This window comes from Dama dama, chromosome 1 (genome assembly GCF_033118175.1).
Source record: "Dama dama isolate Ldn47 chromosome 1, ASM3311817v1, whole genome shotgun sequence".
Classification (NCBI taxonomy): domain Eukaryota; kingdom Metazoa; phylum Chordata; class Mammalia; order Artiodactyla; family Cervidae; genus Dama; species Dama dama.
Window position 1 is genome coordinate 83,636,327 of NC_083681.1, and position 60,948 is coordinate 83,697,274.

The window sequence follows — 60,948 nt, forward strand, 5'->3', positions numbered from 1 at the left end:
CCTAGTAGCCCCCAAAAGTTCTTTCTTGTTACAGCATCAACTTTAAAGTCTAAGTCCAAAGTCTCAGCTAAAACATCATCTAAATTAAATACAGGTGAGAGTTAAGATATGGCTTAACCTGAGGCAAATTCCCTCTAGCTGGGAACCTATGAAACCAAACAGTTTATGAAACCAAGCTTCCAAAATACAGCAAAGGAATGGGCATGGGATACACATTCCCATTCCTAAAGGGAGAAATGGGAAAGAAGGACAGATAGGTCTCAAGGAAATCTCAAACCTGACACTGCAAACAAAACGACTTAAACCTTAAGGCGAAAGAAAGATCCTCCTGGGCTTGATGCTCTGTCTCCCAAGCTCACTGGGAGGACCTCAGCCCCACAGCTGAGCAGGAAGACCCCGTGGCCACTTCCCCCTGGGCGCTGTGGCTCGCTTGGGCTGGGGCCCCATGCCTGTGGCTGCCGGCTTGGGGTCCTGCGCCCGTGGCTCTGTGTTTTGAAACCGAGGGGGCGGTAGCCACGTCCCTGTGGGTCTGCTGGGCACAGTGCCTGCAGCAGCTCTCAGTCTTGGCCCCATCTCAAGGCACGAGGTGAGGGCCTCTCGACTCTGCCTGAACCTGCGAGTTGGTCCATCCTTTGGAAACGTTCGTCAGGGACCCTTGCGCTCAGAGTCTGTGGTGGGAGTAGTAGCCCTGGTGATCTCGGATGACTTTGGGGGTCATTCTTCCTTTGTCTTGGAGAATCGCTTCTGGCTACTGGTGAGAAGGCTGATCCACAGTACTTTGCTTATCAAATCAGTCGCTTAGTCTACTCTCTTGTTTTTGGCTGGCTGGCTGGGTCTTTGTTGCAGCTCATGGGCTTCTTTAGCTGCGGTGCGTGGGCTCTCTAGATGTGCCGTGTGGGCTTCAGAGCACACAGGCTCAGCTGCTCTGTGGCATGCAGGATCTTAGTTCCCTGACCGGGGATCAAACCTGTGTCCTCGGTATTGGAAAGTGGGTTCTTAACCACTGGACCACAAGGGAAGTCCCCACTTGATCTGCCCTTAAATGTTCTCATTTTCTTGCAATACAGATGGACTGAGAATTTTCCAAACCACAGAGTTCCACTTCCTTTTGGCTTAACAATTCCATCTTTAAATCATTTTTCTCTTCTCACATTTTACTATAAGTCATGAGTAGAAGCCAAGCCTCACCTCCAACACTTCACCTAGAAGTTCAGTTCAGTTCAGTTCAGTTGCTCAGTTGTGTCCGACTCTTTGCGACCCCATGAATCGCAGCACGCCAGGCCTCCCTGTCCATCACCAACTTCCGGAGCTTACTCAAACTCATGCCCATCGAGTTGGTGATGCCATCCAGCCATCTCATCCTCTGTCGTCCCCTTCTCCTCCTGCTCCCAATCCCTCCCAGCATCAGGGTCTTTCCCATGAGTCAGCTCTTCGCATCAGGTTGCCAAAGTATTGGAGTTTCAGCTTCAGCATCAGTCCTTCCAATGAACACCCAGGACTTGTCTCCTTCAGGATGGACTGGTTGGATCTCCTTGCAGTCCAAGGGACTCTCAAGAGTCTTCTCCAACACCACAGTTCAAAAGCATCAATTTTTTGGCACTCAACTTTCTTCTCAGTCCAACTCTCACATCCATACATGACCACTGGAAAAACCATAGCCTTGACCAGATGGACCTTTGTTGGCAAAGTAATGTCTCTACTTTTTAATATGCTATCTAGGTTGGCCATAACTTTCCTTCCAAGGAGTAAGCATCTTTTAATTTCATGGTGCAGTCACCATCCACAGTGATTTTGGAGCCCCCAAAAATAAAGTCTGACACTGTTTCTACTGTCTCCCCATCTATTTCCCATGAGGTGATGGGACCAGATGCCATGATCTTAGTTTTCTGAATGTTGAGCTTTAAACCAACTTTTTCACTCTCCTCTTTCACTTTCATCAAGAGGCTCTTTAGTTCCTCTTCACTCTCTGCCATAAGGGTGGTGTCATCCACATATCTGAGGTTATTGATATTTCTCCTGGAAATCTTGATTCCAGTTTGTGCTTCCTCCTGCCCAGTGTTTCTCATGATGTACTCTGCATAGAAGTTAAATAAGCAAGGTGACAACATACAGCCTTGATGTACTCCTCTTCCTATTTGGAACCAGTCTGTTGTTCCATGTCCAGTTCTAACTGTTAAACTTCATTGCTTGCAAGTTCTATCTCCCACAGAATACTAGAATGTACACACAGTTCAGCCAAGTTCTTAGCCACTTTATACCAAGATCACCACCTCCTGGTTTCCAATAACATTTTCCTCATTTCTGTCTGAGACCTCATCAGAATGACCTTTATCATCCATATTTCCACCCACACTTCATTCAGGATTACTAAGGTGTTCTCTGAGACTGAAGTTTGCTCCCCAGCTCTCTTTTTTTTCTTTCTGGGCTGTCACTGGAATTGCCCCTAATGGTTCATTCACAATAATATAAGCCTTTTCTAGCATGCCCCTCAAAGCTTTTCCCACTTCTGCTCATTACCTGGTTCCAAATCTGCTTCTGCGTCTTTGGGTATTGGTTACAACAGCAATCCCACTTGTTGGTAACAGACTTTGTCCTAGTCCAGCTGGGATGCTGTGGTGAAGGTGTGTGTGCACACACGTGTGCTCCGCATTCGTTCCATGTCCAACTGTGATTCTATGGACTGCAGCCCACCAGGCTCCTCTGTCCATGGAACTTTCCAGGCAAGAATTCTGGACCAGGCTGCCATTTGCTCCTCCAGGGGTTCTTCCCAACCCAGGGATCAAACCTGCATCTTGTGCGGCTCCTGATTGGGCAGGTGGATTCCTTACCACTGAGCCACTTGGGAAGCCCCATACGAAAGACTGGGTAGCTTAAATGACAAAAATGTATTTCTCACAGTTCTGGGAGCTGGGAAGACCAAGATCAGGGTGCTAGCAGATTCTGGGTCTAGTGAGGACCCACTGCTTGGTTCACAGATGGCAGTCTTCTCACGGAAGAAAGGACAAATCACAGGGCTCTTGGGCGTCCCTTTTATAAGGGCACAAATCTCATTTATGAGGGCTTCACAGTCATGGTCTAACCACCTGCCACAGATTCTAACTTGCAACACCACACACTGGAAATGAGGTTTCAGTGTCCGGTTCTGAAAGGACGCATTTGGCCCACAGGACCTACGCACCATCTAGCAACATCTCACTGCTCACCCCCTGCCATCACACTTGCTACACCCCTGCCTTATGTTTTCATATTCACTCTTCCCTCTCCCTGGACTTTGGTTCCTTTCTTCCTTCATCTTACCTTTACACCCAAGGAATTTCTGTTCATCCATCAGGACACAGACCATATATCTCTTCTTCAGTGAATTCTTTGCTGGCTCTCTCAGAATTAGGTCCTCCTCTACATTCTCATGAAGCACACAGTACCTAGTTCTATAATAGCATTTGACAAACTGTATTGTTATCCATTTATATCTTGACCTATCTATAATTCTGAGCACAGTTATAGGGAAAAACCCACTTTGACTATGTTTGATCTCAAGCATCCAGTTCATCTATAGTAGGTGATAAGTAAATCATTATAAACCTGAATACATGAATATTGAGTAGATAATTTAAAATATCTTAGGAAGTGAAAGTGTTAGTTGCTCAGTCCCACTTCTTTGCGGCCTCATGTATTGTAGCCCACCAGGCTCCTCTGTCCATGAGATTCTCCAGGCAAGAACACTCGATTGGGTTGCCATGTCCTTCTCCAAGGGATCGAACCCTGGTCTCCTTCACCACAGGCAGATTCTTTACCATCTGAGCCAAATCCTAAGTATGGGAAGACTATTCCAGACAATCTCAATAAACTCTTCAACAGATGAGACAATAGAGGCTGAAGACTTGTCCATAAAAAAAAAAAAAAAAAAACAGTGAGTTGGGACTTCCCTGGTGGTCCAGTGGTTAAGCTTCATTTCAGGAGGCATGAGTTCTATCCCTGGTCGGGGAACTAAGATCCCATACAGGCTGTGTGGCATGGCCAAAAAATAAATTAAAAAAAGGTAAATATAAATAAAACTAATGAGCTGATGGTAAAAGCAGTCCTGGGTTTGTCTTCTGATTCCTAGTGTAGATTTTACTTCCTATCTACTATCTTAAGGCAGAGAGAAAAAATAATTTGGGACTACAAGAAGAAAATAATGTCAAAGATGATTCTGTTCTATTGTTTCCCTTACCCTTTGGTTTTATAGATTGTGTTTTTCTTGCCTTCGGATGTTACTCAAGAGAGTGAACTATCTGTTCCTGATGAAAATGCTGTCATACAATTTGAGCTACAAGAAGAGTCTACAAGTGATGACTCAACGACAAACATAAAACCTGTTTTCTTTGGAGGCTATTCATTCTTCAAGTTAAGAGTCACAAAAAATCAGTTTACCTTCCAACATGCAGGCAGGAGAGGCAGCAATAGTTTCAACACATCTTCTCTGTTTATGGCAGATGAACAACAGAAATACATCCCTCAAACTTTAAGCCTTTATGGGGAAGAAGTGGAGGTGAAACATTTGCCTCCCGTCCTAGAGAAAAAGCCCTCAGAAACCATGGTGAATTCTGAACCACTGAATGATGAAGACCTACGAGCTGCTATCACACAATCCCCAGAAGAGAAAACTCCATTGTTGCAGGACCAAGCCTCCAAACCCCAACTTTCTCCATCTTATTCTGTAAAAAGTGTCCATGATTTACCACCCCAAGACTTGCCATCCCAAGCTTCGAGAGCTGAAACTTCGCCAGAACAAGACTTGCTCTCTGAAGCGTCAACATCTCATGTCACAGAGTCCCATGGAACTACATCCCAAGACAAGCAATCCCAGGGGATACCACCACAAAATACACAGTCCCATGACATGCTATCTGACTACCTACCGTCCCCAGACATGCCTGCCCAAGACCTCCCTTTCCAAAGACAAGCCCTGCCATTACAAGCCATACCATTTGGAGCCACCTCATTCCTGTCTGTGCGGTCCTCTGATATGCAACACCTAGATCAACAGTCTCTGGATTTTCAACTACAGAATGTCCAATCTCAAGAACAGAGAGCTGTGCATTTATTATATCAAGACATTAAATCGGAAGTCATGTTAATGACCGAAGAATGGAAACCTGAGGAGGGACTTCAGAGCAGGAGACCATCAAAGCAGCATTCCCAACTACAGCAAAGCAAAGGCTGTCCATGTGCAAAACAGAAGCCCCTTGACATGGACACTCAAGACCAACCGTCTCCAAGGAGGAGCTCCCTAGACAAGCACATCAAAAGCTGGCTGTCTCCAAAAAAGCAGTATCTAGATAAGGAAATTCAAGTTAGTCAAACCATACTGCAACTCCCAGATCAGCAAGCTGAGAACCTGCGAATCCAAGAGGAGAAACCCCCAAGACAGCTATACCAAGATATGCAAATCCAGGAATACCATGACTGGCAGTCTCCAGACAGGAAAGTCCAAACCTGGCAATCTTTAGGCCAACAATCCCAAGAATGGAGAACTCAAGACTGGAAAAGTAGAGAATGGGAAAAACGAGAACGGCAACTTGAAATGCAGCATTCCCAAAATTGGGACTTCCAGACCTGGCAAACCCGAGATCTACAAGTGAAAGAATCCCGAAAGCAGAGATCTCTATTCCAAGAAACCCAGACTCTGTATGCCACTATTCCATCTGACCCAGATGAACAATCCCAAGATGTTCTACAAGACAGTCAGCACCAAGATAAAGACCAACAAGACCTTCAATCCACAGGAATCCAAAAAGAAGTTATGGAAACAGATGCTGTGCAAACAAGGGACATCAAATCAGAGGATCTGAGTTGTGGAAAAAGCCAGACTCCAAGTGACGTGCAATCAGAAGATGCGAAGTCAGATTTTAACTGTTTCTCCTACCAAAGCTCAGTACAGGAACTTCAGTCCACAGGAAGTCAAAAACAAGATGTGGAAACAGATGCTGTGCAAACAAGGGACATCAAATCAGAGGATATGAGTTGCAGAATAAGTCAAAGCCCAACTGACCTGCAATCAGAAGACATAAAACCAGATTCTAACTGTTCTTCCTACCAAAGCTCAGTACAAGACACATATCATGCTTATATGTCTGATAAAAATTCAGGACAAGATGTGAAACAAGACACATCAAGTTGCTCAGCTGTAAGCAAAGGAGACCCGCCTTTAGCTTCTGCCTCCTGTGACTCAAAAGAAAGACAGCAATCTGAAGACTCGGGCTAATGTGCAGACTCTCCCACACACTGCACCACTCCTAGTTTTGGAACCAAATTAGGGAAAAACAATCTTCAACCTATGTTCTCAGGTGTGGTTACTACCTTATTTACTCACCAGAAAACAAAGGGCATGCAAAACACTCAAAGGATGTGTCCTTAATTATAATAAAATGACAACAAATATTAATACTATATCAGAACTTTCTGGGGGTGAAGAAATAATTCACATTTAAACTCTGTTATCAAGGTTAGTGTCTCGGTTATGATCACTAATTCCTTTTACAGCTTAATATTCAACGGACTCGCTCTTCCATGGTGCTAACACGTTTTGCCTTCTCCTTTGTGTATTATAGCTCAGTAAGTCACCAGGAAGAAGTCTGCATGGCTCTCCAGGGGCTCAAGGACCAAAAGAGTTGGCAAGGAATAAACATCAATCCCACCACGATTCTGTCTGGCTGTTTCCAATCGCCCAACTTACTCCCCCCTCCAAATCTAAATATATGTTGAGGATATGGACTTTGTTCCATTAACGAGATTGGATGTGGCAGTGAGTACAGAAGGTGGTGAAGAGAGAGAGAATAAAACTTACCTAGAGACAGGGAAGTAGGAGGCCGGGAAGGGGAGAGACGCAGAAGTCACAGTAGAAATTATGACAGACTCATGAAGCGAGTGAAACTCTACTGCCCTTCATATGCCTCCGCTCACCGCTTCTAATTTCATAAACTCATGACATACAGCTTCACCCTCAGTGGGCAAAGGAAACTGTGGGACCACAAGCCATCAGTTACCCTCCCTCCTCCAAGCCTGATTACATTTGCAATCTTCTTTCTCCTTGAACTGTGTTTGATACATTTGGGGTTATTCACCAGCCTTTTTCCGCTAAAATTTACCACCCTTGTTGACTTCTGCATTTTTTTTACTTTTTCTATTTCAAGAAGTTTAAAATAGTATTTCAGGAATATCTCTTCAACTTCCTTCTTTTTTGAAATCACGGACACTCTCATAGTTCTCTCGTATTCTTATGACTACCCCAAGATTGCGCTGTATCTATGTCTTCTACAGGATTCTGCACAAAGGATCTTTCTAGTAGGGATTCAGTAAATTATGTCTAAAAACATAAACATGAGCTTGGGGCCTTCACCTAGAGGCGAGTGAAATTACATGCAGTCGGGCAGTGACACAGCTGGAGAGACTGGCCGTGTGCTTGTTCTTGCCTGGGAATACTCATTTTTTTGGTCCATTAAGAAATAGATACACCAAAAAAAAAAAAAAAAAAAAAAAAAACCCTTTTAAATACAGGATAATAAAAATTGAACATTAACATTCCTCGTCAATTTTGCGTAAGCTCTGCAGTAGAGAAAAATATACGAACTTCAAACAGCTGTAAAAACTGTGTCTTAGAAGAAAACAGAGTTTCTACATCGATACAAAAAAAAAAAACACCAAAAAACAGGCATTTTTCTAATTCAACCCAGTCCTCGGGCAGGTGGAGGGTGCAGAGTTGCCACTGGCCACCCAGAGAAACGCCAGCTCTTCCTCTCCCCGCCAACCCACCGGGGTCTGGGCAGGCTGGGCTGCTGCTGAAGAATCTTAGGGTAAAAGCAAGATGAAAATACCCCTCGGGAAAAGGCGTGCTTCCCCCTCTGCCAGCTGCTGGAGTGGTCAAGTGTTCCCCTTGCTTCCCCTTTCTGAGATACCGACGCCATCCCAGCAGTGAATCTGGGTGTAGGGTTGACAGAACCGATGTGTATAGGAGCCAATAAAGGGGTATCACTTGTGAAGCAGCAGTTTATAAAGACAAGGTGCGAAAGGAGGAAGGGAACCAGAGCATTTATGATTCACTTAAAGGCAATCCAAGGGTTTTCTTACTACCTTATTTTAAACATAATATGTTTCTCCTAGAATCATTATTGGGTTTTTTTTGGGGGGGGGTAATATTGGGAAGACCTGATTTTCTGATGCTACTACCTTATACCTACAGTTGCCAAGAAACCTTGGGAAAAACGAGCTGGTAATCCAGAAGTGCACTTTAATTTGCTAGACTGAACATCCCACAGCTAGGAGGTGGGAAGGTGACTGTCACCAGTGGAATGCTGACGAAGTGATGCTCCCCACTTCCAGGCTTGACCCCCAAATGGCCTGCATTATTCTCACAATCTCCTCTTTCTCTCTTGTCCTGGTCAGATGGAGAGAAACTAGGGCCCAGAAGATGCCAAGATCTGTAGAGAACTGAGCATTTTCCATAAATAGCTGCACAGATTAAACCCATTGCTAAACATTCAGCTGGACTGTGACCTAGGAGGGAAACCTTTTATGGTACTAAGCTGAGGAAAGACAGAATTATTTGTCACAGAAGTTATTCTGAATAAGAGTTGCTAAGGCAACAACAACAACAAAAAATAACATATTTCAAATCTTGCTCAAAATGGAAAAAACTCTAACTACTATCCTCTTGTATTACCCATCCCCTGGAGAAGGGAGAGGCTACCCACCCCAGTATTCTTGGGTTTTCCTGGTGCTTCAGACGGTGAAGAATCTGCCTGCAGTGTGGGAGACCTGGGTTCCATCCCTGGGTTGGGAAGACTCACTGGAGGAGGCCATGGCAACCCACTGCAGTGTTCCTACCTGGAGAGTCCCCAAGGACAGAGATGCTTGGTGGGCCACGGTCCGTGGGGTCACAAAGAGTCAGACACAACTGAGGGATGAAGCACGGCACAGCACGTGTAACAAATGACCACAAACACAGCTGTCTGAAACAACACGAATTTATCCTCTCGACTGAGAGGTCAGAAGTCAGGTTACGTCACTGGCTCCAATACTTGGGCCACCTGGTGCAAAGAGCCGATTCATTGGACAAGACTCTCATAACGGGAAAGATTGAAGGCAGGAGGAGAAGCCAGCAGTAGCAGATCAGATTAGACAGCACCATCGACTCTATCAGTGTGAATCTTGAGCCAATTCCGGGAGACAGAGAAGGACAGAGGAGCCTGGCGTGCTGCGGTCCACGGGGTGGTGAAGAGGCGGACACGACCTAGCGACTGAAGAGCAGCACAGGTTACTTGCTCAGGGTCTCCGGCCAGATCTGTGGTTCTGAGGCTTGGGATTTTCTTCCAAGCTCATTTGTCAGCGGAAGAAGCCAGGGACTCGCAGCTATAGGCATGAGTCCCTGTCTCCTTGCTGTCTGTCTGCCAGGGGCCACTCTCTGCTCCTAAAAGACACTTGCATTTCTTCTCATGTGGCTCCTTCCACCTTCAAGCCAGCAGTGGTCTGTCAAATCCTTCTCAAATTTCTACTTCTGCTTTTAAGATGTCCTGTGATTACACTGAACCCATTCAAATAAGCCAGGCCAATCTCCCTATTGTAAAGTAAACTCAGTAACTGTGTGAAGTTCCTTCTGTCACTTAAGGTAACATATTCATGGGTGTGATATTTCATTGTATTCATAGTCCTGGAAATTAGGCCATGGGATTTTCTTGGGGGCCATAATTCTTCCTATCACACCCTTGATGGGTGATAAGGGAAGAAGGAAGATGATTCAACATATTTTGATGTAAGATTTTTCCCTCTAATACATTAACTTGCCTTGTCACAGTAGAAGTAGCCTCTTTTTTTATGGTTTCAATAATCACAGTTATTTATTTACATGGTTTAAAAAATCAACTAGCCATACAAAATTATCTTGATTCACAAGTAGGCCCATTTGGAACTCAAAATATTTCGAATTCAGCCTGAACCAGACAAATATCATATTCTATGAATACCTTGATTTGAAAAAGTGGAAAAACACTGGTTTTCTCACAATGGAAGATCAAGATTTAACTTTTTTCCAAACCCCAACCAACACATACACGAACATCTCTCATCCCCAGTGCTCTCTAAAAAGCTCACAGTTTTGGTCAGAGAATTTGCTGTTTACATCTTTATGACAATATATGCCATCAGAGCTGAACTATTTACTATTTTTTAAATTTGAACAGTGATTTTTCCCCCTGGAATTATGGTTTTTCTTTTTCTTCTCGCTTTTCAACCCAAAACTCTCCACTAGTTTTTCTAAGTTCTCTTAACACAATGATTCATGTCACAAATTGTATCAGTTTCACCATTTTGAAGAAATTTCTACTGGAGATATTCGGGCGGCTCACTCTCCATCACCGGTACCCAGTTGTCATCTCGGGATTGCTTTGTCATCATCTTGGGATTTTTTTTTCATGACCCTCTTTCACCTCATATCTCATTTATTTCTCTCTCTTGCTGTCCTCCTTTGTTAAGAAAGCAAAAACAAGAAACAAAATCACATATTCCAGTAACTTCCCCCCCCCCTTACTCCATATATAACATATTTATTGATTTTCCTGTTATGACGAACATTTTTTCTGGATGACTTTGTAACACAAACAAAAATGAATACACACACACACTTTACATTTCATACTTCAGTATGCATTTTTTACAATTCAAGCCCTGTAAAGTTTTTCTTTTTTTTACATTTTAAAGTAATTATAGACTCATTCAAAATTCTTTGAAGCTGCAAAGATAAGAGTGTGGCATACCCTTCACGTGTATCATCCAACTGGTTACATCTTAGGTAGATGAGACATAAGATCAAACCCAGGAAACTGACACTGGTCCACTACAGTTACTTGAACCGTTCAGTTTTTGTCATCTTTTATCCTGCATTCATTTGTGTGTGTGAGAGTGTTTAGTTGTAGTTCAGTTCAGTTCAGTCACTCAGTCATGTCTGACTCTGCAGCCCCATGGACTGCAGCACGCCAGGCCTCCCTGTCCATCATCAACTCCCAGAGCCTCCTCAAACTCATTTCCATCATGTAGATGGATGCCATCCAACCGTCTCATCCTCTGTCATCCCCTTCTCCTCCCACCTTCAATCTTTCCCAGCATCAGGGGCTTTTCCAATGAGTCAGTTCTTCCCATCAAGTGGACAAAGTATTGGAGTTTCAGCTTCAGCAACAGTCCTTCCAATGAACATTCAGGACTGATTTCCTTTAGGATGGACTGGTTGGATTTCCTTGCAGTCCAAGGGACTTCTCAAGAGTCTTCTCCAACACCACAGTTCAAAAGAATCAATTCTTCGGGGCTCAGCTTTCTTTATAGTCCAACTCTCACATTCATGTATGACCACTGGAAAAACCATAACTTTTACTAGATGGACCTTTGTTGGCAAAGTAATGTCTCTGCTTTTTAATATGCTGCCTAGGTTGGTCATAACTTTTCTTCCAAGGAGCAAGAGTCTTTTCATTTCATGGCTGCAGTCACCATCTGCACTGATTTTGGAGCCCAAGAAAATAAAGTCTCTCACTGTTTCCATTATTTCTCATCTATTTGCCATGAAGTTATGGGACCAGATGCCATGATCTTAGTTTTCTGAATGCTGAATTTTAAGCCAGTCTTTTCACTCTTTTCTTTCACCTTCATCAAGAGGCTCTTTAGTTTCTCTTCACTTTCTGCCATTAGGATGGTGTCATCTGCGTATCTGAGGTTATTGTATTTCTCCCGGCAATCTTGATTCCAGCCTGTGCTTCCTCCAGCCCGGCGTTTCTCCTGATGTACTCTGCATATAGGTTAAATAAGCGGGTGACAGCACACAGCCTTGAAGCACTCCTTTTCCAATTTTCAGCCAGTCTGTTGTTCTAACTGTTGCTTCTTGACCTGGATACAGTGTTCTCAGGAGACAGGCAAGGTGGTCTGGTATTCCCATCTCTTGAAGAATTTTCCATAGTTTGTTGTGATCCACACAGTCAAAGGCTTTGGTACAGTCAATGAAGATGTTTTTCTGGAATTCTCTTGCTTGTTCTATGATCCAGTATATGTTGGCAATTTGATCTCTGTCCTTTGTCCCTTCTAAATTCAACTTGTGCATCTGGAAATTCTCAATTTGTGTACTGTTGAAGCCTCGCTTGCAGGATTTTGAGCATTACCTTGATAGCATGTAAAATGAGTACAACTGTGTGGGAGTCTGAACATTCTTTGGCATTGTCCTTCCTTGGGATCGGAATGAAAACTGACCTTTTCCAGTCCCGTGGCCACTGCTGAGTTTTCCAAATGTGCTGGCCTATTGAGTGCAGCACTTTCACAGCCTCATCTTTCAGGATTTGAAATAGCTCAGCTTGAATTTCTTCACCTCCTCTAGCTTTGTCCATAGTTCATTCTCTTTAATTGCTGAGTAGGATTCTACGTATGGTTGTATGGTTGTACCAGATTTTGTTTAACCATTCATCTACTGAAGGACATTTGGGTTGTTTAATATAGTTTTCTCTTAAGCATAAAGCTGTTAGAAACATTCATGTGCCGATTTCTGTGTGAAAACAGTTTCATTTCTCTGGGGTAAATGTACAAGAGTACAATTTCTGGGTTACATGGTAAGTACATGTAAAGTTTTCTAAGACCCTTCCAAACTCTTTTCCACAGTGGCTTTACATTTTTACATTCCCACCAGCATTTTTACATTCCCACCAGCAGTGTATGAGAGATCCTATTTCTCTGCATCGTCACAAGCGTTTGGTGTTATCAATTTTCTATTTTAACCATTCCGCTAAATTTGTAGTTATATCTCATTGTAGGTTTAATTTATATTTTCCTTAATAACTAATAACTAATGAACATGCCAGCTGCCTTTTCAGAAATAGCACATGGGTGATAAATTTGGAGATTGTGCCTGTCTGAAAATGTTGTAATTTATATCCTCTCAACAGTTGCATGGTTCGGTTGGCGTATAAAATTCTAGTTTAGAACAATTACTCTTCTGAATTTTTAAAGGCTGATTGTCTTCTCATTTCCAGTATTGTTAGTGAAAAATCCAAATACTAACATTTCTAGTCTTTTATATGTGACTTGACTTTTTTTCCTCTTGGAATCTTCAAGTGTGTTTCATTTGCAGCAACTGTTCTAAATTTAGTCATATGGGTCTATTTTCATCAATATTTCTGCATATTAAAATGTAAGTTTTTAAATTATTTTATACCCCTGGTTTTTCTTTTTCTGTAACTGCTATTGAAACTCCTGAGTTAGACTTCTTATTATATTCTTTTTTCTATTTTCTGTTTTCTTGCTCTTCTTTTCTGCATTATGGTTAATTTTCTCTACTTCTTATCAAAACTGTCTACTGAGGTTTTCTTTCTGACTTTCATTTCTATTTTCGAGAGATCTATCAATATTTGTTCTCTACTTCCTTTTTGAACAGCCAGTAACAGCAATTCTTAGAGGCAAGTGCTAAGACTAGGTGCCGGGGCAAAAAGAACAGGCCAGCTCAAGGGCAAGAAATTACCTGGTCAAGAAGAGGCTATACAAGCTATTATCAAGTGGGATGGATTAGAGTCTGGAACTCTCTGCAAACTCATTGATAACTTTTGTCCACGTTAACTCCTGAATGGTCAGATCTCATTAGATTGCTGCTCTCTTGCTCTCTGTCCAGCTCCTGCCTAACCTGGCCCTGCCTCACAGAAGCCAATCTACAAACCAATCTACAAACGACCCAGATATCGAAACCAACAGAGGAGTCATTTTAAAGCACTTTACAGTAGCAATACTGGAAGTAAGAAGACAATCAAACTTTAAACATTCAGAAAAGCAACTGTTCTAAACTAGAAATGGAAAAAAAAAAAAAAACCAAAAAACTTCCGGACTAATTCCATGTGACGTTTCCAATGTTCTTATAAAAACACATAGGACATTTAGTTGATGAATAAACCAAACTTAACTTTGGAAATAAAGCAAATGTAACATAAAACCCAGCATCTGGCCACCATGATTAAAGTGGTAATAATAACAGAAATAACACTTTCTGCTATTGTTTTAATTACAATTTATATAACACCCATTACATGCCAGATGCTTTATAGTTCATTCTCAATTATCCTGAAAGTGAAAGTCGCTCAGTTGTGTCTGACTCTTTGCAACCCCGCGGACTATACAGTCCATGGAATTCTCCAGGCCATAATACTGGAGTGGGGAACCTTTCCCTTCTCCAGAGGATCTTCCCAACCCAGGAATCAAACCAGGGTCTCTTGCATTGCAGGCAGATTCTTTACCAACTGAGCTATCAAAGCAAAAATTAGTATTCCCATTTTTAACAAGGAATGAAATATTTTAATGAACACGTGAGTTAATACGGATATGTAAGTTAATATATCACTTGGCCAAGACTCCATAACTAGTAAATAAAAGGGCCTGGAATTAATTCTAAATTTCTATGCTCTAAGGATTGAGTTTTCCACTCAATATATTTCCAGAATTAATTTGCATAAATTAAAGCATAATAAAGCTCAGCTCCCACATTTGTCAGATAGCTATTACTGCAATGTTCCAATCATCACGCTTAGAGAAGTGGGTAGGGAAGAAAGAGAAACTGGAAAAGGTCCAGAGGAAAGCTAAAACTTGAGTGATAAGGATGAAATGGCACATTATAAAGTATCTGGAATAGAGTTTGCTTACCTTCGAGAACACTAACTCAGCATCAAAGGATTTTCATAGAGAATGATCACCTTTAGGAGTCTATGTCCATGGAAAATTGAATGAAAGAAGGTAAATTCAGAGAAAGGAACTTTTAAGGTGTTCTAACTGGCAAATGGCTAGATACTGCCATATCAGTGATTTCAAAGTAGGCAGACGTAATTTAAACAGAGGATGCCAACACAGAAGGTATAAAAAACACAGTTCTTCCGTCCTCTTCATCTATGCACTAAGAGAGCAGTTCCTCCTCTGAAGATACTGCCGTCCATTTTTCTACCCCTTGAATCTGGGCTGTCCATGCCATCTGATGCCAGTGATCAATGGGACATGAACACACATGATTCAGGAGACTTTCGAAAACCATTAGAGACGCGAGGGTCCGCCACCTGCCAGACAAGTGACTGCGTGCTCGTGTGCCAAGTCACTTGTGTCCGACTCTTTGTGACCCCATGGACTGTAGTCCGCCGGGCTTCTCTGTTCAAGGGATTCTCCAGGCAGGAATACTGGGGTGGATTGACATGCCCTCCTCCAGGGGCCCTTCCCAACCTGGGAATTGCACCACCATCTCTTTTGTTTCCTGAATTGGCAGGCGGGTTCCTTACCACAAGAGCCACCTGGGAAGCCCAGATATGTGACGGAAGTCATACTAAATCATCTAGGTATGGTCCTTCCACTAGCTAACCGCAGATGCATGAGAAAGCCTGACAGAGAAGAGCTGAGCTGGACCAGACCAGCAGAATCACCCAACAGAACCCAAAGAACTGTGAGCAATACCAAGTGGCGGCTGTTTGAAGCCACTGAGTCTTGAAGCGGTTTGTTCACAGCTAAGCTAGTAAAGGTCTGTCTGGTCAAAGCTATGGTTTTTCCAGTAGTCATGCACAGATGTGAGAGTTGGACCACAAAGAGAGCTGAGTGCCAAAGAATTGATGCTTTTGAACTGTGGTGTTGGAGAAGACTCTTGAGAGTCCCTTGGACTGCAAAGAGATCAAAGCAGTCAATCCTACAGGAAATCAACCCTGAATATTCATAGGAAGGACTGATGATGAAGCTGAAACTCCAATACTTTGGCCACCTGATGTGAAGAGCTGACTCATTGGAAAAGACCCTGATGCTGGGAAAGATTGAAGGCAGGAGGAGAAGGGGACAACAGGAAGAGATGGTTGGATGGCATCACCAACTTGATGGACATGAGTTTGAGCAAGCTCTGGGAGTTGGTGATAGACAAGGAAGCCTAGTGTATTGCAGTCTATGGGGTCCCAAAGAGTCAGACACAACTAAGCAACTGAACTGAACTGAACTGAAGCTAATAAAGTCAGCTGGCAAAAAACAAAAGTGACAGGCTAAATAGACATGACGTCTGCTTCAAGATGTAGCTAATTAATTCTGTGGCCTGAGAGGTTTTGTTTTCTACCTGTCTGAAGATAGAGAACTAGAATAAATGTCCATAAAATTCATTTATTTGAGAATTGAAATGTCTTTATAGACCATTTAGTCCAACCCAATCAGTGCACAGATAAGGAGGCTGAAACCAAGAGGGGGCTATGGCTTGCCCAAGATCACAGTGAGTTTCTGACTGATTCAGGTCTACTGGTCAGATCCTCTGAACCCCAGATCTGGGCCTCTTACTCACTAACCTTCTTGAGATCTTGACCAGTCCTGAGATTCCATGACTATGACTCAGCGGTTCTATAATTCCAAGACAAACCACAACAACGGCAGTGCTTCAGACAGCCTTGGTACAGAAGAACATGATCTAGGCTGAAGCATCAACTAAATCATTTTTTTTGTTTCACTTCAAAATCTCAACTACACCATCATGGATTCAAGAGCTGCACACAGCCCTGTGTTTCTAGTGTTTCCTCCAGACATCACTATGCCCGAATTTCAGTCAGGGCATGTTACAGGCACAACCTATGACTCTAGCATGCCCTTTCCAAAATTACTTGCTACAAGAATGAAAATCTTAGGGGTGAGTAAGATTTTCCCCCATGTAAATTCTACAGAGGGTATATTAGAGGCTTAATGTTTGTTAGCCCCCAAATTTGTATTTGAAATCCTAATCGTAATGTGATGGTATTTGGACATGGGGTTTTCGGGAGGTCATTAGTTTACGATGGTGGAGCCTGCATGAATGGGGGATTAGAGACCTTGTGAGGGGCCAGAAAGCTAGCTAGCTTTCTTTCAACAACAGCACTCTGCGACCTGGCAGAGAACCTCCTTCAGAACCCAACCGTGCCGGAAATCTGACCTCAGACTTTGGGTCTTCAGAACTATGAGAAATAAATTTCTGCTGTTTGTAAGCCACTCAGTCTATGGTACTTTGTTAAAGAAGCCTGAACTAAGACAGTGGGTAAGAAGAGAAGGGGAAAAAAAACAAAACAAAACAAAAAATATATATATATGGTAGAATGATGTTGATTAAATTTATTTTATTGAAGTGTAGTTTATTTACAAAGTTGTGTTAATTTCTGCTGTGCAGCAAAGTGATTCAGCTATATACACATTCTTTTCTATTATGATCTATCACAGGGTACTGAATATGGTTTCCTAGGCTATAGAGTAGGACCTTGTTGTCTATTCACACTAGATGTGACAGCTCGCACCTGCGAACCCTACACTCCCAACCCAACCCTGGCCCCCACCTCCCCTCCCCTCTGGAAACCACAAGTCTGTTCTCTGGGTCTCTGAGTCTGTTTCTGTTTCATCGATAAGTTTGTTTATGTCATATTTTAGATTCCACATCTAAATGATATCATATGGTATTTGTCTTTCTCTTTCTGACTTACTTCTCTTAGTGATAAGCTCTAGGCCCATCAATGTTGCTGCAAATGAGATTATTTCATTCCATTTATAGCTAAGTAATATTCCACTGTGTATATAAACCATGGTGGTGGTGGTTTAGTCACTCAGTCATGTTTGACTCTTGAGATCCCAAGGACTGTAGCCCACCAGGCTCCTCTGTCCATGGGCTTCTCCAGGCAGAAATAATGGAGTGGGTTGCCATTTTCTTCTCCAGAGGATCTTACTGACCCAGGGATTGAACCCGGGTCTCCTGCATTGCAGGCAAATTCTTTACCAACTGAGCTACAAGGGAAGACCTATATCTTCTCTATTTATCTCTTGATAAAACATTTAGCTTGCTTCTATGTCTTGCCTACTGAAAACAGTGCTGCCATGAACATTGCAAGGGCTTCCCTCGTATCTCAGCTAGTAAAGACTCTGCATGCGATGCAGGAGACTACAGTTCGATTCCTGGGTTGGGAAGATCCACTAGAAAAGGGATGGGCTACTCATTCCAGTATTTTTGGGCTTCCCTCGTGGCTCAGCTGGTAAAGAATCCACCTGCAATGTGGGAGACCTGGGTTCAATCCCTGGGTTGGGAAGATCCCCTGGAGAAGGGAGTGGTTACCCACTCCAGTCTTCTGGCCTGGAGAATCCCATGGAGTGTATAGTCCACTGGGTTGCAGAGTTGGACACGACTGAGTGACTTTCACTTTTCATGAAGACTGCAGTGCTTGTATCTTTTTTAATTATAATTTTGTATGGATATATGCTCAGGAATGGGATTTCTGGATCATATGACAATACCATTTTTAGTTTTTTAAGGAACCTCCAGTTTTCCACTCCCATCAACAGTGTAGGATGGTTTCCTTTTATCCATAGCCTCTCCAGCATATATTTTTAATGATGGTCATTGTGGCCAGTGTGAGGTGGTACCTCCTTGTAGCTTTTCATTTCTTAATAATTAGTAATGTTGAGCATCTTTTCACGTGCCTGTTGACCATCTGTATGTCTTCTTTGGAGAAATACCTATTCATATTCTATACATTTTTTGATTGGGCTGTTTGTTTTTTTGTTGTTGAGTTGTATGAGCTATTTGTATGTTTTGAAAATTAAGCCTTTGTTAGCTGCATCATTTGCAAATATTTTCTCCCATTCTTTACATCGTCTTTTTGTTTTCTTTATGGTTGGTGACACCATGTTTCAAGGTAGGAGCCAGTTCCAAAGTTTATGTTCGTTAAATTCAGGAGATATGTATCACTTCTATATCAGTCATGTGTAAGATTTTATGGAAAGGAAAACATTAAATGAATAAGCCAAGATCCCTGGACTCTTAAAAGTCACATAGTAAAAATCCCCAAACTGACTACCTGTATGATTTTTTTCCAGTCAAGTTCAGAAAAAAGAAAGGAAGGAGAAAATTGAATAGAAGTGAACAGACTGAATTCTATACCCCAGGTTGTTCAGTTCTACACTTTCATATTTTCCCAATGAAAAATCAAAATTCAGTTTGACAACAATGACATGGTATTTGTGTATGTGGAAACTTTTTGCAGAAAATCTCCTGAATACCGTAAGTCTTCATCTACCCACTTCATCAACATTAATTGTCAATTATTTAGCAATCTTCTTTTCAGACAATGTGGGGATTCAGGTATGTTTGAGGCTATGAAAGTCAAAGTGTTAGGAGCTCAGTAGTGTCCAACTCTTTGTGACTCCGTAGACTATAGCCCACCAGGCTCCTCTGTCCATGGAATTCTCTGGGAAAGAATACTGGAGTGGCCATTCCCTTCTTCAGGAGATCTTCCATATCTACGGATTTAACCCAGGTCTCCTGCACTGCAGGCAGATTCTTTACTGTCCGAACCACTAGGGAAGCCGTTTGAAGCTATAATATTGCCCAAATCTTAGAAAATATCCTTTCAATACCCAGACCTCTAAGAATAGAAAATAGAAATAAATCAATTTTTTTCAGGAAAAATAAAGAGATTAGTACATAAATACGGCCCACTGACATGAGGAACGGGGCCTGCAGTCTGAACTGCACTAGCTTCTATTCAGATATAATGACACCCAAAGCTCTGCTGAAGAGTGAACATTATTTTTGAAATACATGTTATTAAACTACACGCAAGAAACTACGGTTAACATTATACGGCCTATAGAAACAAACACAATCTCATTTCTTTCACTGAAGAAAGAAAATAAATAATTTAAAACTAATAGAATGAAAATGTTAATAACTACATTTCAATGTAGCATTTACTAAAAGTCATAAATGGTGTTGGTGTGAGGCAGGAGAACCCAGAGGGGAAACAGTCACTTCCAGCTAAGGGGATGAGACAACATCATGGCAAATCTGAACAGAGAAGAAGTGATGCAACTTTAGAAAGCAGAGAGGAAGGAGGTAGAATATCCGAGATGGAGAAAGCACAATGGACAAAAGTTCCTGGTGGCACAGCTCTCATGAATGGCAAGGGAGAGCTGGGAGAAAAAAGCTAGGCTTAAAGGCTGTGAGAGGATTAGAGAAGGACAAGCTAGGAAACAACCAGGACGGATGAGTAAGGTGTGCTGCCTCCGCACAGTGGACTGCTACTCAGCAGCACGCAGCAAATAGCCTCAGGCCACTGGGGACAAGGAGGACCCAGAGCACGCGCCGCCGAGCCAGGGGGCCGGCTGGCAGAGGCCACCTGCCATCGCGTGATGCCAGCTGCACGACGCGCTGGAAGAGCAGAACTGCAGCGGCGAGACCGCCAGTGGCGCCAGGGAGCAAGGAGGGAGGGAGGGTGAGGAGTGGAGACGGAGGATTCCTAGGGCAGGGAAAGCTGTTTTGAACAATAGCACAAGGGTGGATACGTGACATTATACATTCCCCAAAGCCCTGGAACACAACACACAGAGTGAAGCCCAGTGTAGACCGTGATCTCTGGTTGACAGTCACGTGTCGGCGCTGGTTCGTCAGTTTTAACAAAAGCACCGTCTCGTGGGAGATGCTGATATTTGGGTGGGAGGAGAAGGAAGGGGATAGGGCGATACATGGAGACTCCCTGCATTTTCCACTCAATTCTTCTGTGATTCTAAAACTACTTTTAAAAATAAAGCTTACTATTCTAAATAAAATGGTAACAATGGTAAATTTTATATGTACACTTTACCATGGTGTTAAAAAATTACAAAAAAAAAAAAACAAAACTAAGTGGTGAGGAGAAGTAACCAGGAAAGTAATTTGGAGACCTAATTTCCAGGAACCCTATAAACCATCCTTAAGATTTTATAACATAGATAAGTATTAATATTTTCCAGTCCGTAAAATCAATAAAATAACTTAAGGAGCTTTATAAAATATATACCAAGTCTCCAGACCTTGTTCTAGAACTGAGTGAGTGAGTGAAGTGAAGTTGCTCAGTCGTGTCCGACTCTTTGCGACCCTGTGGACTGTAGCCTACCAGGCTCCTTCGTCCATGGGATTCTCCAGGCAAGAATACTGGAGGGGGTTGCCATTTCCTTCTCCAGGGGATCTTCCCGACCTATTGAGGGGGTGGGGGCCGAAGACCACTTTCAACACTTCTCTGAATGAATTTGATGACCACTATGTTTCAAATAATACTGAAAAAAAAGTAATGGGATTGGGCTTCTCTTTTACACTGTTAAACAAGGAAAATGGATGCTGGTGCAGAAAGACCAGTGAGAAAACAAATTTAATAGTTTAGATGGATGGTAGCAGCCACTGAGCTGAACTTGCTCCCCAAGTATCAAGCTTTCCCACAGCAGGAGCAGTAACTGCCCGGGAACATTTAGGCCTTAAGCAGAAGAGGATGTGTGTCTGCTGGAAGACCTCACGGCAAGGAAGGAAGGGAGAAGGGGATCAACTTCCCAACTGCAGATGGAGAAAGACCGAGAACATGCGCACATATGCACACACACAGGACTCAGGGTGCGTGAAACAGGTGCCCCAACACTGGTGACGCCAGAAGAAGAGGAAAGAGCCAAAGCCTTTGAGGACAGAGGCAAGAGGAGAGCTTGCTTCCTTTCTGAGTGCAGGGGGCCAAGGGACATTCAGAGAGCAGAAGACGGCCTCAAGACTAGGCCTCAGAAAAAGATGATGCTGACAGCAAAGAGAGAGGGGGCAGAAAGAAGGCGAGCTTTAAAGGGGGCAAAGGGAACTTGGTTCTGGCATATGGAACGCAAGGTGGTAGTGGGACACTCCCGTGGTGGTGTTTGACGAGAGCCAAACACGTGAGTCTGGAGGTGAGGATGGCGCCATTTACAATGTCCCTTTTCAAACAGTAGTTGCTATGGAAGTAAGGAGCTCAGTGTTTAGAAGGTGGACTGGGAAAAGGAAGACAGAAGACGCAGACTCATATGCTATATACCTTCTAACCATTGCATCATTCTCACCAACCAAAGCACTACTTGGTATTGTAGGGCATCACAAACGTGGTGCGGAGAGAAAAAACAGAAAAATGTAGAAAAGACAGGGGGTGCTCTGGGCCCCGGGGGATGACTGGGCCCACAGATGACGGTACCTCAGAGGACTGTGGTCATTAGCAGAAGGGTTTTCTGACTGTCCACTACTTGAGGCCAGGCTGGTATGGTGATTTATTATTTTTTTATTGGAGTATAATTAGCTTCCCAGGTGACTCAGTGGTAAAGAATCTGCCTGCCAATGCAGGAGACATGGGGTGCGGGGTTGATCTCCTGGAGCAGGAAATGGCATTTTACTCCAGTATTCTTGCCTGGAAAATCCCATGGACAGAGGAACCTAGTGGGCTACAGTCCATAGAGTCACAAATAGTCAGACAAAACTGAGCAACTAAGCACGCATGCATAATTGCTTTACAATGATGTGTTAATTTCTGCCGTGCAGCATAACATCATGAATCAGCCATACGTGCACATTTATCCCCTCCCTCTTGAGTCTTCCTCCTTTTCCACTCACGGAGGTCATCACAGAGCAGCTAAGCACTCTGTGCTATGGTGATCTAGAATTTAGTGTTTTTCAAACTCTACCACTTATATGACAAAGACTCTGAGGTTTCTCCCCCAGGTTTACTGAGACATAATTGACATATAACATTGTGTAAATTTAAGGTGTATGATGTGATGACCTGATACACATATATATTGCAAAATGTTTATACAGTAAGGTTGGTCATTACTGCTGCGCCTCATACAATTGCTGTTTTTATTGCAGGAGTTGCGCTGAGAACTTTAAAGCTTGGCTCTCCTAGCAACTTTTAAGTCCACAATGCTGTCTTGCTAACCACCGTCACTATGCTGGACCCTCAATCCCCAGAACTTAAAACCAAACATTTGTCCCTTTGACAAACATCTCCCCACTTCCCCTGCCCCTCAGTCCCTAGCAATCACCATCCTACTCTCCGTTCCTGTGAGTTTGATGTTTCTTTTTTTAGAATAATTTCGTTTATTTTTGGCTGCGCTGGGTCTTCACTGCTGTGAGGGCTTTTCTCCGGCTGCGGCGAGCAGGGGCCGCTCTGCAGTCGGGCGAGCAGGGTTCAGTAGCTGTGGCTTCCCGGCTCTAGAGCACAGAATCAATAGTTGTAGCGCACAGGCTTAGGTCATCCTCGGCATGTGGGATCTTCCCGGACCTGGGATCGAACCCGCGTCTCCTTCATTGGCAGGTGGATTCTTTACCATGGCGCCACCAGGGAAGTCCTGAGTTTGAAGTTTTTAGATTCAGCTTATAAAGGACATAATATGGTATTTGCCTTTTCTTTTGACTTACTTCACTTAGCATAATGCCCACAAGATCCATCCACGTTGTTGTAAACAGCAGGATTTCCTTTTGTGATTGAATAATATTCCTGCACGTGTGTGTGTGTGTGTGTGTGTGTGTGTGTGTGTGTGTGTGTGTGTGTGTGTCTTTATCCACCCATCTGCCAAAGAACCTTTAGGCTGTTTCTCTGTCTTGCCTATTGTAAATAATGTTGCAATTAACTTGAGAGTATAGATAGCTCTTCGAGATAGTGACTGCATTTCCTTTGGATATATACCCAGAAGTGGAATTTCCGGATCACACAGCAGTACTATTTTTCACTTTTTGAGAAATCTCCATACTGTCTGCCGTAGTGATACATTCCCACCAATAGTGCTCAAGGGTCCCCTTTTCTCAACATCCTCTCTAGCATTTGTTCCCTTGTCTTTTTTATAACCGCCATCCTAATAGGTGTGAAGTGATATCTATTTGTGGTCTTTATTTGCATTTCCCTGATGCTTGGAGAGTTTAAGACACAGACTTCTCAGTCTCACCTGGAGAGTCTTTTTCGTAAGTACAGGATATGACCCGAGAGTCTGTATTTCTAATTCCCAGGTGATCCTAATGTTACCAATCCATGGACTACATTTTCAGGAGCGGTGAATTACATCATTTTACCTCTCATCACTCATTAGACAGAGGGATCAAGAAAATATCTGTAGAAGCTTCTACTGTCATCATAAAGAAGCATCTACTATACTTCTCTTATTTATAAACGGGGGTGATTGCCAAATCCTTTTAAGCAGAAGGAGATCTTCTAAATTTTCAAACAGGAAACCCACCACTCTGATTTCTTCTCACCAGGATGTTCTCCTCTATTTGCAGGCTGTCCAGATCCTGCTTGGAGTGATGAACTTTTCTTTTGGAATTGTTCTCCTTTTCACCCTGGAAGATCCATACCCAAGGTTTCCCTTTATATTTATTTCAGGATATCCATTCTGGAGCTCCATTTTGGTGAGTATAAGTCAGTCAAATTCAATCTGAAGTCATGCCAACAGGGATATTAAGGAATTCTTAGTAATGAAATGAGCTACACTGAGTTGTATGATATGGTTTGAAAAATTAAAATAAAATTCAACTCTGTTGAAATGATTTCCCCATTAATTCATCAGTTACTTACATTCCATCATTGGGTCTTGAGGTTCCTTTGGGAATATTTGCTTGGGTGTTGACATTATTCATCCATTCATCCATTCAAAATGAATTACTATTGTAAGTCAGATATGGAAGACCCCTGGAGTAGGAAATGGCAACCCATTTCAGTACTCTTGCCCAGAAAATCCCATGGACAGAGGAGCCTGGTGGGCTACAGTCCATGAGGTCACAGAGCATCGGACATGACTGAACACAGCACACGTCAGATACATAAAGGAAGGCGATTAGGATCCAAAGATTACTGATACATGGGCCCTCACCATGGAAAACAGCACTGATTCCCTGGTGGCTCCGACGGTAAAGCGTCTGCCTGCAGTGTGGGAGACCCAGCTTTGATCCCTGGGTTGGAAAGAGCCCCTGGAGAAGGAAATGGCACCCCAGTATTCTTGCCTGGGAAATCCCATGGACGGAGGAGCCTGGGGGGCTACAGTCCATGGGGTCACAAAAAGTTGGACATGACTGAGCAACTTCACTTTCACTATGGAAAACAGTATAGAGGTTTCACAAAAAATTATTAAAAATAGATTTATGACCCTGAAATTCCACCTCTAGGAATATACCCAAAGGAAATAAAATCACTTGGTCAAAAGCACATCTGCACTTCTATGTTCATAGCAGCAATGATTACAACCGGCAAGTCATGGGTACAACCTAAGCGTCCATCAATGGACAAACAAAGAAGCTGTGGATACCACACGCAGTGAAACACCACTCAGTCTTGTTCATCAGAAAATGAGGATATTCTGCCACCTGTGACAACACGAATGAACTCTGAGGGCATTGTGCCAATTGAAATGTCAGACAGAAACAGACAAGCACCAGGTGATCCTGCTTATATGTGGACTCCAGGAAAGAGATCAAGGGATGGGCAGAGGTGAGCAGGGAGCTGAATGAATCTGCTCTAAAGGCACACACTTCCAGTGTGAGATTTATAAACGCCAGAAATGCAACGCACAACATTCTGACCGTAGTTAACACTGCCGTATGATTCATGGGGAAAATTTTAAGAGAGTAGATCCTGAGAGTTCTCGTCACAAGGAAATTTTTTTTTCTTTTTTGCTTTCTCTTTTCCCTTATTTGATACTTATATGAGATTATGAGTGGATGTTAACTAAACTTATAGGGGTAATCTTTTCATGATACATATAAGTCAAATCATTAAGTTGTATACCCTAAACTTATACAGTGCTATAATTCAATTATTTCTCAATAAAACTGGGTGGGGGAGGGGGGGCAAAGAAAAAGAATAATGTATGAGTCCCTTTAAAGGGCTCTCACACATAGCAAGAAAGAAAACATGCAAACGGGTCGTTTCAAAGTAGTTGATAAATGATATCACATAGGCACAGAAAGTGCTTAAATAAGCAGAGATGAAAGATCAATTTACTCTTTAGAGAAGTGGAAAAGCAGCTAGGACTTCTCAGATGTACCTTTGAGCTGCACAGAAGCATTTAATCACATTCAATAAGCATTATTTTAGCACCTATTCTAGCATCAGAAAACCAGCAGCATGTGGGGATTCTGAAAAAAGCAGTCCCTGGTCTCAAGGTCTCAGCTGAGTAGTGAGTGTCAGTCACTCGGTCGTGTCCCACTCTCTGCGACCCCATGGACTGTAGCCCGCCAGGCTCCTCTGTCCATGGGAGTCTCTAGGCAAGAACACTGGAGTGGGGCTGCCATTTCCTTCTCCAGGGGATCGTCCCCGCCCAGGGATCGAACCTGGGTCTCCTGCATCTCCCGCCTTGGCAGGCCGCTGAGTAGAGTGTCGGACAATTATCGTCTCGTGTGATGCGTGATGATAAAGGACACAGAAGCTGACTCTGCAGAACAGAGGGCAGGTTCTCCAGAGACATCTGCAGCTTGACTGACTGTTGAAGGATGAGTGGTTAACCTGGTGGGAAGGAAAGGAGTGGGGGGTGGTCGGGTGTTAAGGGGCAGCGCTACCTTGCTGCGTACCAAGGGGGAATCACGAGCAAAGGCTTCAGGCACAGGAGGACATCTTCTCCTCTGAGAGCCGAGTCCAGCCCAGAGAGTGGAGGGATGGAGCTGAAGAAGCTCCAGCCCACGTGACTAGAAATTTTAAAATGGAAATGTTGTGATCAGATTGGATTTTAAAATGGATATGTTGTAATCAGATTGGATCTTAAAATGGATATGTTGTAATCAGATTGGAAGTTTCCACCAGACAATAACAATACATAACATGACTCACCTCCATGGAAATTACCAGGATTTTCCCAGAATTTCCAGCGTAGTAGCTGTAACTCCATCTATGTTCTCATCCAAGAGAACACATTGGACTGCAAACGGTTATGAAGGAGGTTTCTTGTAAGAATGGTGGAATCCAATCTCATTGGCTGTAAACCGATTTGACACCAGTCTCTCGTGGTATCAGAGCTGAGTCCACAATAGCTATGAAAGGAAGACAGATGAGAAAACAAAAGCCCGGTAAGGTTAAAAAATTTCTCATGTTCAAGTAGGTAGGACCAAAGCAAAATTTCTAGTCCCGGATTTCACCCACTATACACTGGGGACAACCATAGATGGCACCGGCCCTTCTCACTGCCTTGAGGACTGTGTGAACTAGGAAGGAGGGATGCAAAAGAAACGGATAGCGTCTGTTAGCCACGAGAATTCTTTAAATCAGTTCAATGTGTCCATCACTGAGATACGTTTTCTTTTTAACAGTTTGTTAATTCTGGAGCCTTTCTAGTTGCACTGGAAAGAAAAACCACAGAAACTCTGGTGAGTTACATATCCCCTTCTCTAAAGAATTTTACCTTTGAAATAAATCGTTCCAGCCTTGAAAATGAATCTGGAAAATCATTAAGCCACTATAATTCCACAAAGTGCCAAGTACTGACACCAATCAGTGATGTTTACTTCTTTTTTCACAGAATCATAAAACACTAGTGCCATCTCTAGGGCATCTAGTTAAATTCTTAGACACTGAGGCTTAATAAATGACTTGCCCACGTTACTCAGTTATATGGGGTTTCAGTGTTCCAGTAACTTCCTCATCCATTTTCTGTAATTCAAGCTTGTAAGCAGAATCTCAAAATAAATAATACAGTGTTACTGAATGCAAACTTTTAATTTACAAGTAAGTTATAAAGTAGAGTATTTTTACTTTTCCCAAAGAAGCAAGGACATGAGATATTAATTCATAGGCCAATAAATTATTCTCAGCAAAGGACGTCACCTGTGGGCTTGTAGTTTTAGAAGGAAATAAAAATTGCAAAGAAATACAAGGTTCATTAAACAATCATAAAATGGGAATGTCAATAGGCCATGACTTTTACCAGAGCATCAAAAGGCGAGGTACCGTGGCTGCCCCATGACTGTTAACCCCTCTTTGTCAATGTGCTGCTTCCCGCAATTAAATGGGGGGCTACTTAGGTACGGCTTTGGGGGGATGGAAGGGCTGTGGCCAGTTCACTGGACCCCCTCCTTTCTGTGGATGAGGACCTGAAGCCCGCAGAGGTCAAGTGAAGGCGCCTGAGGCCGCGGGCCACCCGGGGCCTCTCAAGGCCGTGATAACTCCCTGCTCTGCTGCCCGCGGCTCTGTCCCTGCTGCGCCCCGCTGTTCCCCGTCTCTCTCTTTCAGGTGACGCTGAGCCGAGTAATGAACGTGCTGAGCGCCGTGGCAGCGGCCGCTGGCATCATCCTCCTCGTCATCGGCTACCTTATAGATCAAGACTTCTTCTGCGGCTATGCTGGAGAAGTTAGTGAGTGCCAGGCGGTTACCACCCTCTTCATTGTGAGTGTGCCGCACTTTTAGGGCGAGGAGACGTGGGTTTACTCAGGAAGGTTTATTAGCACCCGATTAGCATCAGCTAAAAAACACTGCAGACACGGGTATTGTTTTTTATTCACAAACATCTTACCGAAATCACAGTATCTGATGATAGACCGTTACGTCAGGCACTGTAAAATGGAGAAATGAACACATTATAACCCCCACCTTTAGGAGTTCACAGATAAGGAGATGAAACATGCCCAGTAAATATAATCCAAAAGATAAAGTGATATATTAAAAGTGCACATATAGCAATATGGTAATAGTTCAGTCCTGGATGTACGTATAGTCACATATGGAATATTTTTATGGTATTGGTTTTAATACTTAGATTGGACTTTTGCTAAAACATGGTAGATAGAAAACAGGCATTTATTTCTGCTCTTTCCAAAATACCACTGAAGTTAGTGTAAAGAAGTGGGAAAAAAAATATGAATCTACGTGGAGAAAAAAATAGTGAGACCACAAAATTGCTGAGAAAGCTGGAAAACGGAGATCCTAATAAAAGTGAAATATTTCATATGGCACATTCTAAGAAACATTGAGTGTCTGTATGTACGAGGGCCATAGAAAGCAAGGCAAAAGAGAAGAAAATAGAGAGACTGGTTCTGGTCATTGTTAATTGAGCTATTTGAATCAAGCCTCCTCTGAAAACAAAGAAAAATGCTATGTTAAAAAAACAAAAACAAAAAAACACCACTTCAAAAACACGGAAGAGCTGAAGAGTGAACTGGAGCTCCTAGATCAATTTTTACACAAAAGCCCAACCTAAAAATCTATCAGTGAGATGCCAAAGACCAACACTGCGGCTTCTCCTCAAGGCCATTTGCCAGTGTTGTCTAGATGGAATCTGGTTCCCAGCTTGAGCATAGGGCAGGAGAAAGAGGCCACAGCCCAGAGTCCACTCCCAGTAGGAAGACTTAGAAAAGATCTCCACATTGAGATTAAGGATCTGGGTCCTTGATAGATTACTATACTCTTCAGGTAAGGGCAAAAAGACATACAAAATCCTCTGCCCCATAACAGCAGAGAGAACTTACTGAACCGAGTGAAGAAAGAAAGAAATCTCCTTGAGAAACTGTGGCCCTATACCCGATCCCCTGACAACCTCCTCCCACCCTCCACCCCAACCAGGACGTGAACCTTTGGTTAAAATAAACTGGGTGACTCCTGCACTGTTGGCGGGAATGTAAACTGGTGTAGCCACTATGGAAAACCTGGTGGCTCAAAGGTAAAGAATCCGCCTCCAAAGCAGGAGACACAAGAGACGCAGGTTTGATCCCTGCGTCGGGAAGATCCCCCGGAGAAGGAAATGGCAACCCACTCCAGTATTCTTGCCTGAGAAATCCCATGGACGGAGGAGCCTGAGGGGCTACAACCCATGGAGTTGCACAAGAGACACGACTTAGTGACTAAACACCAACAACTATGGAAAACAGTGTGGAGGCTCCTCAAGAACTAAAAGTAGGGTTTCCATGTGATGCAGCAATCCCACTCTAGGCATTTATCTGTAAAGAACTATGGTTCAGAAAGATACATCCACCACAACGTTCATAGCAGCACTGTTTAGTCAAGGCATGCTGTTTTTCCAAGCAGTCGGCTCTTCGCATCAGGTGGCCAAAGTATTGGAGTTTCAGCTTCACTATCAGTCCTTCCAATGAATATTCATGGTTGATTTTCTTTAGGATGGACTGGTTGGATCTCCTTGCAGTCCAAGGGACTCTCAAGAGTCTTCTCCAACATCACAGTTCAAAAGCATCAATTCTTCGGCGCTCAGCCTTCTTTATGGTCTAACTCTCACATTTGTCCATGACTACTAGGAAAACCAGAGCTTTGACTATATGGACCTTGTCTGCAAAGTGATGTCTCTGCTTTTTAATACGCTGTCTAGGTTTGTCATAGCTCTTCTTCCAAGAAGCAAGCATCTTCTAATTTCATGGCTACAGTCACTGTCCACAGTGATTTTGGAGCCCAAGAAAATAAAATCTGCCACTGTTTTCATTTTTTGCCCATTTATTTGCATGAAGTGCTGGGGCCAGATGCCATGATCTTCATTTTATGAATGTTGAGTTTTAAGCCAGCTTTTTCACTTTCTTTTTTCACCTTCATCAAGAGGTTCGTTAGTTCCTCTTTGCTTTCTGCCATTAAGATGATATCATCTGCATGTCTGAGGTTGTTGATATTTCTCCCGGCAATCTTGATTCCAGCTTAGGATTCATCCAGCCCAGCATTTCTCATGCAAGTACATTAAATAAGCAGGGTGACAATATACAGCCTTGATGAACTCCTTTCCCGATTTTGAACCGGTCCATTGTTCCATGTCCGGTTCTAACTGTTGTTTCTTGACCTGCATTCAGGTTTCTCAGGAGGCAGGTCAGGTGGCCTGACAGTCCTGTCTCTTTAAGAATTTTCTCGTTTGCCGTGCCACACAGCCACAGGCTTTAGTGTAGCTGTACTGCTGATCCTGTTCGTGACACCAACAGCCTTGCTGTTCATGCTGTCCGCACTGCTGGCTGAACCCGGGGCAGGCAAAGCATGAGCTAAGAGGCTGGAAGAAGATGCCAGGGACCGTGGGAACTGCAGGCACGTTTATTCTCTCCTGGCTGGCACGACAGCCACAACGCAGCCTCTCTCCCGGCTGCCGCTGCAGCCCTCCTCTCGTGGCTGACCGACGACGCAGCCGTGACACAGCCGCGCTGCTGCCTTGCAGCCGGAGCCCGCGCGTCCCTACAGCAGAAGGTAGCGCGCGGCCAAGCGGGCCCCGCGTGGCTCGCGTGGGCCGGACTGTCAGTGATCTCAGCTGCTACCTAACTAGTATTCACAAAACGTGGGGTGAGAGACTCTTCTTGGCTAATTTGCTCTCTCCCCACACTCGTCAGAGAAGCAGAAGTAGATGTCTTGCTGTAATTCCCTTGCTTTTTCTATGATTCAACAGATGCTGGCACTTTGACCTCTGGTTCTCTGCCTTTTCTAATGTACACATGGAAGTTCTCGGTTCACACACTGTTGAAGCCGAGCATGAAGGATTTTGAACTCTACTTTGCTAGTACGTGAAATGAGCGCAACTGTGTGGCAGTCTGAACATTCTTTGGGATTGGAATGAAAACTGACCTTTTCCAGTCCTTTGACAACTGCTGAGTTTTCCAAATTTGCTGGCATATTGAATGCAGCACTTTAAGAGCATCATTTTTTAGGATTTTGAATATATATATATATACACACACATATATATATCATTGTTGCTTCATCACCAAGTCATATTCAGCTCTTCTGTGACCCATGGGCTGTAGCCTGCCAGGCTCCTCTGTCCATGTGATTTCCCAGGCAAGAATACTGAAGTGGGTCATTATTTCCCTCTCCAAGGATCTTCCTGACCCAGGAGTCAAACCCACGTTTCCTACATTTCCTGCATTGGCAGGCGCCTGCCAATGCAGGAGATGTAGGTTTGATCTCTGGAGGAGGAAATAGCAACCCGCTCCAGTATTCCTGCCTGAAAAGTCCCATGAACAGAAGCCTGGAGTGTTACAGTCCATGGGATCCCGAAGAGTCAGGCACAGCTGAGCATGCAACGCCCTTATACACATGTATAAAACATCTCTATCCACTCATCTGCTTATGGACGTTTAAATTGCTTCTGTGTCTCACCTATTGGAAACAGTGCTGCAGTGGACATTGGGGTGCATTTTGAACTCCAGTTTTATTGGTTGACATGCCCAGGACTGGGATCCCTGGATCACACGGTAACTCTGATTTTAGTTTCTTAAGGAGCGTTCACACTGTTCTCCGCAGTGGATGCAACAATTTACATTCTCACCAACAGAAAACCACTGCGTCTTGGTTATGGCAGTTTTGTAATGAGTTCTAAAAAGGGGAAGTGCAAATTCTCAAGCTTGTTTTTCTTTTTCTGAATTGTTCTAGATGCTGTGGGCCTCTGCATTTCCACACGAATTTAGGCTCATCCAGTCAATTTTGGGGAAAAGAAAAGCCAATTGGAATTTTTATAGGTACTACATTGAATCTGTAGACCAGTACTGACATCTTAATATTCAAAGTTGTTTGATCCATGAACCTCTTCATTTGATTAGTTCTTTAATTTCTTTGTCAATGTCTTACAGTTTTCAGTATAAAAGCCTGCACTTCTTTTGTTAAATTTATTCCTATCTTATTCTTTTTTTTATGCTATTACAAAATTAGGGTTTCCCAGGTGGCCCAAGTGGAAAAGAACCTACCTGCCAATGCAGGAGACTTAAGAGACATGAGTTCAACCTCTGGGTCAGGAAGGTCCCCTGGAGGAGGGCATGGCAACCCACTCTCATACTCTTGCCTGGAGAGTTCCATGGGCAGAGGAGCCTGGCAGGTCATGGCCCATGGGTCACAAAGAGTTGGACACGACTGAAGTGATTTAGCACACATACATGCACAAATGGAATTGCTTTCTAAATTCTATCTTTGCAATATTCATTGCTACTGTGTGGAAATACAGTTGATCTTTATATTAACAGACTATCTACTCTCACTCTAACTTATTATTTGTAATAGTTCTTGGAGGATTCCTTAGGATATTTTATATACAAGAACATCAGTTCGCTTCAGTTCAGTCACTCAGTCATGTCCGATTCTTTGTGACCCCATGAACCTCAGCACGCCATGCCTCCCTGTCCATCACCAACTCCCGGAGTCCACCCAGACCCATGTCCATTGAGTTGGTGATGCCATCCAACCATCTCATCCTCTGTCATCCCCTTCTCCTCCTGCCCCCAATCCCTCCCAGCATCAGGGTCTTTTCCAATGAGTCAGCTCTTCGCATCAGGTGGTCAAAGTATTGGAGTTTCAGCTTCAGCATCAGTCCTTCCAATGAATACTCAGGACTGGTTTCCTTTAGGAAGTACTGGTTGGATCTCCTTGTAGTCCAAGGGACTCTCAAGAGTCTTCTCCAATATCACAGTTCAAAAGCATCAATTCTTCAGTGCTCAGCTTTCTTTGTAGTCCAACTCTCACATCCATACATGACCACTGGAAAAACCATAGCCTTGACTAGATGGACCTTGTTGGCAAAGTAGTGTCTCTGCTTTTTAATATGCTGTCTAGGTTGGTCATAACTTTCCTTCCAAGGAGTACGTGTCTGTTAATTTCATGGCTGCAATCACCATCTGCAGTGATTTTGGAGCCGGGAAAAATAAAGTCAGCCACTGTTTCCACTCTTTCCCCATCTATTTGCCATGAAGTGATGGGACCAGATGCCATGATCTTAGTTTTCTGAATGTTGAGCTTTAAGCCAACTTTTTCACTCTCCTCTTTCACTTTCATCAAAAGGCTCTTTAGTTCTTCTTCACTTTCTGCCAGAAGGGTGTGTCATCATATGCAAATTCAGATAGTTTTCCTTCTCTTCCAATATGAATGCTTTTCTTTCTTTTTCTGTTCAACTGCCCTGGCTAGAACATCCAGCACAATGTTGAAGTGAAGCTGCAAGAGCAGACAGACATCCTTATTTTTCTCCTGTACTTTGGGAGAAAACATCTAGTCTTTCACCCTTAAGTAGAGCATTGACTGAGAACTTTTTTCTGATTGAAGACATTCTCTCCTCTTTCTATTGTGTTGAATATTTTTATAATGGGTGATAAATTATAGTTACATGCTTTTTCTCAATTTACCTATTGAGATGATCGTGTGGTTTTTGTCCTTTGTTCTATTGATATGGTATATTGCATTGATTTTTATATCCTAAATAAACCTTAGATTCTTGAGGTAAATTCCACTTGGTAATTGTGCATAATCCTTTTTAAATGTTGTTGGATTCAGTTTGCTAGTATCTCGTTAAAAGATTTTTGCATCTGTATTTATAAGAGATATTGGTCTATAGTTGTCCTTTTTTGGTGATGCCTTTGATTCTGTGTCTGGTTAAAACTGGCCTTACAGAATGAGCTGGGAAATATTCTCTGTTCTTATATCTTGGGGGAGAATGTGTAAAGTAATGGTATTGTCAGCAAACATTTGGAAGAATTCACCAACAAAGTCTCCTGGCCTTATTACTTGTTATAGATATATTCAGATGTTCTAGCCCTTCTTGGGTTAATTTCAGTAGTTTGTGTCTTTTTAGGAGCTTGTCTCTCACCGTTGGCATTAGTGAATGAAGAAATATGCCAGTAATAATTTTCAAAGAAGATTATCTTGGTGGTCCATGTGTGTAGGACTGTCTACCAATAATCTAGAACTCTTAACTAGCACAGAGGGGAGGAAAGGGCCAAGAAGATGAGCACATCACCACCAACAGTGTCTGTCACTCTGAGCTGGGCGGGGCGGGGGGTAGTTCTGTTTCCATCGTCTTGAGTGGAAGCAGTTTGCCTGGTAATTCTGAGGCACTTGCACCCCATCTGCGAGCTGTCCTGTCTTTCGGACCATTTACTTCCGGAGAAATGCTAGACGAGTAGAGCTTGAGGTCAGGAAAGGTGCGGCGGGTAGTGGTGGTGGAGTTAGTAAGGTCTTACCGAACAAGGCTCAAGTGTATTCTTTCTCTGATGAAGTTTCTGAAATAACCAAGCTCCTGCCCAAGGTGGCAAAGAATGATAAATAGCTGTCAAGGGAAAGTAGTCTATATCAGAGGAAAAAACTGACAAATTTATTATATCATCCGTGTTCTCAGAATGGGAGTCAAATCCATTGAAATATTGATTGAAATATAGCACAATTAATTTCTAAGGACTCAGTCAATGATTAACCGGGAAGTAAGAAGGTTGAGGAACAGTGACAGCCTTGGAAAATCCACCCCTCCCTGCTGACATAAGGAATCAGCTGCCTCTGACAGGTGGAATTTGTCAAAAAGAATCTCTTCCACAGCAAATTTCTTATACATAAATAAAACTAAAAAAAAAAAACAACCTTCTAATATTTTAAGGAGGAGTCCAAGGTAGTTGTCTCTAGAAGGGATATTGCTCAAAGCGATCTTCTGTTCATTAGTCTCTGTGGCTGGACAGGAGTGACAAAGCCTGAGACAGCCCCTGCTCTGTGGCCTGTTCTTACACACGCAGAGAGACACAGATAGAGCGCCGGTGGGCGGACAGGGCGGCTGGTGGCAAAGCTTGGGCGGACCTCCACCGAGAAGAGGGAACAGGAACAAATCTGGAGAGAGAATGAAAGAGGGCTCTGGGAGACCAGCGTCCTGGACAGAAACACAAACCCTGCTCGATGCAAAGTGCTACACTTACCTCGCCAACAAGGACGGTCAAACCCTGGACAGGAAGCCCACGGGAGTCCAGGGACTAAGAGTCACAGGACTGTAATGGGGAGGGGTCTGGCCTGGCACCTTCAAAGAGTACTAGCAAGATCCATGACAATTAAAAGCTTGATTTGTTGCATTTGTTAAGCGGAGGAGAGCACAGAGTCTCAGATCAACAGGCGAAAACGGAAAAGGGTGTCAACAGGAGCTGGAGTCAGCCGTGAGGCGGTTTTAGGGACAGGACAGGAAGCAGACTTGCAAAGCAGAAGAGTTGCAGGGACAGACGACAACCTTATTTTGGGCAAACATGAACTAACATAAAATTACCATTAAAACAGTTCTCCATGGGTTTATCCTGAGTAAAATAATAAGGCTCTGAAAAGCCTTATGTTAAAATCTTGAATTTAGACAGTAGTCTTTCACACCAGACTGTGGTACACTTTAACTATTTGTTGAGTTGTTTTTCCAAATCAAGTTTTCTTTTCACTTCTCAATTCTCAGCAATCATAACTAAAACTAAAAAATAAATAAATAAATAAAGATTCTGAAAATTACAAAAAGGAAAAAGTAGAAGCAACTGAATGGACAGCTAACTTTCCAAAAGCATCAATAAAAGAAGACAACAGAACAATATCTTCAATATGCTGAATAAAATAACTGCTAACCTATAATCTATCATTATCCATTAAAATATCTTACATGAAGGTGAAATAAAGAATTTTTAGAGATACAAATATTGAGTTTGCCTCCTGTACACCCCCATTAAAGGAATAACAAAAGATGAATTCCAAATAGAAGGAAAATGATGGCACAATAAGATGCAACAAAAATAAAGAACAAAGGATAGAATAACCATGTGGACACACACAGGTGAATACTGCTTGTTTAATGCAGTAATAATAATAATAATATACACCGGAATTAAAGTATTTAAAATACCAGACAACATTAACATACAAGCAGAAATGGGAGCAAATCATACTTGTGCTGTTTGTGTCTGCTGCGGGCTTTAGTTTTACAGGTTTCCCTGGTGGCTCAGACAGTAAAGAATCTGCCTCCAGTGCAGGAGACCTGGGTTCAGTCCCTGGTGGGGAAGATCCCCTGGAAAAGGGGATGGCTACCCACTCCAGTATTCTTGCCTGGAGAATTCCATGGACAGAGGAGTCTGGTGGGCTACAGTTCATGGGGTCGCAAACAGTCAGACACGACCAAGTGACTAACACTTTAGCTTTACCAGAGAAGAGGGTAACGGTTTGAAGAACTTTAGACTTTGGTATGTTTTAATGCTTGAAAGTGAAAAGTGAAAGTGTTAGTCGCTCAGTTTGACTGTCCGACTCTAGAACTCCACGGACTGTAGTCTGCCAGGCTTCTCTATCCGTGGAATTCTCCAGCCAAGAATACTGGAGTGGGCAGCCACTCTCTTCTCCAAAGGGATCTTCCCCACCTGGGATCAAACCAGGTCTCCCGCATCGCAGGCGGATTCCTTACGTTCTGAGCCACCAGGGAAGCCCTGTAGCTACATGGTGCACCTTAGTGCCGCAGAGAGGGATTCCTTCTACTTTATTCTTTTCTAGGATTGTTTCAGCTGTCCTATGTCCTGTGCCATTCCACAGAAATTATAGAGTAAGCTTGTGCCTGTTTATTGATTTTGTATCTTGCAGCTTCACGGAATTTGTTTATTAGTTTTAATAATTTTTGGTGGAGTATTTATCAATAAACAAAAGTCAAGTGCATTCTAGGCACTAATAATAAACTATTAGAAAGAAAACTAATGAAACAATCCCATTTGAAATTACATCAAAAAAGATAAAATATACAGGAATAAACTTGACCAAGGAAGTGAAAGATTGGCATACTGAAAAATATGATATTTAATAAAGAAAATAAAGAAGACACAAAGAAATGAAAAGATACCCTCTGCTCATGGATTAAAGGAATTAATATTGTTAAAATGTCCACACTACCCAAAGCAATCAACAGCCAATGCAATCCCTACCAAAACTCCAATGGCATTTTTCATAAACATAGAGGAAAAAAAAAATTATATGGAGCCACAATAGACCACAAATAGCTAAAGTAATCTTGAGAAATAAAAAACAGAAGGTATCACACTTCCTGATTTCAAAGCATATTACAAAGCTACAGTCATCAAAACAGTACAGTATTGGCCTAAAAACAGAAAGATGGATCAGTGGAACAGAATAGAGAATCCAGAAATAAACCCATACATCAATCAATTTATGACAAAGGAGCCAAGAATATAAAATGAGGAAACGATAATCTCTCCAATAAATGGTATTGGGAAAAACCAGGTAGTCACACGCAAAAGAATAAAACCAGGCCACTATCTTTTACACCATACACAAAAATAAACTCAAATAGATTAAAGATTTGAATGTGAGACCTAAAACCATAAGACTCCTAGAGGAAAACATAGGAGGTAAGCTCCTTGACATTGGTCTTGGCAATGATTTTTTAAATTTGACACCAAAAGCAAAGGTGACAAAAGCAAAAATAAACAAGTGGAACTACTAATATCAACCTAAAAAGCTCCTGCATGGCAAAGGAAACCATCAAGAAGATAAAAAGTCAACCTATAGAATAGGAGAAAATATTTGCAAATAATATATCTGAGTCTAATATTCAAAATAAAATTTAAAAACCATACAAATCAACAGCAAAATAAATCCAACTAAAAAATGGACAGAGGGTCTGAATCGAAATTTTTATGAAGGATACAAAAGACCAATAGATACAAGAAAAGATGCTCAACATCATGAATCATTAGGAAAATGTGAATCAAAACCACAATGAAATATCATCTCATACCTGTCAGAATGGTTATTATCAAAAAGGCAAGAAATAACAAATGTTGGCTAGAATATAAAGAAAAGGGAACCCTTGTGTACTGTTAGTAGAAAAGTAAAGTAGTGCCATCACTATGGAAAACAGTATGGAGGCTGCTAAAAAAATTAAAAATAGAACTGTGATATGATCTAGCAAATCTACTCTGGTATTTATCCAAAGCGAGCCGCAACACTAATTCGAAATATGTGTACCTTCCATGTTCACTGCAGTAAGATTACCAACTGCCAAGACTTGGGAACAAACTAACTGTCCACTGGTGGATGAATGGGTAAAGAAAATAGGAGATACACATGCACACACACAGGAACATTATTCAGTTATAGAAAAGAAATCTTACCGTTTGCAACGAAATGGATAGACCTTGAAGAAATTATGCTAAGTGACATAAGTCAGATATTGAAAGATAAATATTCTATGATATCACTTTTATATGGAATCTTAAAAATCCAAATTTATAGAAACAGAGTAGAATGGTGGTTACCAGGGGCTGGGCAGTGGGTGATTTGAGGAGATCTTAGTCAAAGGGTTTAAACTTCCGTTTACAAGACGAATAAGTTTTGAAGACCTAACACATGGCATAGTGTCACCGTTAACACTACTGTATCACATACTTCAGTGTCATTAGGAGATTAGATTGTAAATGTCCTCATCACAAAAAAGAAAAGATAATTACATGCCGTGATAGAAGTGTTGACTGATGAACACTATGGCGGTAATTATACTGTAATATAAAATGTATTATATCAACATGCTGTACACCTTCAGTTATACGATGTTATAGTCACATATCTCAATTTTTTAAAAAAGTAAGTGAAAATGCCAGGCACAGAATGGGAGATAATCTCCTCAATACATGTATCTGATAGAGGATCCACATCCAGAATATAGAAGCATTCCCAAAAATCAACAATAAAAAGACGAAAAGGAAAAAAAAAGTAAGACTTGCACAAGCACTTCACAAAGAAAGGCATACCAATAGCTAGTGAGCATATATCTGTTCAACATTATTAATTACTAAAAAAATGCAAATTAAAATCACAAGTAAGATACCACTGCACATGCACCAGAATGACTTAAAAAAACTGGCAAAATCGAGTGCTGGCCGGAATATGAAGAAACTAGAATTCAACCACCTTGGAAAACCACTTGATAGCTTTTAACAAAATTAAACATAGACCTATTTATATGTCAGCAATACCCAACAATGTTCTTGGGAAATCTATTCGTAGCAATTAAAAACTTGAAGCAATTCAAATGTCTATCGGCAACAGAGAGGCTCAACAAACTGTGACTATTCAAACATTGGAATACTGATGCATGCAGCAACATGGCTGAAATGCAATCCACTATACTGAACAAATTCAGACACAAAATTAACAGGTAAATTTAACCAACTGTGTTAGAAATCAGGAGTGGTTTCCTCTGAAGGGGGTAGGGGAATTGACTAGCAAAGGACACTAGAGAACTTACTGTGTGATGAAGTGTATGATTCTGATCTAGAAATCAAAAAAGAGCAAAGAAAACACATTTACATTAAAACTCAGCAATGGTAAAAAAAACTGGAAGAATATTTTTAAAGCAGATAACAGCGGTGTTTTACGTTTTTATACACAAAGAGAAAATAAAAGTGACAAAAAAGTCAAGAACACGATGGAAAAAATAGACAAAAGTTTATGAGGAAGGAACAAACATGCAAATGTAGCAGCCAAAGACACCCAGAGGGATGCTCAAATTCACAGCAGGGAAATGCCAAGTAAACTAACAATGGACTAGGATTTATATACACTCAATTGGCAAAAACCAGAGTTATAAAAGTTATCACTCACAAGGAAATGGTGAAACGGATGCTTTTGTGTACTTAAGTAGCAGAAATATGAAATGTTCCTAAGATTCTGGGAAGCAAGGAGACATTCACTTATATGAAAGGTGCCTTAACCCAGAGAGCAGTCCCCACGGCACTGAGTCCCCTATACATAAGGATATGTGCACAAGGATGTTTATGGCAGCATTTTTCAGAATGGTAAACACAAAGAAAAAGACAAAAACCAAACAAACAAAAAGCAGAAAAGAGCAGAAGAGGAGAAAGAAGAAATAAACTATTTCCAGTCACTAAAGAATAAGAGAATTATAACTACACCAAGAGATACTGTGCTCAGTTATGTCAGACTCTTGGCGACCCCATGGACTGTAGCCCACCAGGCTCCACTGTCCGTGGGATTTTCCAGGCGAGAATACCGGAGTGGCTTGCTGTATGTGACTTGAGAACAGTTTTTCAACCTCTAGTCAAAGCATGCAGACACAGACAGTTGTAGGACAGAGTGTCAACCATACTAATCTAACAAAACACAAGCTGTGACCAGTCCCTGGGCTACTAACAGGTGGGTGTCCCTCCAGGCACTCTTAGTGGCCAGAATACAAAATATTTTAAAGGTCTTCAGCGGTAACAAAAAGAACACAAGAAGTTACTGTTAGTGTTACATTAAAAAGTGTCTTTTTCTGCATGTTCCTCTTTTTCTTAGCCTGTAGGTTTTTTTCCCCCTCTTTTTCTTTCCTTTTCTATTTTTGCTCCTTTTTCGTTTCTTAACCCTCTTTCTTTCTCTTTCAACAGGCCACTTTTAAAATATTTCTCTGTGTTGCATGTTTATGAAGTGGAGTCATATAATTTAGCATATAATTAGAAAGTAGATGCATAACTACCTCTTGCATAACTTCCTCTAGAAAAACAATAATGCTGTTCTATACGGGGCTCTGCTGTGCCTGCCGTGTTAAGATGCCCACATTTCCTCATAACCCTCCAGTAGTGTGCTTCCTAAGCGTTAGACACACTTCAGACATGGAAGTCTCATTTCTGGCCTTACCACTGCTGCCCCCATCAGCGTCGGAAATTAGCTATTACCTGAGTGTTACTGTGCTAACACCGTAACCCTTCATATGTTTTTCTTCTGTTATAGGGAATTTTGGTTATGTTGATGGCCTTCAGCATCATTGAATTTCTCATTTCCCTGTCTTTCTCCATTATGAGGGGACCCACCGAGTGTGGTAACTGTGAGGAATGGGACGAAAAAGAACTGTGAGAATAAAGGCGTGATATAAAATGTGACTGAGAGGCAAGTTATGCTTGTGAGGAGAAGCCAGCAGGAACACAGACTCTTAAGGCCGGTAATTCCTGGAAGCAAAGGGGAGTGACTCAAAGGAGTTGTTTGGGGCGGGGGGGAGGGTGGGCAGGGGAGGGAGTCTGGGACCCTTTTGGCTGATAAAACACATCTTGCCTCTTTGCAAGACCGTCTCCTCCTCTCCCCAAATCACACCATTGCGGTTGGCCTTTGTTAGTGGTCCGTTCACTGAACAAAAGGATGGCAAGGCGGGGCTGGTTGAGAAATGAACCAGAGCCAGGGTGAACTGGGTCCGAGGTGCCTCCCGCTGACTTCTCCTGGAGACTCCACCTAGCGGCTCCTGCTCCACTGCTGAGTGGAAAGACGAGCTGGCTGCAAGAATGGCTGGTCCACAGTCTACACTGATGTCAGCCACTTGTAGCAACTGGCAGGTAATGGCAGAAGCCACTACAATGTTCCAGGCACCACGCCAAGTGTTCCAGGTGTATTGCTTATTTAACCTCACACACACACAAAATCTAAAAGGCAGGTTTTATTATTATACTCATTTTGCAGACCCCATGACGCTGAAGCATACAGAGGGTAAGTCAAGTTCCCAAGGTCACAAAGTTTGGAATGGCAAAGTCATGTATCAACAGATAATCCAGCTCCAGAGCCCGAAGTCTTCCTCTCCAGGCCAACACACTGACATCTTTTAGATCCTTGGTCTCAGAACCCCTTGACACTCTGAAAAAATATTTGACTGATCATTACAGATTAATACAGGTAATATTTTTTACTAAAATAACTCTATTTTAAAAAATAAGAATTAGTGTGGAGAGTAACCTTGATATACAGCTTTGTAAACCTTTTTTTTAGGTTACATGAGATTCTTTTATTTTTAGCTTTATTGAGTTATAGTTTATTCACCAAAAAACTGCACACATTCAATGTGTGCATATGCCCTGTACCATAACCAAGCCGCTAAGCCTGCCCATCACTTCCAAAGTGTTCCTTCTGTCCTTTTGCGGATTCTAGTTTTAGTTTTTAGTGAAAATGCTTAATATGAGGTCTATCCTCTTAGCCTATTTTCAAGTGCACAATACCGTATTATTAACTATAAATACTCTGCTGGACAACAGATCTCTAAAATTTACTCATCTTGTGTAACTGTATATCCATTGAAAAACAAATCCCCATTTAATTTGACTGCACATTCAAGGGGAACTTTCAAAAATCCCAATGCACTGCATACCACCACGTACCAATTAAATTAGAATGTGGTAAGAGTCGGACATCAGTATTTTTTGAAGGTTACCAGGTAATTGCAATGCAGAGCAAAACGTGGAGACCACTGCTTCACTCTTAATGGAAGACAGTTAGAGTCTCTTAGCTGCTTTTGCATTCACCCTGCTGTAGTGTCTCATGTCCGGCAGCCTGTGGAGAATGCTGTTCTAAGTCCATGCAGAGGGGAAATAAGGCCTTAGTACTATGATGAAAATTGTTCTGAGGTTGTAGACCTCCTGCGACAGTCTCAAGAAACTCCTGGAGGTTCCCAGACTGCCCTTTGAGGACAGCTGCCTGGGAAGGGTTAGGGCTCTCACCTCCGTCATCACTCACTTGTCACTGACGCCTTGAAAGAGGTATAACTGGCCCACATCTCAGACTGAGGCTCAGAGTGGCTAACTTCTCTCAGACCACAAAAGGGAGCATAATTTAGTTCAGCATTTGAATCAAAATCCCTAACATTAAATCCTGTTATCCTCTGCTTCTTTAGGCATGGGGAAAACAGCATGCCTCAAGAACAAACGAGCAGGTTTTCATTTCTGCTCTAAGCTGGAAGGAGAAAGGCATAGTTGAGGGCAGAGGGCGGGGGAGTGGGGTTCCGATGAAAAGTAGATGGTAGCCGATGGGTAGGGTTCTGATGGGTAGGGTTTAAACTATATTTGAGGAGGAGAGGCCTGTCTCCTGGGTCCTGCATCTCCCGCACTGCGGGCGGATTCTTTATCACCGAGCCAGCAGGGAAACCCTCAGGCCTCACAGTCACCCACGACTCAGACCCTGGGGTGTTGCTGGCTGCTGAGCATGTCAGCAGATACTCGTCGACCCGCAGCCGGAACCTTACACGGACAGGGGTCGCACATGTCCACCCCCTTCACTCCGCAATGTCAGTGAGAGGTGGCCGCGTGGCTTCTAGATGTGCGGGCTTGATGGCAGCAAGTTCTCTGTTCAAACGCCAGCCTGCCCCACTGAGGAGCTGCCCCAACGGTGGGGAGATGGCACTTTTTCTATGTTGCCCCCAATCAGCCTCTCCAGAATGACTTTTACTTGGCTTTAATCATCTGATTCCAGATCACCTTAAAGAAAAGAGGGGGAGAAATAGAGGAGAGAGAGAGAGCAAAAGAGAGGGTATGAACTGACCCCAGGTTCAGCGGCAGAGCTGCGGTGTTTTGGCCTTTAGACCCAGCCAATGACTGCCCAGCTACAGCCCTGGGTCTCTAATGAGATAAATCAATAGATAGGAAAATGTAAAAGTCAGGGAAAATCCAAACTCTGAACAAAAAGGCTGTATACTGTAGGGCAAGGGGCACAGTATCTTCGGACAAAGCTCTCTTGGCTTCGCGTTCCATACTGATTTGATTTGATTTGACCCATCTTCCATCTCACTCTCCTGGCCATCATGTTCCTCCACCCCCTCAGCTGATCTGGCTCTGGGTCGGCAGTCGCATAGCTCCAGCCCCTGCTGCAGAGAGACGGGACTCAGGGGGACTAGACAGATGGAGGGGAAGGGCGAGCATGTAGGTAACGGTGCTGTTTCAATGACACCCCCAAACGTGGAACTCTCCCCTAGAGCTTCTGGACACACGTTCAATATTTTTAGGCCATTTCTACTAAATTCAACGTGAGACACACGAGGTCCCACCAGAACTCTATGTATGGGCAAGTGAGGGTGAGGAGGGCACCCACACCACCTCCACTGCAAGGGCCGAGCGATCCTCAAGTCGCTCTGCACGGACGCCTCCTTCCCACCTACCCCCTCCTAAAAGCAAACGGGGAAAGGTAAGAGTGCTAACAGCCCTTCTTGGGAGAACTTCTAGAGCCCTTCTTGCCCTTGGGGACCTACCATCCACACCTGCTTACAGGGCGGGGGTACAAAGTTCTTCTAATTAAGGCAGCGTGAAGTACGCTTGGCCGTCCCCTGGGGTCTTTTTCAAGAAGTGAAACCTCCTGGTACGGCAGGAACTCTTTTGTATATCCTTTGGCTCTCATACCCGTGTATTAAACTCGAGCCGTCGGGGCAGAGCCCGAGGCAGCAGAAGCCCTGACTTCCTGTCACCTGGTATCTCTCCGCGATCCCAGGCCTGGCCCCTCTCACCCTGGGCCCCGTGTCCTGGGGAAACGAGCTGGCGAGGTGAACTCGGCGGCCAGAACCCACACATCATCCCTCGAGCCTTGAGACCTCGGAGACTCAGGTAAGGGATCCCTTTGCCCTGTGTAAGTGACTCTGAGGCAGTGATGGTCTGCGAGACCGGAGGCTCAGCTTTGACTCTGGGGCGTCCCTGATCGGGTTTTCTGGTAGTGTCATTATCCGAGGAGGGGTGATACCAAGACCCGCGGTCCACCTCTGTCTTAACTGCTCTCTCTCTCAAGAATGGCCTGGGCCAATCAACTCTGGGTCATTCTACAAAAGCAGCAGATTGCAATATGTAGATTAAAGCATGGTTACTACCCGCTGGGCTCCAACCCGAGCTCCACCATCGACAGCTTACTAAACCTCGATATTGCTCCGTTTCCTTATCTATAAAGTGGGGGCAGTAGTAATACCCCCTGTATTATGAAGAATAAACGAGCTAAAATCCCGACGCTCTTAGAACAGCCCTGTACCAAGTAAGAAAACCAGTCACGGCTATTATGAAAATAACATGCCTCTCACTTTAAATGCTTTTGTCTCCAGAGATACGCACTAAATGTGTATAGCCTTAGGTGTTGGTAAGCCTCTCGGGCTACAAGTTTCTGGACGGGCTTGGTGGACAGCACAAAACCCTGCCTCAAATCCAGCTGCTGGTGGGGCGGGGGGTGTGAGGAGGATCTAGTGAAGGCCGATAGAGATGACTTAACCCTGTCACGGTTCTTTCCTGAAACCAGCAACACTCCCCATAAAACAGTCTCAGCTCACTGGTCAACAGGTGAAGGGAAATGGTCGCCTTTTGGTCTGACACCTGAGTATGTGCAGAGCTGCCCAGGGAGGAAAGTCAGTTTCCTATTTGTTAGCTCATAGTGTGTAGAAAAGATCTTCCCTGTAGCTCAGATGGTAAAAGAGTTGGCCTGCAATGCCGGAGACCTGGGTTCGATCCCTGGGTTGGGAAGATCCCCTGGAGAGGGAAATGACAACCCACTCCAGTATTCTTGCCTGGAGAACCCATGGATGGAGGAGTCTGGCGGGCTACAGTCCATAGGGTCACAAAGAGTGGGTCACAACTGAGTGACTGACACTGCTCTAGCTAGTGTGTAGAAAAGAGGTTCTTATGTAATCCTAGTACAGGCATTCCCAGAAGGAATTTACACTCCATTAGAGGGATTAACAGTATGACATGGGAAAGATGACTTTTGTTGACAAGTAAGGAATGCAAAGAGCTGGGGGTGTAAAGAATTCCTGCCCAGGAAGAGCCTTCCGTGTGTGTGCTCAGTCGTGTCTGACTCTTTCGGGGCCCCCTGAGCTGTCGCCCGCCAGGCTCCTCTGTCCACGGGATTCTCCAGGCAAGAACACTGGAGTGGGTTGCCATGCCCTCCTCCAGGGGCTCTTCCCGACCCAGAGACTGAACCCAGGTCTCTTGTGTCTCCTGAATTGGCAGGCGGGTTTTTTATCACTAGTGCCACCTGGGAGGCAGGAGATGTGTCCAGACCAGTGGCTTTGTGGGCAGTGGAGGGATGTGCGCTTAAGAAACCATGTTGAGACCACCAGTGTTTCTGAAAACCAAGAGGTGGGCTATGCTTCTTAAGCCCAAACTCTTAGAATAAAGCAAAGTTTGAAACTGTAAAAAGAAAAAGTCATGTAGAGTCTGTGAGCAGCCACATGGAGGGTTTCTCCAGCAAGCAATGATGGATCAGAGATGAGTCTGAGTTCAGGAAGAAGTATAACTTCAGCAAGGATTTAGAGAGCCTGATCTAGGAGCCTCGCAGAGGATGGATTAGGAAAGAGAGAGATGAAAGTCAGAAAAGTAAGGTTTTTGTGCTAGACCAGGAGAGGAAACGAGAATCTCATTCATGGGGTGACACTGGCAGTAGAAAAAAAAAGAAAAAAGAAAGTCCACCTGCAAACTAAGATCCCTTACAGAGGTAGAAACGGCAGGACTTGGCCACTGGTTCCATGTGGGGATGAAAGAACTGGGGAGGAATGTGGCTGCAGCTTTCCAAGCTGGGGTGGCAGGGACACGGACGTGCAGCTGTCTGAGGGCTGGTGCCTGGCTCAACGGCACAGTCTTTATCTCTTGGAGCTGTCTCGCCCCCGGCTCATGGCATGCAGGACCACAGTGACATGCAGGATCACAGTGGCACGCAGGATTGTAGTTCCCAGACCAGGGATGGAACCCATGGCCCCTGCAGTGGAAACGCAGGGTCTTAAACCACTGGGCCTCTAGGGAAATCCCTGCAACACAGTCCTGGAAAAGGGCAGTTCCAGCTGAGTGGCTCCGGCAGGAACTAGCCGCCGAGTGTGGAGGAGTAAGTGGGTGGTGAGGAAGTGGAGGGAGACAGGAGGCGCTTGAGATGCAGGGGGCGCAGGACTGGGGGGCTGGGAAGTGGCTGGGGCAGGCCCGGGTAGGGGAAGGGGCCTTGGGGCTGAGGGACACTGCAGCACCTGCTGGCCGTAGCAGAGGTTCTTCCTTCTGTTCTAAGTGCTGTGGACACCGCGGGGGAGGAGAGGGCGGGACGGACACAGGTGGCGGCACCGACAAGCACACGCGGCCGCGTGCGAAGCAGAGCAGACAGCTAGCGCAAGGCTGCCGCATGCCCCAGGAACGGGGGTTCAAGAGGGCGGGGGTGTGTATGTGGCTGGTTCCTGCTGCCGGATGGCGGAGACCACCACGGCGCTGTAAAACTGTTACCCTTCCATTTAAAAAGATTTACCACTTCACTGTCACTGGAACCTGCGTTTTTGTTTTTATTCTTTGAGCATCTTAAGTAGAAATTATCCCATGTTCCCAAAGTTAAGACTTTGGCTGGAGAGATCAGATCACCAAGGTAACAAGCAACAGAGCCGGGCACTAGAAACGGCAGAGCTCTTCCCGCCTTATACTCCACACACTGAACAGGGGCCAGAGATGCGAGGGCAGATCTCTGAAGAACTAACACCTCAGCGAAAGGAGGCGGGCTGGGGGCACAGGCAGAGGGAAGGGCAGTGAGACCACGCTTCCTCAGAGATAGGCACGCCGGCGGCCGCGAGGGTGAAATGCAAAACTGTTTCCCGTGGCAAAGGAGGAAGTTGAGGTGACAAGGGCCGTGCGGCTTTGAGCTTCTGAGTAAATGACGGGATTATTGGACCCAAAAGTCATGATTCAAACCAAAACCTATAAAGGCTGTGAGATCGTCTTCAGTAGATGGACACGAAAACAGGGTGGGTGCCGTTTACAAACCCAGAAAGATTTGCAGAAGTTGCTCTAATAAAACAGGGCAGGGTCTGATCAACGGAGTCCTGCTTTTAGTATAGTTCAGTGAAAATAAAATCCTCTTATGACCACATTTTGACCAGTGTGATCAGTAACCGCTACCAAGTGTACCCACTAGTCTCTGAGCCTAACTGTGTGTTGGAAAACACGCCGGTGGGGACAAAAAGTCACTGTGAACAATGACAGAAAAAAATATATAGGGTAAGTCTGCAGGAATCTACAATATTCTGATGAGAGTGTGGTCTAGTTTCATATATTCCCATAGAAAAAAATGAATAAAATCTTTCATTACTCAGTCCAAATAACCTGCTATAAATATATATATTTTATATATATAAAATATCTATATATATAAAATATCTATATATACACCAGAGAAACCTATATATATATATATAGGTTATATATATATGTGTGTGTGTATATATATATATATATATATATATATGGCTTCTGCGGTGTATATATAGATATTTCCATGAAAAAATGAGATAGCATAGAGAAACAAGTATGTCTGTGATTATAAATTACCATTTTACAGTAATACTTGTGTTGAAAGTTTTGTAGAAATACACTTGCCGTACATAGTGAGGCATCATTTTAAGAGAAATAAAACATTCCCCTCCAAAGGTCATTACTGCCATTGGTCATTGCTGACACAGCCCTAGCAGGACTTGTTTACATAAAAGGCTTATGTCACCAATGATATAGGCATAACCTTAAGCAGCTGAGAAATAAGGAGAAATTAAAGACAACAGTAGTCCAGTCATCTCCTTCTGTCCATTAGTTGATGACCTTGGCTCTGGAGAGAAGCAAGGTAACCCCGGCTCATCCCATACTTGTTGTTGTTGTTTAGTTGCCAAGTCGCGTCTGATTCTTTTGTGACCCCATGGACCCGCCAGGCTCCTCTGTCCATGAGATTTCCCAGGCAAGAGCCCTGGAGTGGGTTGCCATTTCCTTCTCCAGGGGACCGTCCCGACGCGGGATCAAACTCACACTTCCTGTTGGCAGGCAGGTGCTTTACCGCTGAGCCACCAGGAAGGCCCGTCCATGATTTACCGTGGGGAATTAACTCAGTCCTCAGAACCCCCATTTCCATGCCTGCAGAAAGACAGAAGGCCCAAGTAGTAGGACAGGCGTGGGGGAGCTGGAGCCAGGCACACTGCCCCTGGACGGAGCGGGCGCGCAGTGAGCGCCTCTGTGTGGTCCAGCCTGCAGCCCAGAGAGACGGCCCCAACCTCAGGGCCCTGGGTTTGGCTCTATCACTAACTGCAAGGTCTGCTTTTCTTTCACAAATATGTCCGTCATGTATTGCTCATGGGAATAAAGTCCTAGAAATATAATTATGGGAGTACGTGAACATGTTTTTTGGCTGCACCACACACAGCTTGGGGGATCTTAGTTCCCCAAAGGATCGACCCTGCACCCCCGCAGTGGAAGTGCAGAGTCGTAGCCGCTGGACCAGCAGGGAAATCCCCAGTGCAGGGCCTCCAACAAGGCATGTCCCATCCCTGGGCCACAGTTTCCTCATTTGTCAAGTGAACAGAATGGTTTCTGAGGTTCTGACTGGCGCTAAACACCCCGCCTGGTGACCAGAAATGACTTTGTAAACCGCCTTGGCGCTCTGTGTTAATGTATGACCTTTGGTTGGAGGTCCTGTGGGGAGGTTTGTGGTGAAAGCAGGTCCCTGAGACCACCTGGCATTTGGCAATCCAGAGCTGGGGCAAACATCAGGTCTGAAGCACCCACAGACTCTCCTCTCTCCTTCAGCCGTGGCTCAGACAGATGTCCCACTTTCAACTGATTTATAGTCACCCAAATCGTACATTTATATGAATAGAAGGAAAAGATTCATAAAGGAAAGGCTAAATTCCTGTTCCCCATGGGAGACAAAGCAGCCTGCTATCATAGATACTGTGTTGGCTAGGTCTTAGCCCTCATTTTCTCACATTTTTATTGGAGTGTAGTTGCTTTAAAATGTTGTGTTAGTCTGTGCTGTCCATCCAAGTCAATCAGCTGTTAGACGCACACACATCCCCCTCGTTTTTGGATTTCCTCCCCGTTTACATCAGAGAGCGCTGAGCCGGGCTCCCCGCGCCACGCAGCAGGCTGTCCCAGTCAGCTGCCTCACGCACGGGCGCGCACAGACGTCAGCCCCAGTCTCCCAACTCGTCCCTCGCCCTTCCCCACCATGGTGATTCGTATGTGTGCTCTCTCTAATTACGCCTCTCTGTCTGCTGGGCCCTCATTTTAAATCTCTGATGGCCGTGTGACTTTGAACAAGTTACTAACTTCTGTGTGTCCTTGCCGCCACTTCCACACACGAGAGGCAATGCTTCACCCCGTCCACCCTGAGGCTCAGACGAGGTGCCAGGCCCAGACTGCCGCTGTCACTGGGAAGTGGGCACAGACGGGGTCTGGGAGGCTCCCGACACCTGTCCTCAGCAGGCCCGCAGGTGCCCGGAGATAAGCAAGCAGGATGCACGGCCCCGGCCTCCAAGGCCGCTTACGCGACTCAGTCAATGAGGACAACACGAACTCCGTGTCCCTAAAGGAGGATTTCCAGGGCCCAGGAAAGGCTCTGTGGAATTCATGCCAGTAAATTACACACAGAAATGAATACCGAAGGGGATCACACGATGAAGAAGGCAGAATGGTCTTAAAATGTCGGAATTGGAAGGGACATTTCTGTTCAGAATCCAGAGATCAAACCACATTTACTTTCTCCCTGTGTACGGGGCATTTTCACTTACATTAACTTATTTATCACAGCCTGCCTGTGAAAGGGGTCTATTGGTCTCATTTTTCAGATGGAAAAAAATAGCAGCCAATGCTCCTAAAGGAAATCATGTTGCGAACAGGAACAAGAGCAAAAGAAGCGAATGCTTCAGACATGGCTGCTTTACCTGCATTTACTTCTTCAATTACCATCACGAAGAAACTTCTAAATCCAGGCACACTTTCATTACTTTTAAATGTACTCACTTACTTATCCAACTGTCCCCAGGTCTCGGGGGCGGCACGGGGCCCCTCCATCTTCATTGTAGCATGCGGGGTCTCCGGTGGCATCGTGCAAACTCTTAGTTGCGGCATGTGGCTCATCCCAGATGGGACCTGGGCCCCCTGCAGTGGGAGAGCGAAATTTAGCCACTAGACCTCTGGGGAAGTCCCAGGCATGCTTTGAATAGTAAAGAAGAAATGCAAGGGATTTATGTTCTAGGAAGGAGAGACAAACGATAAACAAGCAAGCAAATGCAGTAATTACTCATGATGAGTGACCACAAAGCAAAGAAAGGCAGGTGCTGCGGGAGACTCAGGAGGCCGCACTGTGGGCTGAGCCTTGGGGACAGCTTCTTCGAGATGCCGAGGTCTGAGCTGCCCCAGCTGAGGCACACACGCCATTGGGCCATTTAAGTCTTACAGCAACCGCATGAGACAGGAATTATCACTGTCCCTGTTTTATGGCTGAAGAACTTGAGGCCCAGAGAATTTGAAGAACTGGCCCAAAGTTTCACAGCAAACAGGGAAATCATGATCTGAACCTAGGCGGTCTGATGTGTGGCTCAGGAGGCCACCGTCTCACACAGAACCTTCGGGAGCCTCCCTGAGGTGAGGTACTCAAGACTGCAGTTAGTCGGAGCAGGGGAGACTGTACCGGCCCCTCCTGACTCCAAGGACAGTCTTCACCATCCTCCACCACGGTGACTCTGGCCCATCACCATGGACAAAAGCAGATAAGCAAAGGAACAAGGACAAGCCCGTGAAAAACACACTTTCTAATATTAAAGCACAAGGAAAGCATCCAAGGCTGACAGACACACAGAACTCATGAATTAGTGAGCATAACCTTCTCCATAAAGAAAATCCACGTCCTTTCTGTGGCTGTCGAGAATACTGGCAGGGATCCCCGAGCCAGATGCCTGTACATTCAAAGGACAGTCACAACCTAAAAGTTGAGAATTTTCTTTTATTTGGCAGAAATTTTTAGGACTTAAGTCCAGGAGGCAGCATCTCAAGGAATCCTGAAAGAGCTGCCCTGCAGAGCTGAGGGAAGGCAGAAGTTTTGAAACAAAGGGCAGGTAGCCTGAACATCAAGATGTTACTGTTAACTAAAGGAAATCAGACATTCCAAGTTAGGGAATTTAGTGCTTTTCTATGTATGGGAAGATGTGAGAGTCTGGGCTCATGGAAATCATCCCTTTCATATTGTTGTTCAGTCGCTCAGTCGTGTCTGATCCCATGGACTGCAGCACACCAGGCCTCCCTGTCCTTCACCATTTCCTGGAGCTTGCTCAAACTCATGCCCACCGAATCCGTGATGCTGTCCAACCATCTCATTCTCTGTCATCCCTTTCTCCTCCTGCCTTCACTCTTTCCCAGCATCAGGGTCTTTCCAATGAGTCAGCTCTTCGCATCACGTGGTCAAAGTATTGGAGTTTCAGCTTTAGCATCAGTCCTTCCAATGAATATTCTGGACTGGTTTCCTTTAGGATGGACTGGTTGGATCTCCTTGCTGTCCAAGGGACTCTCAAGAGTCTTCTCCAACACCACAGTTCAAAAGCATCAATTCTTCGGTGCTCAGCTTTCTTTATAGTCCAACTCTCACATCCATACATGACTACTGGAAAAACCATAGCCTTGACTAGATGGACCTTTGTTGGCAAAGTAATGTCTCTGCTTTTTAGTATGCTGTCTAGGTTGGTCATAACTTTTCTTCCAAGGAGCAAGCATCTTTTAATGGGTGCCCTTAGGGCTCAGAAACTCACACTGCAGGGCCAGAGTCACTGATGACTCTGACATCGTCGATTACTGATCCGGCAGGAAGTACTCCACTTCTCATACCTTGTCTGAGATGCTCCCCCAGACCCTGTCTCAGAATGTGGAAGGAGGCCTTGCCTCGGATCCAAAGCCAGTAGGAAGAGGCCCTGACTGCTTTCAGTGACACCTGTGCAGAGAACCCAGAGGCAACCATTCAGATTCATGACAAGACAGAAGTCGGCTAATAGTCCTGCTTCCTCCCGTTTTATTATTTGTCTCCAGGAGTCTGAGGGCGACATGGCGACACCCAGGAATTCAATGGTCGGAGCTTTCCCAGCGGAAGGTCCTGCTGCCATGCATGCTGCTCAGAAAGTGATTCCCAGGAGGGCGCCTGTGGTGGTGGGCCCCACACAGAGCTTCTTCATGAGGGAAGCGAAGGCTCTGGGGGTAAGTCAGTCACCCCGCACTCCACATCCTAGGGACTCTCTGGCCTCCAGAAGCAGCTACTGCGGGCCAGGCACAGGATTCAACCTGACTTGAAGGTATTTGATCCAACATGAGGTGTTCTTTATGTCTGACACAGGGGTTCAAACCAGGGATGCACAGAGATTACTGTGGTGATCTTACGCTCCCCTGCCGTGATCCTGAGATTTGCAGTTAGGGGCCTCCATCCCAATTCATCACGAGTACCCCAGTACACCTGCTGTGGAAATGCTGGGGTGGTGGGAAAGATGCATCTGAAGACGACAAAGGTCTTGGGCCCTTTAACGCTTGCTCTGGACGTGTCACACAGCCCGTCCGCTCAGGAGCCAGGGCTTCCAGGCCCCACTCCTGCTTCCTGACTCAACGACAATTTCAGTTCCACCATCAGCGCCCCTCTCCTCCCTGCAGGCTGTCCAGATTATGAACGGGCTGTTCCACATTGCCCTGGGAAGCCTCATGCTGATCCACAAGGACGTCTACATGCCCATCTGTGTAACCTTGTGGTACCCTCTCTGGGGAGGCATCATGGTGAGTAAAACCTAGTAGCCTTTTTGGGGAGTGATGCAGACAAAAATGTTCAAAGAAGCTCCATGGGAATATATCAGATCACATATGTGTTGAGGAAAGCACAGCGGTGGGGAACAGGTTGTCTGGTTGAAGGGATTTAGAGGAAAAAGAGGCTGAGTTGAGCCTGAGTCTCGTGGTTGAGTCAGTGGCCATGCTTCACGGGAACTCAGAGAACGCGGCCCTAAGTGGATGTCCACAGCGAGGGAAGACCGCTGGAAGCCCGACCTCTCCAAACTCAGCGGCTGGGGTGGAGCTGGGTGGGTCCTAGACCATACGGGTTGGTGTTTCGGAAAGCAAGAGTGGGCGGTGGCATCGCAGCTCCTCCTACCTGGCCTTTCCTCCCTACGATTCTCTTTCGTTCCTGTCTCATGTGGTGGAACAGTCCCATGCAGAAAAAGCCCCTCACCTTTCAACGGAGCAGTAATCCTCATTGTTGCTTCACGTGCAGCTTTCCAGGTCTGCAACCCCGTGCGGATGAGGTGTGAGGCAGTGATGTCTTTATCCCCGGTACCCTTTCATAGATGAGCTGTGAAGACAGGTTCAGGACTGAAATTTTCAGGGCAAGGAGAGATCGATTAGAGTCAGAGTTTCCTCTGGGGGTAGGAGCTTGAGGAGTAGAAGAGGAAGACGAGAAATAATGATCACTTCCTGTAGCAGCCCACATTTTAATGAAGCGCCTGCTACATGCAGGCCAAGTGCTTCTTCTATGTCAGTTCACTCACCATTGCCATCAGTCATTTACAACACCCTGAACTCCAAAGAACAATTCCCCAAATTTACAAAAAAAAAAAAAAAAAAAAAGAAAGCCAAAACTTTTAAATTCACAGTGTGAGTACTAATTGACATGGAAATGTGAGTTCTGCCTGTGGTTTTACTAAATACCTAGTCACAGATCCCCAGCTGGTTGAATGAAAAGCATGGATTTAACGTGGTTGAGCCTGAATAGTGGAGAAATATGTGCTGAAAAATGAATGAATCCATTAAAAAGGGCTGGATAGTGCAGGGAAGGTGGCTGAAAGGGTGGACAGCTTTTTCACAATCGCTTCTCCATGTTAAAAGGTGACCTTCCTCTCTGCCCCTCTCCCCACTGCTTCTCCCATCCCTCCCCACCCCTCCCCACCCACCACCTCTCTTTACAGTACATCATTTCTGGATCACTGCTGGCCGCAGCGGAGAAAAACTCCACACAGAGCATGGCAAGTAATCGAATGTCCTCCTTTCCCACACGTCAGAGCGGTGTCTACTTTCTCAGCTGGAAACAAGGGCCCTGGAAGACCCTTGTAGTTACAGTAGCGCTGTGACCCCTCAACCCCCAGAAGTGAAAGATCCTCTATGATGCTACTGTGATCAGTTCATAAAAAACATGAAAATGGGATGTCCATGGAAACAGAATCAGAGGCAGATCGGTGAAAAGCAGGCTTATGGTCTCAGGAATGAGATGCTGCAAGAGACTGAGATCTCTTTGAAAGTCACGCCACTCCTCTCAGATCAGCATGGAGGGAAATGGTCTAATCAAGGCTGTGACTGACTCAAGTCTTCGTTAACCTTGAGCTGTAGCCTTGGGCAAGCCAGCTTCCCCCATGTACCTCTAAGTTTTCACCTGTAAGATGGAGATAACAGTCCTTGCTACCATATGAAATTATCCTGAGGATAAAACAGAGTGACATATATGCAGGATAAAATATATGAAGGTGCTTCAGGGTCTATAAGGAGCTACAGCAGTCTTGTTCATATAACCCTCAGGACACATTTACACCCAGGTAGACCCCCTGATTCTCTACAGGTCAGGAGTTTACCAGCAGGCTTCCTTCTTCAACTTTTCTACACTTACTAAGGTCCTACTAATTTAAGTCACTTCCAAAGTCCATGAGAGATTGAGGAGACTGGGATGGCTCCCCTCTAGAGGTGGTCTGACAAACTCACTTTGCGGGGAAAAAAGCAACTGTTTGTGAAGATGATGCTGTATTTAAGATAGAGCCAGTTGTACCGACTTGCCATCTGTAGGTCATACAACCAGGGATGAAATCTGTGTGTTGTGAGATAATCATCAGTAACAGCACATCATTATGGTGCTTGTTGCATGAATCTTCCTGTTTTTGACCTTTCGTCATCCCTGCAAGGCGGCGTGTCACACTGACAGCCTCTAACCTGGTGCTACCCAGAGACGTCAGCCCGAAGTGTATTTGTTTTGAGAGATGGCTGACTGGGGCTGACTGCAACCTGTGACCACAGGCAAGGAGAAGGTGTATTACTATTCGTGTGTTTCCACTTGATGATACAGACCTAGAGCGGCCAACCTGCTCACTCCCTGCCTATGGCCACAAAGCTTCCTGCTTCACTGCGACATACTCTGAATACTACTTACTTCATTTACTCAACAGTTGTGCACTGAACGCCTACTAGGATTCCAGGCCGGGGCGGGGGGCACTGGCAGCTAAAAGAAGTACAAGGATCACTTCTAGAACATTTTCTTGATGAACTGATTGGATGGGTGGCAGAAACGAGGTGGGGAGGACCGAGAAAGCGACAAGGTGCAGACAGGACGGTGTTTATTTTGCAGTGACAAGGAGACTAAAACAGCCAAGAGAAACAGGACTTAGCAGGATTTAGATGTAGTACCTTTATGAGTCAGGAAAATAAGATCTGGAACTCTGTCCTAGCTTCTATTGTCCAATTGGAAATTAGACTCAATTAATAAATATCTGTGTCTCTTATTTCAGCTCACAGGAAGAGTAATAATGAACTCTTTGAGCCTCTTTGCTGCTATTTCTGGAATAATTTTTTTGATCATGGACATATTTAATATGACAATTTCCCATTTTTTTAAAATGGAGAATCTGAACCTTATCAAGACTCAGATGCCATATATTAACATAAACAACTGTGAACGAGCTAACCCTGACGAGAACAACTCTCAGTCCGTGGAATATTGTGCCAGGATACGGTTTGTGTTCTTGGTAAGTACGAAACTGGATTTATTTTCAGGAAGGAAGAAGCATGGCATTTTCCTTATGATCATCAGCTACGGATCCAGACTGTGTCTGCACTTATTGCCTATACGGTTTTGAGCCAGAATTCTGACCATACCACACTGTGTCTCATTTTCTTCCTCTGTAAAATGGGAGACGGTAACAGTATTTATAGAACTGTTTTGAGGGATGAGTTAACACAGAAAAGCACTTCGAACAGTGTCTGGTACACAGAAAGTGCTATTTAAGCCTTTGCTTTAACATTTATTAGTATTATTAATGGAATTAACATTTATTATTTTTACTATTAAGATGAACACTGAAGAACCTAAGTTGTAATGAATGTCATTTGCCTCAAGGGCTTCCCAGGTGGCTCAGTAGTAAGGAATCCACCTGCCAATGCAGGAGACCCGGGTTCGATCCCTGGTCTGGAAGATCCCCTGGAGAAGGAAATGGCAACCCACTCCAATACTCTTGCCTGGAAAACCCCATGGACGGAGGAGCCCGGCGGGTTACAGTCCATGAGGTCATAAAAGAGTCGGACATGCCTTTAGCAACTAAAACTTCACTTCACTTGAAGGGAAAAGAAATACATCTCCCAGGTGTGGAGAGATTTCCTTGATGTGATACTATACCACCTAAAGCTGGATACAGTTTCATGTGGAACTCACATTAAACTGTTCTTGCCTACATGGAATTGACTCTTCAACTAATTATTACTGCCTTACTTTGGGTCAACAACATACACTCTCTGTTAAGTGCAGGAGTTTACTAAGGGTTAGGGTTATGCAAATACCAGCATTTCTCCCAGTTGGTCACTATTTCCCTAAAGAATCGACCTTTTCATCATTTACTTTTAGTTTTCGGTCATTTTAGTCATCAGTCATTTACTGTGCATTAACCATTTTCTCGTGGCTTCATTAGCACATTTTCACCCTAATTTTTCTGTTTTTCAGAGCAATTTCGCAGTGATGATGATTTTTGCCTTCCTCCAGAAACTTGTGACAGCTGGCACTGTTGAGAATGAGTGGAAAAAAATATGCTCCAGACCCAAAGCTGTAAGTATAAGCTGTGCTATTCACAACCTCCCTTAGGAAAGTCTCACCTGCAAAAAATCATTTATGGAGAGCATAATCTGATGACTCTGGGGGCATCATGAAAAATGATTCTGGCATATTTCTGGGAAGCAGAAAATACCAGTAATATTCAGTGTATTTGTTTTGAGAAATGGCTGACTGGGGCTGATTGCAACCTGTGTCCACAGGGAAGGAGAAGGTGTATTACTATTCGTGTGTTTCCATTTGATGGTACAGACCTAGAGGGGCCAATCTGTTCTCTCCCTGCCTATAGCCACAAAGTATCCTGCTTCACTGTGACATAATCTGAATATTACTTCATTTACTCAACAGTTGTGCTCTGAACGTCTACTAGGATTCCCACGGCGGGGCGGGGGGTGGGGGCATGGCAGTTAAAGGAAGTACAAGGGTCCCATGCTAACGTGCATCCTCTTCCTAACCTTGGACTCTGCTGGACTTCAGTCATGCCTCTTGACTTCAGGTTTCCATACTTAATGTATAAAAGCAGGATGGCTTCAGGCTGATTAAAGCCACTAGTTCTTCCAAACCCAATTTCTCAGTACTCCCTTCTCCCCTCTTCTTTCTATCTAATCTCTCGTCCAAAACAATAGGTTCAAAGAGGCCCTACAGTTGAGATATGAATATCCCAGGGATAGATCAACTATCAACTGCTTTAGAACCATAGGATGTCAGCTTTGCAATAGAATTTAGAAAGCATTGTTAATGCCTTCATTTTGCAAGTGAGGAAAACAGGATTAGAAACAGCAAGTTAATACTTTCCTGAGGTTATCTCCAATAAAGGCCAGTCAAAACTGAAATATAAATTCCTCTATTATTGCAGTGTTCTTTCCCAAACACTGTGAGATCATTCCAGGTAAGGTGCCAAGTGTTTGTTGGCCTTGAGGATAAGCCTTGATTAGTGGTTTGGTGACGATCTGAACACCTGGGAAACCAATCCTGGTATGCAGAAGCATCTAGAAAACAGCATAAAAACCAGGAGATATTGATATTTGTGCAGATTGTTGAGAACTGTGCCAGTGATCAAAGTCAAGAAATGTTTGCTAAATTTTGTGTTCCAGAACATCGTTCTCCTGTCAGCTGAAGAAAAAAAGGAACAGGCGATTGAAATAAAAGAAGTGGTTGAGCAGACTGAAGTGGCTGAGCAGATTGAAATATCTTCCCTACCAAAGAATGAAGAAGACATTGAGATTATTCCAGTCCAAGAAGAAGAGGAAGAAGAAGCAGAAATGAACTTCCCGGAGCCCCCCCAGGATCAGGGAGACTCGCCAATAGAAAACGATAGTGTCCCTTAAACGGTCTCTCTTCTTTGCTGTCATCTTTTCTTTTAGCATTAGTGTTCACAGCTTCCCAGAGACTTATTTACCCGCATTTCTGAAGGCACTCTGCACGTGGCCACCACGTCTTTCTCTGGTCTTTGCGTGGAGGGACCACAGACAGCTCCCTTCTCCCCATCCTCATTCAGAGTATGAACGCCGGCCACTGGGGCAGACTAGCATCATGTTTCTCGCTTAGGACAGCCTTCTTACGTTAAAAAGGGAGAAGTCTGAGTGAGGGCTGCAGAATGCGGCTTGTCACTGGCCTGACTCCTGGGTAGGTGTAGCAGCAGCAGAGTAGTCACAGCAGCAGTAGCGGCAGCAGAAGTTTGTTTTTTCATTGCTTCTCTCTGCAATAGGCAGACTGTGTATCAGATGAAAAATGTAAGTGACTGCCCCATGCCATCCTTAAGCTATCTTTGATTCCTTCCACACCTACGCATATATATATATATATATATATATATATATATATATATATATATATATATGTGGAATCTCTTTTGCACCACTGTTTTCAGGAAAGTAAAAGATAATGATAATGAAGTACAGTAAAGAACCTATTCCATCTGTCTTTCTGTGGGCTGACACTGTGCCTCTGCGTCTCACTGGAGGAGCTCTAAGGGGCCAGTCCTCAGCCCTGTCTCTGTACAAACAGCACTGCTTATATCTGGATCTGTCTCCTTCCCTCTTAACTTTTCTTAACTCCTCCTCTAGGCTCTTGGCTGCTCTATCTACATACTTTTCGCCTTTAGGCAAGAGAAGAAAGAATGATAGAAAAAAATGCCTTAATGAACACCCAAATCGCAAAGGATAATCAATGCTTGTATTTGACAGTGTTTTCCAGTTCACAAAATATTTTATCAAGTAAGTGTAATTGATCTTCCATGGTCAAGGAAAAAAAATCCTATCTCTGTTTTACAATGCTCACACAGTAAGTAAATAAATCAATGTAACTTTTCAATAATAACAGCAAGTAATTTTGAGTCTTATTTCGTACCCAGATCATCTTATTCAAATGCTAGAATGTTTGAAACAATGAAATTGCCTACCCAGTGTCTATGTAAGAGCCAAGTCAACAGGTTTACCAAGCACCTGCTCTCTGACCAGCATGAGAGAGGTGTTGAGAAAGACACACAAGAGTCAGAAATCATGTTTTACCCCTTGGGGACAAAAAACTTAAACATTCACAATCTTCAAAAACTCATTAACATACAATTAGCTGCCAGATTATAAAATGCAGATACTAAGTGCTAGAGAAACTCTGAGGAAGAAGATCATGCTTGAAAATAACATAATTACTTATAATGCCAAATCTCAGGGACTGTTACCCCTACCTCTAGATTCTTATTCAGATTTGGAGAGGTTACTACCCTACACAGAGAGAGCGTTAACCTAGGAAGATGTCACTAAAATCTATCAACTGCGTTTGAGCATTTGCTGCATGGTAAACGCTGCCAGACCCTGACAGGTACATAGACGATGCAGTTTCCACTCTCAGTGACATTTCCACTTTGTTGCTGCTGCTGCTAAGTCACTTCCGTCGTGTCCGACTCTGTGCGACCCCATAGACGGCAGCCCACCAGGCTCCCCCATCCCTGGGATTCTCCAGGTAAGAACACTGGAGTGGGTGGCCATTTCCTTCTCCAGTGCATAAAAGTGAAAAGTGAAAGTGAAGTCGCTCAGTCGTGTCTGACTCTTAGCGACCT

The 60,948-nt window shown here is 44.0% G+C and overlaps 3 protein-coding genes and 1 long non-coding RNA gene across 4 annotated transcripts in view; 3 read left to right on the top strand and 1 right to left on the bottom strand.

The window, feature by feature from the left end:
- Window positions 1-6,247, top strand: part of MS4A14 (membrane spanning 4-domains A14) — a 23,866-nt gene extending 17,619 nt beyond the window's left edge. Inside the window, exon 5 of the mRNA XM_061122003.1 lies at window positions 4,229-6,247. Within this exon, the coding sequence (XP_060977986.1) occupies window positions 4,229-6,247 (2,019 nt within the window). The remainder of the gene's footprint in view (window positions 1-4,228) is intronic.
- Window positions 6,248-9,132: 2,885 nt separating this feature from the next.
- Window positions 9,133-54,431, bottom strand: LOC133064414 (uncharacterized). The gene is made up of 5 exons (XR_009694630.1): window positions 54,267-54,431; window positions 51,042-51,175; window positions 26,628-26,827; window positions 24,384-24,497; window positions 9,133-10,499 (listed from the first exon to the last, which is right to left on the bottom strand). It is a non-coding gene; the product is annotated as an uncharacterized LOC133064414 (long non-coding RNA).
- MS4A5 (membrane spanning 4-domains A5) lies at window positions 16,523-41,587 on the top strand. The gene is made up of 6 exons (XM_061154455.1): window positions 16,523-16,675; window positions 24,089-24,217; window positions 27,104-27,160; window positions 28,023-28,175; window positions 41,247-41,454; window positions 41,576-41,587. Exons 1-5 carry the CDS (start codon window positions 16,523-16,525, stop codon window positions 41,367-41,369), a joined length of 615 nt encoding a protein of 204 aa, XP_061010438.1. The 3' UTR covers window positions 41,370-41,454; window positions 41,576-41,587.
- On the top strand, window positions 44,655-60,209 carry MS4A1 (membrane spanning 4-domains A1). Its single transcript, XM_061154441.1, has 7 exons — window positions 44,655-44,860; window positions 53,093-53,257; window positions 53,702-53,821; window positions 55,000-55,056; window positions 56,581-56,817; window positions 57,786-57,887; window positions 58,985-60,209. Exons 2-7 carry the CDS (start codon window positions 53,108-53,110, stop codon window positions 59,216-59,218), a joined length of 900 nt encoding a protein of 299 aa, XP_061010424.1. The 5' UTR covers window positions 44,655-44,860; window positions 53,093-53,107; the 3' UTR covers window positions 59,219-60,209.
- Window positions 60,210-60,948: the final 739 nt, after the last annotated feature.

Bases quoted from the DNA above. Each gene is read 5' to 3' on its own strand.
- MS4A5 (XM_061154455.1), top strand. From the start codon at position 16,523: ATGGATTCAAGAGCTGCACACAGCCCTGTGTTTCTAGTGTTTCCTCCA. The intron at 16,676-24,088 runs GTGAGTAAGATT...CTCTATTTGCAG, and splicing joins CAAGAATGAAAATCTTAGGG to GCTGTCCAGATCCTGCTTGG. The intron at 24,218-27,103 runs GTGAGTATAAGT...TCTTTTTAACAG, and splicing joins CATTCTGGAGCTCCATTTTG to TTTGTTAATTCTGGAGCCTT.
- MS4A1 (XM_061154441.1), top strand. From the start codon at position 53,108: ATGGCGACACCCAGGAATTCAATGGTCGGAGCTTTCCCAGCGGAAGGT. The intron at 53,822-54,999 runs GTGAGTAAAACC...CTCTCTTTACAG, and splicing joins CTCTCTGGGGAGGCATCATG to TACATCATTTCTGGATCACT. The intron at 57,888-58,984 runs GTAAGTATAAGC...TTTGTGTTCCAG, and splicing joins TATGCTCCAGACCCAAAGCT to AACATCGTTCTCCTGTCAGC.